Here is a 72,089-nt window from a genome sequence, read left to right as displayed (position 1 = left end):
TATATCCTAGTTCTCTTAAAAAATAATAATGATAATAGTAATAACATCAATTACCACTTACATATGTCATCCAAGGATTCCTGGATGGCAAGTCTATATTGGGGGGAATTGTTTCAGATCAATTGGATCTATGCCCACCCTCACCAAAATGTCTTTTATTTTATCTACTTCAATCTGTATGGGCCATTTGGGGATGGAGAACCAGGAGGAAAACTGCAGAAACAAGCCTGCCTCTCATGCACTAAACCAGTGGTCGGCAAACCACGGCTCACGAGCCACATGTGGCTCTTTGGCCCCTTGAGTGTGGCTCTTCCACAAAATACCACGGCCTGGGCGAGTCTATTTTGAAGAAGTGGCGTTAGAAGAAGTTTAAGTTTTAAAAATTTGGCTCTCAAAAGAAATTTCAATCGTTGTACTGCTGATATTTGACTCTGTTGACTAATGAGTTTGCCGACCACTGCACTAAACAATACGAAAACACAAGCTCTCTCTCAGTAAAACTTACGTCTGTAGTCTATAAATTCTCAAATAAGTCAGCTTTAGATTTAAAAGTATGACAGGATATACGTATCACTACTCAGTTGTTCAAGTATTATAAAGTGACTGATATTGGGGGAAGTAGCTAGGTCATACATTCATTCATAATGTTACTTTACTGGTATTGTTCTGTTATTTTATGATAACACTAGAGGCCCGGTGCACGAAATTCGTGCACGGGGGGGGGGGGCAGCGGGGAGTGTGTCCCTCAGCCTGGCCTGCACCCTCTCCAATCTGGGACCCCTCATGGGATAACCAGCAGTTGGACATCCCTCTCACAATTCAGAACTGCTGGCTCCTAACCGCTCACCTGCCTGCCTGATTGCCCCTAACTGCTTCTGCCTACCAGCCTGATTGTCCCTAACTGCTCCCCTGCTGGCTTGATTGCCCCTAACTACCTCTGCCTCGGCCCACACCTGGTACCCAGGATTCCCTCCTCCAGCTGACCACAGGCACCCAGGATCTGGGCTTCTCTCCCTCTGGTCAGCCATAGGCGCCCAGGCTGGCTGCAGCCTTAGGGGATGGTGGACAGGGGGCTTCGCCTGTGCTGCAGCTGCAAGTGCTGGCACCCAGGACTGCAGGGTGGGCGGCTTCTTTGTCTCCCAGGCCACAGCCAGCCACAGGTGCTGGTGCCCGGGACTGCAGGGTGGGCGGATTCTCCATCTACCATGCTGTAGCCAGCTGCAGGTGCTGGCACCTGGACCACAGAGTGAGCGGCTTCTCTGTCTCCCAGGCCACAGCCAGCCACAGTTACTGGTGCCCAGGTCCGCAGGGTGGGTGGCTTCTCTGTCTCCCAGGCCACAGCCAGCCGCAGGTACTGGGGCCCAGGACCGCAGGGTGGGTGGCTTCTCTGTCTCCCAGGCCACAGCCAGCCACAGGTACTGGTGCCCAGGACCGCAGGGTGGGTGGCTTCTCTGTCTCCCAGGCCACAGCCAGCCACATGTACTGGGGCCCAGGACCGCAGGGTGGGTGGCTTCTCTGTCTCCCAGGCCACAGCCAGCCACAGGTACTGGTGCCCAGGACCGCAGGGTGGGCGGCTTCTCCATCTCCCAGGTCGCAGCCAGCCTCAGGCGCTGAGGCCGGGTTTCTCAGTCTCCCCCAGGAGGTGGGGCAGGCGGACCTGAGGTTTCTGCTGCTGGCTGCAGCCTGGGATCACAGGGCAGGCGGCTTCTTCATCTCCCGGGCTGCAGCCAGCCTCAGGCACTGGCACCTGGTTTCTTGTCTCCCCCAGGACGTGGGGTGAACCGCTTCTCCAGCTGGCTGAGGCCTGAGATCACGGGGCAGGCAGCTTCTTGGTCTCCTTGGCTGCAGCCAGCCTCAGGCGCAGGCCCGGTTTCTCCGTCTTCCCAGGACATGGGGCAGGTGGATGTGAGGCAGGCGGACCTAAGGCTTCTGAGGCTGGCTGAGGCCTGGGATCATGGGGCAGGTGGCTTCTTGGTCTCCGTGGCTGCAGCCAGTCTCAGGCGCTGGAGCCCGGTTTCTCCGTCTCCCCAGGACGTTGGGCGGGCGGACCTGAGGCTTCTGAGACTGGCTGCAGCTTGGGATCATGGGGTGGGCGGCTTCTTGGTCTCTGTGGCTGCAGTCAGCCTCAGGCGCTGGCGCCTGACTTCTCCGACTCCCAGAGACCTGGAGAGGCTGGGGGGCGGGGCTGCCGCCATGTTTTCAGTTTAATTGCATACTCACTCAGATTGGATGGTGGGCGTGGCTGGGGCGTGGCTGGTGGGCGTGGTTTGTGAGTGTAGCGGAGTGATGATTTGCATACTACTCTATTATTAGATAGATAAGAGCACAAAGCCACAAGTACATGCACAAATTTAGAGCATTCGTATATGAATAGAAAACTGTCCACCACAGTCATTCTGTTATTTAAAAACAAGAACATTAAAAATTCCTTTTTTTTTTTGAAAATTTTGAGTAAGGGCATGTCACACTATTATTATTGCTAACAAATTGCATGAGTCAGTAACATTCCTAAATGTTTAGCTTCTGTTTCCATTATACACTTCCACTGAGTATAACAATCAATGAATCCCTCCTACTATTACTCGTTATGTACTTTTTGTTTTCATTATTATCACTTATTTCTATAAGGCTAATCAAAATACTCAATCAGAACTACCTATAGAGATCATCATTTTGTGTCATTTGAGCAATATCTAAAACAACCAAACAAAACCACCAGCTATTGCAAAGTACTAAGGGCAGATGAGAGTTTGAGGATCTTTGGACATATAGCCAGTTCATATATTGTCACCAAAATTTTAAAAAATGGGTTTTAAAAGATGTTACATTTATAATTGAGAAAAAAATAACAGGGAAAAAAGGGGGCATTGAAGCAAAGATTTCCTGGACAATGAATAGATTACATTTGACAAGGGCATTAACCCGCCCAATCACGTCTTTTGCTCTCATTTGCTATAAATACACAGGCCAGCAGGAACACAGCTCATTGTTTTGACCCTCCGTGCTGTGTAAGCTTCCCAGTCTTACCTAATACATTAAGACATATGGTAAAGCACTCCTGGATTCAGAGGATTTATAGATCTCCCACAATGGATGAGAACTATCCCCTAGTGCTTGTCAAAGAGTCTAATTCAGATACTTACATTCTCCTTTTAAAATGTTTTTATTTTAAGGGGTTGTTTTCCCAAGTGATCTATCTGGGTTTCATTTTTTAAACATAAATATTAAAAAATACAGTTCCTATCCTCAACAGAAAGAAGTGTTTTAAATATAGTATAGGTTTTTTAAAGTAATATTTATACAGTTTAAAGAGAGCAGTCACAAACACTTGGGAAATAAAATTTACATGTGTATTTATGAAATAAAACCAGTCAAGCTGCATCTGTTCCTATTGCTACTTCCTTAATATAGATTTTATTAAAAATAATTTTCTTTAATGCTGGCTGGGAAATCTCTACAGCATTTTTCTCGTTTTCATAACACCATAAGGTCAGCACTTTTGATTAAATAGTTATTGGGGATATTAGAAAAAAACAGTGCTATTTATCATAAATATTTGATAAACATGATTACATTATCAATACACTCAATATTATATGATATACCAAATATTTAGATTGCCTTATAAAAACACAATTGATATACAAATCTGTATAGCCCAATTATAAATGTTATTCAGCATCAGTAATTGTACTCCTTTTTGGAAATTAGCTTCTGCCTAGTATAACAGCAATGCTTTGAAAACTAAAAACACAGCACTTCAAACAATGATTTGAGTAACAGAAATTTAATTGAACAGGAAGTTATTTTGCAGTATGATGCATATAAAACCTAGAAACATTTCTTAGCTTGTTCGGTGAATAGCAAAAACAAACAACAAACAAACAAAAAACACAAAGGCTGGCAAGAATTTAAATAACTGTAAAGTAAATGTTATTTACACAAACTTCAACTATAAAGCAAAGAAGCTATGGAATTCTGTGATGTTTTCTAAAATATACCGGTACTAAACAGTTTCTGTTTCAAAAGATCCTTTTTTTTTTTTTTTTTCAGAGAAGAGCTTCTTTTTTACAGACACTATTTAGCTTAGAAAGTGGAAAAAAGAAAAAAAACTCAAGATTTCTATGAACCCAATGCTAAAGCTAATCTGTTGCATGTGTGGTTTCTACACTAGTGAGCAACTTGTAGGAAACAACACTGCAGCTGAATGCATGAGAGCTGGAAACTGTTCCCCTGGGCATGAGATCACAAAATGACTTTGCCTAACATCATGGCTCAGGCAGGAACAAAACCATCACGCCCCCAGGGCAGCCTCATGTTGTTAGATAAGAACCCTCTGCTCCATCACTGTCCTTGAAATCCTGTGCACACGGAAGCAGCTGAACCAGGACAAATCAGCCCTTATTCTTTCTGTATATGCCCGCCCCCCCCCCCCCCCCCCCCCCGCAACACACAGACACAACCACTTGTTTGTGTTCCTTTGCCTGGTAGGTTCTGAATGACATTGTTAACTGTGACCACACAACTGGATGAAATGACAAGTTTTCACACACTTTTACTCCCAACGTTTCAAGTGTGGATTTACTGAGTTTACATTACACATAATAGCTTACACTATTTACTTTTATCTTATACTGTCACAATAACTACTATGGCCATAACAATGCAAGAGAAACTTTTAGCATGATTTCAGTTAGTCCTTAGCTACATCTATGAGTTAATGTTTCAAGCAATATCCTACTTTAAAGTACATAACGCTAAAATCAACAAACATACACAATAATTACACAAACCTAGAGCAGTAACCTCATAATTTCCTAATCTACTCAATTACACACAGGAGATTTCTAGTTCATTTAAACACACACACACACACACACACACACACACACACACACACACACCTGCTATGCATAGCATGCCACAACTTAGAACTGTGTTTCATTTGGCTGGCAGATAAAAGGGCAAAATTACCTTCAGTGAAGCTTTTCACCTTAGAAGCACATAAACAGGATAGTATTTCTCCAGACAACATGATTTTTCCATTTCCAAACATCCTCTAGACACTTAAAGAACTTTACCCCTGAAGCCTGGCACGTATTTCCAGTAAAAAGGCAAACAAACCAACACTGTTGCTAACCTAGTAAAGACCCTCAATCCTCAGCATCCTCACCAACTATAATCCCCTTTATATTAACTTCCCACCATGGATAGTAAATGATTCACAACTCATATGGCTTGGGGTAAAGGCAAAATCCTTCCTGTATTACATACAATAAAACGTCAAAATCGGACCATGGCATGGCTTCAAAAGGTTTGTTTCAGATTCTATCACAGAATAACATATGCTGCAGTACAAGGGTGTGGAGCTTCTGTGTTCCCTAATAAGAAACTCCCAGCAGAGCATTTCCCATGTTTTACAGTGACATCTACCAGCCAGACCCAGGGAATCCCAGCATAAACTCAGCTTCCTTCAGCACCACCGTCTGAGAACAGCTTCTGTCCACACAGTGGTGCAGTCCCAACAGGTCTGTGGCACCCAACAAGCACTGTTAAGATAAGGAACGGGTGGGTGAGCAATACCCTTTCCTGTCTTTAAAACCAAATCATTCGATATTAATTAACTGCAGGATATAAAGCACCACAAATGCCAGCCAGAAATTTAAATAATTGCCCATCCCAGGTACATACATGTAAAGGAACTGACACACGTTGCATCTCAGGCAGACTGACCATGGCTTGAGGCTGAGTTTTGTAAAATGTCAGTGAACCCAACCATCTCTTAGACAGACACATAAAGACGCAGGGAGAACGCTCTTATGCATATTAGAATGTGTGATGTGTAATCGTGTAAATTTTTTAGAAGAAGCCCTGTTCTGTGTTAGTGATGATGTGATCATCAGGAAATCATACAGATATTTAGAACCTAGAAATTATTTTATAAATGCAATGCTACCTCAGAAATGTCATTACATTGCCAGCTAATTGCTCACACCTGATCATATGAAGGAGCCCTGGAAAGAACACTTTCTGGTGGTCTCAAAAGGTCTGGGAAATAGTCTGCTAAACTTGTCTTCCAAAATTCTTCAGGGCCTACCCGTGTAGCTCCATAATTACATTCATCTGTTCTGATTCACTCAAGTGCCAAACTATACTCCAAACCAAAATATTGTGAAAACAAAAATGCTTGAAACGATTTCAGCAAAAAAAAAAAAAAAAAAAAAATCCAACTTTATTATTACTTCTCACCTACACACATTCAAAAGATACAGACTATCTGTTGGACATTGCGTTCACCACAAGCTGCCACATTGACAGGAATCTCAGTCATAAGCCCCTGACCCCTGGGGACTCCAAGGGAAGGCAAGGTGTTAAAACCCTATTGGACTCAGCCTTCCTCCCTCAGAGGAAAAGCACCACCAAAGCAGCCCACAGGCAGCAGTTCCTAACCAAAGCCAAGTTCAGTACTGCACTCAGGAGGAAGCAATGAGTCCTTTCCCTTCTGCTTGGTGAAGGAAACCAAGGGAGTAAAAAGTTTCAGGTGGCCCCAACCGAGGACCAAACTTGGGACTTTCCCCAAATGCAAACAAAGCCTAGAAAACAGGAAGCCGGAGAAAGGGGCTGGCTGAGGTTCGCTTAGCTAAGTGCAGCCCCGAAACTGAACTTGGCAAGACCGCCTCTGCTTCGCAGCCGTCGAACCCCGGGAGCGCGCCCCCCCGCGCGCCCCGCTCGCCAACCTCCCCGCGAGGCCCGGCCGGAGCACGCCCCGGTGGGCGCAGGACTTACCGCACCGCTTGCACAGCACCCTGCTGACCTCCTTCTTGAGGTTCCGGCCCGTCTCCAGAGGGGGGAAGGATGCTCGGAAGGCGGCCGGCGGCCGGCTGCTGCTGTTGGCGTCGGGCTCCATGAAGAAGATGTACCTGCTGTCCTCCTTGAGCCTCCCGCAGGAGGGGAAGGCGGGGTGGCCCCCGGCGCCCAGGCGCACGGTGAGCAGCGAGTCCTTCTTCAAGCCCCCGGCTTTCACTGCCCAGACCTGGTGCACCTTCACCAGATAGGGCGCCTCGTCCCCCGGGTCTCCGACGCTGGGCGCCGGGGCGGTGGGCCAGGAGGGCACGGTCCCGTTGGCGGTGGTCAGCGCGTCCTGGGCGGGCGGCCCCAGCGCTCCCGGGCGGGCGGCTGGCAGCTGACGCTCGGCGCCCCACGCCCCTGCCTCGCCCGCCGCCGCCCGCCTGTCGAGTGCCCCCTGCTGCCGCCGCGGCGAGTGCACCTTTCCCTCGATCACCACCGCGGCGCGCTGAGCCAGCTCCTGCACCGAGCCCACGCCGGGCGGGGACGAGTAGCACACCGAGGCCCCCGCGGGAGCCGCCTCGTCGCCGGCGGCCGCCCCCGGCGCCAGGGCCGCGGTCCACAGCAGCAGCAGCAGCAGCAGCGGCGGCGGCGGCGGCGGCGGCGGCGGGCGGGCGGCGGGGCCTGGGCGCGGGGCCCAGGGGCCAGCACCCCCGGAGCGGTGCGGGGCGCGTCGCCATCTCATGGTGTGAGGCGCGTGCGGGCTCCGGGCTGTCGGTTCGGATGGTGCCTGCCTCTCTCACGCTGCCTCCCTTTTCCTCTCTCCTCCCGCCCTTACCCTCCTCCTTTTATTTATTTATTGGGGGGGGGGGGGTGTAGGAGAGTTGTTTATGGGAGCTGGAGGAGGAGGAGGAGGAGGAGGAGGAGGAGGAGGAGGAGGAGGAGGAGGAGGAGGAGGAGGAGGAGGAGGAAAGGCGGAGGAGGTGGATGGAACCGCAGAAAGGCGAAGAGGTATAAGGGCAAAAAAAATAAAAAAGATAAATAAAAATAAAGCAAAATGGGAAGAAGAAGGAAAAAAAAAAGCCGCTGCCACCGCCTGGGTTGCTGGGAGTGACAGGTCCTCCCCGCGCCGCCGCCGCGCCCGAGCCCTGCTGTCGGGGCTGCTGTCACAGGAGGAGGACGTGGAGGTGGAGGCGCCGCTCCGCGGGTACCGGTCCTTTGTGTGAAGCGATGCTGCGGCGGATGCTGAGGCTGCGAGCGAGCGGCTGGGCGAGCGCGCGAGGCAGAGCGCCCCGGAGGCGGAGTTGCGTGCCCGGGCACCGCCGGGTGGCCGCGGCGGCAGCGCCCCGCGCCCCGCCAGCCCGTGTCCCTGCGCGGCGAACTCGCCCCGCGCCCGCCGTCCCCATGCCTGCCGAGGCCGGAGTCGGTCCTCTGCGGTCCTCCCTTCCCCGCGCGCCTCTTCCCTCTCCCTCTCCGCCGCCCCGACTGCTGCAACGGGAGGCCGGGCGGCCACCAGGCTGCAGTCCGAGTGGGCTGCGCAGATTTGCTGGGGAGCCAGAGGTGACGCCTCGGCGAGCCGGCACCTGTTAGCCGGCGCTGGACGCCCGGACGCGCGGGGGCAGGGGGGTGGGAGCCGACCGGAAAGGGGAGACCCGGGCGATGCGGGTCCTCGCTTCGGAAAAGTTTTGGGAGAACTGGTTACGGGAGAGTCAAAGGGAGCCACATGTTCAGAGGAGACGAGCAGCAATTAAACAACTTTGTCTCCCGCTCGCTCTCCCGCAGACGAACGCACGCGCGGCGAGCACTCCAGGCCTGACGCTGCTCTCGCTCCCTTCTCCTGTGACACTTGAGTCGCGGTTACCCTCGCCTTTCCTCCGGGTGAAATCCCTTGCTCACCGAGGCTTTGTGACGCGTGGTGCTGCTGCCATGAGCATTGTTGCTCAATAAGGCCGTTTTGTGTAAAGTTGATGGCACTTTGTCAACTCGTCCTTTTTTTAAAAAATATATGAAAAGAAATGAAAGAGGTGTCTGTGGCTACTGGAACCGAAGGTCCCAGACATGAAGAGCTGTAGGTTAAATGTTATTCTGAATGCCAGACCCCCCCCCCCAACTCCAACCCGCTCCAGCGGTCCCCCATCCCCTTCTCCACTACCTGTCCTGCAAAATTTAAGGAGCTACTTTGAAAGCAAGAATCCATCGTCTCCCAGGGGTGTTCTTTTCAAGCAAGTACCACTCAACAGAAAGAGAACACTCTTGGGTGGAGGGGGGCAGAGAGGGGTGACGTGGGGGACATCTGTAATACTGTCAACAATACCTTTTGAAAAAACACATTGTTAGCATTTAAAGGAAAATATTTCTCTCAGGCTCTTTTATGGTGAAAAATATATTCAACAGTCTAATAAAACTGGTTGAAGTTGTTATTCAATGACCACTGAGAGCAGGCTGACAGCTGGGGGCTAGGGGTGGGGGAACTAGAGGGGATGAAGGGATTGAGCATAAAAGAGAGAAAGAGCTCCTGACAACACTGATAACAGTGTGGTGATGTGGGGGGGTGGTGGAAGAGGGTGGGGTGGAGGAAGGAAGATGGTATAGGGGGATAAATGGTGATGGAAAAAAGAAAAGAAAGAAAAAAATCACTGTACATTTTCTTTTGTGAAAACACAGCCTGCATTTTTTAGTACAAAAAAAAAACCCCTAAAAATTGTTTGAGAAATATTGAACTTAAATAGCAAAAAGAAAAAGTCCTTTTGCTTTTCCCATGTTTCTTAAATAACTATCCTGTCTGCTAACACACAATATACAGAGTAATTGTGAAAAACAGACCTTTTCATAGACTTCTAACGTCCCATTGAGAATATCCTGTTGGCATTGGGTAATCATAGGCGCAGCTGCTGTAGCAGGATCTGCTATGCCTGTTGTTTCACACCGTTGCGCCTTACCCACCCAGTGAGAGAGCTTGTCAAAAGGATTGTATTCCCTAACACATTCCCAAGTCAGCAAGTCCCCTTACAGAGCGCCAGGTGACATCTGAATGCTTCTGTGACATAGGGCCACTTCAAGGTTCACAGCAACCTCTTCCTGTGCGCATTTTGAGGAACTTGAAACAAAAATGTGCTCAGTCCTTTGCATTACACACTCATCAGAATTCAAAATTCTGGCCACACTGCTTGTCTTGCCAAGACCTTACAATTGCAGCTGCAAGAAAAGCATACTGTCCTCTAACAGTTGTTTCTATGCACTGTGTCTCCTCTGGGCAAGTGTATCTAAGACGCCACGGTCTCACTTGAGAATGCGTCTCTCTCTGTCAGGTCTCCACCTGACCACCGCTGTGGAGGTGGGGGAGGAACTTTCAAAGCATTGCTTTCTTTTCCCAACAAGTGTGGGAGATTGCTCCTGCTCTGAGCTCAGGTGCCAGGACTCACCAATTTGTAAAAGGCGTGGTACCTTTGAAAGCTACTCTCTCCACTTCAAGCTTGAACAACAAAAAAATGTCATTGAATATTGAAGTTTGGAAATATGTCTTCGATATTTCAACAAACTCACTGAAACTCAAAGACTAACAGATCACAGTAAACAGTTTGAGACAATGTGGTACCATAGCAGTGACCTGTGAGAATAATGTCCTTTTTTCTCCTCTGGAGAGAATAGTTTATGTGGGAGAAAAACTGCACCTTTATATGAAAAAAAAAAAAGTAGCCCTCTGGAAGCCACATCTCTAGAAATCATAATGGGAGTTTTTCATGTTTGAATTCATTTAGAACCCAGTCACATTCCTGTTGACTCTTGTCACCATGGATACCCATGGCAGGCTACCCATCTCTCCTCATTTTTCTATAAGTTCACCTTTTGGTTTCAACAAAACCAGTGGTTTTCTTCTCCTTCTCACTCATGGTCTCTTCCGTCAGACGAACACGTTTTTCATCCTTCTCTATGTCACGACACACGTCCACAATCTGGAGAACATTGTGGTTTGCACTCAGTTCCAGCGCACCAATGTTTATATGAACACAGTCTTTCAGGAAATCTTCAGCAAGCTGTCTTCTTTTGGCCAAGTTGCACTCCACCTTAGGGTTTGCCTGTCGGGTCTTAATCTGACCCACAATTTTCCTTATTTGGGTTCACAGCCCATATCAAGCATTCTATCTGCTTCATCAAGGACAAGGTAGGTGGTGGTTCTCAGATTGTTTTTCCTACACTCTAAGAAGTCCGTCAGTCTTCCAGGTATTGCAATACAGATTTCCACACCTGTCTCCAAATCACGTACCAGGTATCTGTGGTCCCTTGGGAGCACAACCAGAGATGCAAGTAGACATCAATCAGCATGAGAATCCAGCAGCTACTTGTTGCACCTGTTAGGCCAGTTCCCAAGTCGGTGCCAGCACCAAGCAAATAGGCCCATCACCTCTCTCTAGGAATGGCTGATGATGGATGTGCACACTGGAAATAAGACAATGTTTTCCCAGATCCACTCTGTGCTGTTCCAACCATATCCAATCCACTTTGAGCAACTGGCCATCCCTGAGCTTGAATAGCAGGGCTTCAGTACAGTTCTGTCTTGCAATCACGTCCAGGACATTTTGCAGGGAAGTTTGCTTCATAAAAATTCCGAACTGGCTTGGGGCAGTGTGACCTCTAACTGTAATTTCCTTGCTTCTGTATGTCTCCACCTCTTGTACCGTGCACCTAGCCAAATCAGGGTGTTCTTGATTAAAATGCTTCTCAAATTTGAGCAGCTCATCAAGATTCCACTTCCTTTTAACTAGTTTCTCCCCAGGGTTCCCAAATTTATTTCCTGATGGAGGCCCTGCCCTACTTCCTCCAAATCAAGGTGCACTAAACCCTGGATCCAACCAGGGTCTCGGCAACTCAAATATCCTGACATGGTGTCAAATGCTTGCAGCTGGCAGTGAACCAAGTGGAAAGAATCCCTACAAGGAGTCGTTGGAGGTGGTTTTGGTGACAGCTAAGCCTTGCTGGGGAGGCAGGGGTGAATGTGCGGTGGTGACAGGAGCCTGAGATGCTCACCTAGAGACGTGTGGAAATGAATGAGGTTCATAATATTCTTTATACTGAGATTCTACAAGTCACCTCTAGCAGTTTCTTGAAAGTATGCCACATGAGTTTTAGATTATGTAAAAAATAAAAGCAGATTATAAGCCACAAAGATCTTTTATTGTTTTCTTGGCATGAAATAGGTGGCTAGAAAACAATGTCCCATTCTCGCCAAGTCCAGCTTGAAGGGATGGGTCCTGAAGTGCACTGTTTCAACATTCAGGGATTCCTATTTCTGATGCCCTGATGAAGTACTTTCAAGAGATTATCACCCCAGAGCAGTATAGGTCTGGCCTCCAGTCATGTTCTCTTGAACATTGGTGCTCCTAGTGATTCATTGAAAGAAAGTGGTCAAACATCCAATCCTACAGGTGTCTTCACTTTTCTTTAACCTGATCTCACACATTTCTGACTCTTAACCTTTTTGGAATTGCAACTCTAGCTAGAACACTTTCTACCTTTCTCTCCACCTTTCAGACCTTGTACCAGTTATCTACTGCTGTATGCCAAACCAGTCCAAAATGTGATGGCCTAAAACAGTATCCATTTATTGAGCCCAGGATTCTGTGCGTTGGCAATTTTGACTGGGCTCAGCTAGCAGGTTCTTCTGTTCTGAGCCGGGCTCACTGATGGCTCTACTGGGGACTGACGAGTCTCAGTGGCCTCAGCTGAGACAGTTTACCTCTTGAAAAATATGGTCTCTTTTCCTTCATCAGGCTTAGCCTGGGCTTATTTATGGCAGCTGCACATATTCCAAGAGAGTGGTTAGAAGCAAACAAGGCACCTTAAGGCCTAAGCTCACAACTGGACCTTGTCACTGCCACCATTCCAAAGCCAGTCAAATTCCAGGGGTGGAGGAGTAGATTCTTAAAGCGAGGAGCTGAAAACTTGCATTGTCAAGGGGCAGAGACACAGGAACGGGGAAAATTGAGGCCATTTTTGCAAATTATCCACCACCAAGAGAAAGCATCCTTTGAGGTCCACATAGCCCCTGAAGCCATCTTTCTTAAATACTAGACACTCAGCATGACCACACCCATGGTGCACACCTCCTGCATTTGCAGTCTGTGTCATACTAACTCAGTATTGATCGTGTTATTTTATTGAGCCCAAATATTTCTGTTTTACTCCAATCTCTCCAACTAGATTGTAAGCTTGTTGAAAAGCAGACACCATGTTTTCAGTGTTCCCTTGTTTGAACCCAGTTTGGGGCACATGTCAAGCACTCAGTGAATGTCAGCTGATTACTTATGGACTGGTGTGTAATGTATTCACCACAGGTTACTACATTACTGCTTAACACTGTCACAGAGAGATGGAATTCCAGGCAATAAAAACAACAATAAAAGTTTAAAATACTGGCTTAGAGAGTCATTAAATGCATACATACTCCCTCTTTTTATCTATGATTAAACACAAGCTGCTTTTCATATTTTAAGGCCTTTTTTAATGTATTGTTTTATGTCCTTACTTTACTCCCACATCTTCTCCTACTCCTCTCTCAGCAGAGTGGTCAAGGGTAATTCTTGTCGATATTTCCTGTGCAAAGGTAGGCCTTGTTAGAACAATTCAGTACTAAGAACTATTTGCACATGTGTTTCATTTCAATTCTTGGAGTCCTCATTTTCGAGGGCACCCATACACTGGAGGGATGTTACCCTCTTTGGCCCTTTTAAGTGAAGGGGAAATAGCACATCTAATAGGATTAATGTATGTTTGAGAGAAGGTATGAATAATTGTTCAGAGTGATTAAATGCTCTTCAAAAAAAGAGACAATTTAATTTGTCCATACCATTGTTCTAAAAAGACAAAAATAAGCAGGTTCATTCTTGTGAGCATCCTAAAACCAGGCTTCTTAAACTTCAGTGCGCATCTGAAGCATCAAAAAGCTCAGCTTGCCGGCCCATCCCAGAGTTTCTGAGGCAGAGGTCTAGGGTGGGGCTCAAGAATCTTCATTCTAACAGTTCCCAAATGATACTGATACTGCTGCTAGTGGAGAACCACACTTTGGGAACCACTGCTGAACCTTTACTAGTAGATTTATAAACTCCAGTCTACATGGCACAATAACACTATAAACATGTGTAAACAGACTTCGACACTATATTCAGATATTCAATGTCCCCTTCCTCGTGAATTTTTCACATTCCAATTTGGGGGGGCGGGGGAAATGTGGGTTGCCTGTTTGGTTATTAGAAGGAGATTAAAATGAGCAAACTTAGTCTGACTAGTTAAGGAGACATGCATGACTACCTGTTGGTCGTAAAGGTGAATGCTTCCCAGAGAACTTGTCTCTGTGGCCACTTGGAACCAAAATGAAAACTAGGGATCAGAGCAGTTGTCATGTTACCTGGGGACATTTCATCTGCTCAAGCAGGGAAAGAACAGACAAAATTATGCAGGTAGATGTGAAATATTACTTTATCTAGTTAAGAAAATCTGAAGAAGGAAGTCCTTAGTGCAATGGTAATCTGAAATGGTTATCCCATCCCCAGAACGTATATCTGATTAAATGCTTCTAAGTGATGGTTGTTGAAGGGACAGAAATCCACAGAGGCGCTGGTATCTACTTCATCATCATTGACACAATAGCACACAGAGTGCACACCTCCAGCCATAAATCATGTAACAACTGTGCTCTTGGTCCTGGAGTCCTGAATTTGCAGTTGCTAAAAGAAGCCTTGCTTCCTTAGCAGCCTATCTTGGAGCAGACACAGAACCCAGAACAATTTAGACACAACAAATTAAAAATAAGCTGGGCTTGAGAGAAGAGCAACATAAGAAGTAGTGAACTGTAGACTCATAGAAGCCACCCATCAGAAGCAATGTGGCAAAATGTCTCAGTTGAAATAACGGAGATTTTCTTGCCAGAAAGTTAAGGAGACTTCATTAAATATTGGCCACAAAAATAAATCTTCAAAACCTGGGCCAAGCCCTTTGAGTCACAGACACTGGAGGCCCTGGTCACTTCCATTCACCCTTCTATACATCTACCCACCCATACTTCCATCTACCCATCCATCCATCCATCCATCCATTTCTTTAATCTATACTTACAATAGTGTAATATGCAAATTGGTCAGGATGCCATCACATCATGACCAATCAGCAGGAGGACGGGGCAACAAGCTACCTGTGTCAGAGAGCTACAGGAGGGTGGGGCAGTGAGCTATGAGCAGCGGAGAGCTGTGAGCAGCAGTGGGTGGGGTGGCCAGCTGAGGCAAGCTGCAGCGAGGTACTTGCACATGGATTCGTGCACAGGGCCACAAGTTATATAATAAAAATGGTAGTACTATGTAGCATAAGGCAGAAATGCAGAGATGAAAGGCTCCTGCCCTGAAAATTTTCAGAACTTAATGAAATTCTATAGATTTCACATATTTGAGCTCAGTTGGGAGGGAGAAAAAAATAATGAAACCAAGAGAAATTTCTGGTGTTGTGTGTGTGTGTATGTGTGTGTGTGTGTGTGTGAAATTCAAGACATCTTTGAACTTTGTGGCAAATATGGATGATCAAAAAGCCTCCTTTAGGTTCACTTTCTTAACCCACCAAACAACAGCCCTCACCAGCCAACCAAAAGATGAGCATTCATTGAACATTTGCATTGGACAATATATGTAAAATTGAGGGACATAATTGGCCTGGTGTCAGATTCCAATTCTGCTATTTATTAGCCCTATAACCCTATTAAATAAGCATAGTTCCCACTTTATTTCACAGGACACTTGCAAAGAGTAGAATAGATTTATATATGAAAATTCTCTAGAAACTCCATCCTATACAATAAAAGTGTAATATGCCAATAGACCGAACAGCAGAACAATCAAACAACCAATCAAAGCATAATATGCTAATGATATGCTAAGGGTGCTCAACTGCTATGATGTGCACTGACCACCAAGGGGCAGATGCTCTGACCAGCAGGTTAGCTTGCTGCTGAGGTCTGGCTGGTCAGGACTGAGCGAGATGGGCCGGACACGCCCTTGAGCCCTCCTGCAGTCCCTTCCCAGCCTGATCATGCACTGGTGGGGTCCCTCAGCGTGGCCTGCACCCTCTCACAATCTGAGACCCCTCTGGGGATGTCTGAGAGCCGGTTTCAGCCCGATCCTGCAGGCCACTCCCCTTGGGTGGGTGCCAGACGCAGAGTTTATGGCTGGTGAGCACTGCTGCAGCAGCGAGAGCTTCTCCCAATTGGGACTGATTGGGCACGAGCCCACGGCAGGCACAGTGGGGTTGGGATGAGCAGGAGCAGCAGGTAGGAGCTGCAGGCAGCATTGGACTGAGGTTTTGGCCCGATCCCTGCAGGCCATCCAGAGGGACCCCACCCATTCACGAATTTGTGCACCGAGCCTCTAGTTGTTATATAATATGCAAAGTGAATAAATGATATGTTGCCCTCAAGAATCATCTAACCCAGTAATGAAGGCAGCATATTTTGAAAATCGCCTTAAAGTTGGTCATACATCTACTTAAATAGCCTTATTGTCAAAAGCTCATTACTTCCCAGGGATACTTAATCCATCAGTGTGAAGGAGGGGGATCAATGAGGGGGGAAAGGGGTGACATCTGTAATACTTTCAACAATAAAGATAAATTTCTTTAAAAAGTGTTTTTATATAACAGGCTTTAAGATATTTATTTTAGACCTGGTCATAAAATTCAATTAGTGATTCTCTGGTGTTCACATCAATGCCATATCATTATTTGTTTAGACTGAGTCAGCCATGATTGCTGGTCTGGGGCTGACAATCCTGTCTCTCCCATCATCTCTCCCATCTGTTTGCATGAGTTAATAATTTTTTGAAAGGGGATTTTTGTTGGTGGTGGAGGAGGTGGGGGTGTTCCTGTGTGTGTGTGTGTGTGTGTGTGTGTGTGTGTGTTGCTTTCTAAAGGAGAAAGGTGGTGATTAAGGAAGAAACAGAAGAGGAAGGAGGATGGAAATCAGGGTGGAATGGGATGTGTCCCCCAGGCTGGCTCAGAACAAAGGCTTGTGTTTCTAGGGACAGAACCACAAGTAAAAGCTGAAGTGGCCGTTTTATGAAGAAAGTTATATAATTTAAAAGCACACACCATGCATGTTGCTTTAAGATACAGGTGAAAAGTTAAAAAGCAATGTGAAAGTGCTTTCCATTTTCTGGGAAGAAGGACCACTGTGGATGTGTCCTGCAGGAACTAAGGGGGAACAAGGCAGCAGTGGGAATGTCACCTCACTTGTCAGAGAAGTGGGAGAGGAGTGTTCTCATGGAAGTGCCTCTTAAGAAAGAAGATAGAACAGAAGAATAGCAGATTTCGTTCCCACACATGTGTGGCAGGTCCACCCCACCCCCACCCCCAGTGGGAATCCGAAGCCACTACTAAGGCACACTTTGCAAGAGGTGGTGGGGAAAGGTGCATATCAAGCTAAGATCCAGTAATTATACCCATGTACGCTAATGAGCTAGAAATACAGATATCAATGTTTATATGATTTCCTTGGTACCCTCCTTGGGAACAATGAGGTGATAAATATCCATGCTATGATTAGCATTATTAACTAACTAGTGGCACCGTGCAAGGATTCATGCACATTGAAAGGAAATTGGGAACCCAGGCCCGCGTGTCCTGGGAGTTTCCACGCTCCCTGAGCCACCTGGAAGTCACGTGGGGAGTCTGACCTCCCCGCAGCTTCCTGAAAAAATATTTCCAAATGTCTTTTCTGTAGCCAGGGTGGTGCCTTGCAGGCTGGGAGGTCCCCAGTGAACAACTTGGGCCGTGCTGAATGCTTTCCACCACTCAGAGCTGGATAAGAGATGCTCAGAGGTGAACAATACAAAATTGGGGATCTTGGAGGGAGGGGGTGCTGTCTCCCCCATGCCCCCACCCTTCAGATCCATCTCTCTGACTTTTACCCCGATTGTCGGTCGCCACCTTGTGGCCATTTTTATGTTGCTGCCTTCCTCTGTAGCTCTGGGGCAATAGGTAAGGGATGAGATTTTTATCTCTATGCCCAAGGCAGAGTTCCAGGAGCCTGTCAGTGATATCAGGCTTGTCCTGGTTACTCTGAGTGTCTGCGCTTCATTTGTTCCCTGGAGATTGTATCTGTAGGCTTAATGGGGTATGTGCCTCGGGGCAAGTTCTGGCTGAGCTGTAGGCATCCCCAGGGCTGGGTATCAACACCGCGGGGCAGAGGGGGGGGGCGGGGCAGGGGTAAGGTATCCATCCACAGGAGCTGCCATCTCTGGGCCCGCCCACAGGAATGTGGGAGCCCAGAGGGAGCCCGGATGCAGGCCAGGCCCTGGAAGGGTGCGATGGACTCCACTGCAGACACCCATGGGAGTCTTGCTCATCAGATTGGGATTTCTCACTTTTTCCAGGACTCTCTCCGGAGGTGGGGACCAGTCTGGCTTGGAAGTGGCAGTGGAGGGTGGCTGGAAAGAAGGAGAGAGAGGTGGATCGAGGTCCTGGGTAAGGCTCGTTCTTAATATTTCAGTTCCACATCCAAAGGAACAAGGCAATAGTTTAGGGGTGAAACATGGCCCTGATGCCTGAGGGGGAGTTCCAGAGGGCCGGCCTCTGTACTCTGCTGGTACAATCTGTTGCAAACAAATTTGTTTGCAACAGATTGTACCAGCAGAGTATAGAGGGTGATTTTTCCACACAACTCCCAGTCCAAGTGTGGGGCTGCCTGAACCAAACAGGGATCCAGGAGCAGGTCACGGACCTTTCCAGGAGAGGGGGCCGGGGCCGGGTGGTAGGGGGAATTTGCAAAGGGCTCACCTGCGGACACACATGGGTGTTGGTCATTGGGCTAGACTTCACCAGCACTTGCTCTTGAGATGGGGGCCCGCCCAGGAAGTACGTTTGTGAAGCGCCTCTGTGGGTTTTCCCGAGCCTGCATCCGGAGACCCAGAGGGCAATAGGTAAGGGGTGTGGTGCAGCCACAGGGTCTGAAGGGAGAGTTCCAGGGGCCGGCAACAGCTGATTTGTGGTCATTCTGGCTACACCCCCACCACCCAGGTGTTGGGACTGCAGTCTGTTTGCTGGAGATTGCACCTGACAGAGGCGGGAGAGACTCGTGCAGCCGGCTTCTGGCTGAGTGGCTCTTCCACTGTGGGAGCGCACTGACCACCAGGGGGCAGCTCCTGCACTGAGCGTCTACCCCCTGTTGGTCAGTGCACGACCGGTGGTTCGGTCGTTACGGCCGCTTGCTTTTTATATATATAGATAGCATAAACATACTGTAAGGTAGAAAAGGGATATTGTTATCATCATTTTAAAGATTATTGAGGCTAGTGAATAAAAACCACTTATATTTTATCACTTTTCCTTGAGCACAAGTTTCTCTCTTGTGCCTTATTAGTAGTGTGGTATTATCAATACATAACATATAACTATCCAACAGAAATACGCTACTTAAGATCCTAAGCACATTACATATAAATCTGCTCAAAATTGACTTGAAAATTATATTGTACACTGACATTTAGGAGTAATGAATATGATTTTATTTACATTTCTAGGAACACTTTTTTGGGAGCTTATTGTTGCTTTTACATGTATGCCAAATGTTAAGCAAAAAAGAGGTCTAATGGTTAAGTTTGTTTTGAGTTGTATTTTTCTCAGTAGTAGAAGTAAACAGCATTTTTGCTTTTCCCCCAATTATTCCAAAAGGATTCAATGGCTATTCTTAAAATTTCTAAGAGATTTTCCTTAGGGATGAATACAACCTTGGAGGAAACTTTAGAAAAACATGTAGGAAATGAAATGGTCATATTTGTGACAGATTATTTTTCTAAACCTTATAGTACCAAACACTCCAACTGAGTCAAAGAAAGAAGGAAGGAAAAAGCAACTTATGAATTGTGAGACTCCGAGATACAGTTCTGGCACTTCATTTTTGACAATTTTCATTATTTCATATGGAAGTTCTCATCGCCATCCTTCCCTTGAAAGTTTGAGAAACAGATGGCACCTTCAATCACACAGACTGGAAGCTAATAGACGTTTAGAACTCAGGTGGAATGGTAGTTGGCCTTACTTTGTGCTTCTCTTTCCGTGAGAATAGAATACTTCCAATTTTGTTTGTTTTCTTTTGGATTTACAGATTGTTCTGCTTTAGACAGTTCACACATGCAGACAGAATGACATATGCACTCCTCAACATAAACATAACTCCACAGAAACCCTAATTACTTCTTGTCTGCAGTTATAGTAAAAGTCTCAACATGGTAGAGGCTTTGTTACTAGGTTGAGGGGGAGGGGAGGACAAGGAAATGTAGGAGCCTGAAAAACAAAGACGTAATAAAAAAGATCAAAGCAAAAAAAAATCATGAACTTTCTGCCCTGCTAGTAGGTTTTGCATCAGTTTTTACTGTATCTACTCAAGAAAGAGTGCTATAAATAGAGGCCCAGTGCACAAATTTGTGCATGGGTGGGATCTGGCTGGCCGATCAGGGTGGGGGGCGCCGATCAGGGGCTGGGCCAGCCAGGGGGAGGGGCCTCAGGAGGTTGGGGGGGCCAATTGGGGCCCCGATCGGGCCAGTTGGCCGCCGCAGTGCGCATCATAGCAACTGGTTGTTCAAGTCATTCCGGTTGCTCTGTAGTTCTGGTCACTTGGCTTTTATAAATATAGATATTTTATTATCCACTCCCTAACCTGGGGTTTCATGTTAGAATGTCATATAAACTGACCCCATTAGGTTATGCTTTGGATCGTAGAAAAACACATCAAATGTTAGACCAGGAAAGAATCCTAGTGTCAGCCATTAAGCAGGCTGAGCAGCCTCCCTGCCACTGATTCCCCAAATTAATAAAGCAACAGCTTTCTACTGGTTGTCCCTGTTTAGAGTATGTCATTTGTCCACAGCTAAGATCTTGCCTGGCTTAAGAAATTAACTAAAGTTGGGACATGAAAGAGTTAAAGGCTTTGCCATCTTTTTCTGGAATGCATCAGTGTTGTTTCCTAAGCTCTGGAGTTCCCTGGGTGAAATCCAAAACTGCTCCCCTACACAGGAGTGCAAAGAGAGACCCCAAAAAAGAAGCAGGTTTAATAAGCAAGGGCACTTACATAAAAGACTATAACTCACTTCCTTGTTTAAATGGAGTATATCCTTCAGGAGCCTCCTGAGAAAGGGTACATAAGAGTAAATGTTTTAAGACTGTCCTTACACTTCAGTGACAATTAATCTGTCCGTACACATCAGAGCAATTTGGCCCAGTATAGATTTCTAGGTTGAAAACTGTTTATCCTTAGAAGGTAGAAAATAGGGCTCCATTGTTCTTCCCCAATATTGTTTTTGTGAAACCTGAAGCCATTCTAATTCCTGTTCCTTTGTATATTCCAATCTCAAGAGAAAATAATTACACATAAAAATATGTATGTGTATATAGGTAAACATACATGTGTCTATATATAAATATGTATTTATATTATTAACAAATATGGGATAATGCTACTTTTTCACAAATTATAGTGTTACTACACTTAATTCCAAGTCAATAAAAGTATTTCTGTAAATCCTTGTTTAGGGGTGTTTATTACTCCATTTATATTATAATTTATTTAATCAGTCTTCTATTTATGGATATTGAGGTTATTTACAGCTTTGTGGTATTGGAAACAAATACATGAGAAATATCCTTTTAGCTAAATATTTGTGTAGATTCTCAATTGTTTATTTACTAAGTGTAAGTTGATCAGTAATTGAAAACCAGGAGCTTTTCCCTCATCCTTGAAATGGAAACATTATTTGTTTCATAGACTAGTTTGAGGATTAAATTAAGTAAATCACCTAACACATAGTGGATAAAAATAACTGCTCATTCTCTCTCCACATCCTATCTAATAAAAGGGGAATATGCAAATTAACTGTCACTCCATCAAAAATATGGCGGTGCCCAAAGCCACAAGATGGCGGTGCCCAGTCCTCTCAGCCCCGCCAGAGTTCCCCAGTCCCGGGTGGTGGGGGAGGGCTGCCACTGAGAGCAGACAGTGTGAGTGTTCCCCACCTGGCCGCGGATGGGCCTCTGGGCCACAGAGAGCCTCTGGGCAGTGGGCGCGGAGTGGCCAGGCCCCACAGAGAGCTACTGGCACACGGATTCGTGCACAGGACTACTAGTTTATAAATAATCCTTCTCAAAAGCCAAATCACAATCTGAGTTATGCATATTAGGCTTTATTAAAAAACACTGAAAACATCCTGGCAGGAGTGGCTTAGTTGGTTGAGTTTGTCCTGTGCACCAAAAGGTTGCTGGTTCAATTCCTAGTCAGGGCACATGCCTGGCTTGTGGGTTTAATCCCAATCTCGATAGATAGATAGATAGATAGATAGATAGATAGATAGATAGAGATAGAGATTCTAGGGTAAGTATTTGAACTCTGCACATTTTGCTCTTTGCTTCTGTTTTCATTTTTTTTTGGATCTGGTTCTGATTTTAATATCAGTAAAATCCCATGGCTACATAGTCAAGATGTGAGTTTAAAAGTATTTTTGCACTTTCTAAAATAAAACTAACAAATATTTAAGGAACATATATTGTGTGCCAGTTTATGAGCCTCCAAAAATGTGTTAGTTTATAGCTATACCTCGTTTTTTAAAATACAAAATAGCATTATCTAACTTAGTCACCAACTTTATTTACCGCACTTAAGACTGGCCTACTTTTGGCTATTTCCAAAACTAATCTATCCTCAAAAAATGAATATTTGCTACTCCTGAGTACATTCAAAAGAATGTGATAAGCATCATGGTTAGGTAGAAAGAACAATGAAAAGAGAATCAGAAGAACTTGGTTCAAAATTCAAAGTATTAATATCAACTATATGGCCTAAGGTAAGTCATAATATCACTGAACCCATTTTTTTTCTTCTATAATATAGTGATGCAGGTATCTGACCTGCTAACTTTTAAAACTGTTGATAATACATGCTTCATGCAACAAAATACACAAACCCTGGACTGAGCTAGAAACTCAAAGTTGAGTAGGAAGAACATAGCCCCTGACCCTCCCTAGATGACAGAATCAAAATAAGATTAGGCCTGTGAAAGCATTTAAAAAAATTTTTATGCTCCCAGTAACGAAGGCCACCCCAAAATCATGAGACAATCCAGAACCCAATCTTAAGACTCTTTATTAACTTCATTATTAGTCATGGGAGTAGGCAGTACAGCCGCAGCTGCCCAGCCTAAAAGAGAAAGCATCTAAAATTTACTAAGAGCTAAACCTCCCAATTCATTTCAACAGCTTTCAAAATTCCCTTCTAGTTCAGCAATCTGTTCCCTGTCTCCCACCCATTACATCCCTGAAAACTCTTATCATGGTCTGAAAGGGTCTATCTGGAGGATATACCAGAAGGTGTTGCTTTCTTATCAGACCTCAGAGTGATCTGGTGGTCTGGTGGGACCCCAAGCACGCACTGCTGGCCCAGGGGCGTGTGAAACCCTTCTCTGGGTCAGACTGTAGACTTGTTTACTGCTTACATTCCTGCAGTAAACAAGTTGCATTGTTCTGCATTACTACTCTAAAAGAGGTTACAAAAACTCACATCACAATTAAAAAAGGTAAAAAATCCTGTTTAGCAAGTTAAATACTTGTTAAAAGATGGACAATGATTTAATTAGCCCAAGATGAACACACTTTTTTGTGTTATTATTTAAAGGTGAATATCCATGAAGCTAAAAAAAAATGTCTATTATCTTCCCATTAGCAAAAGGCAAATTATAAAACATGTTAAGAAATGCAGGATACTAAATGTTAGAGAGTGGGATAAACCCAAATAAGACTATTATTCTGGAGTACTGAAAAGAGAGGGGAATGCAGGCGAAACAAAGAGGTGACTATGAGATACACCTTGCTAACCTCAAGTTTATTTATTCCACTTTAAGGTCTCTTCTATCCCAGGAAAATATAAAGCATAGTCAATGTATCATGAGCAAGACCCACTAGGCATACAGCTATCTTCATTTCCCAGCCGTCCTTGTAGCTGACAGTAGCCACCCTGTGACTGACTTTCCAACCAATAGAATGTGAGCAGAAGTTATGTGCATCACTTCAGGCCTTGTCCACAGGCATCCTTCAGGCTGTCTGGAAGGAGAATGATCCCTGGGCTCTTCAGCTTCTTGTGCTGAAGAAAGTGGAGCCTTTATTAGTCTGACTGAGTTGCCCAATGGGAGAGAACTACTCTATTCATCTATTTATCCATCCAATATCATCATGAGAACAAGAAAGAAACTTCTACATTTGAGACTTCACAATATCATGGGAGTCAGGCTCCTACAAATAATAGACTCCAACAGCCATTTTTTAACATTGAAAAAATAGAGCCCTGGCCAGGTGGCTCAGTTATAACATCCTCCCGTACACCAAAAGGTCACTAGTTCAATTTCCAGTCAGGTCAACCTAGGTTGCTAGTTCAATCCCCTTTGGGGCATTGTGGAAGTCAACCAATTGATATTTCTCTCTCACATCAATGTTTCTCTCTTCCCCCTTCCTCTTTCTCTAAAACTCAATAAAAACATATTCTCGGGTGAGGATTAAAAAAAATAGAACTTGTGTTTTGGAAATATTTTGATTCATACAGATGCCACTGAATTTCTTGGGAGGATATAGAATAGTAGTTATTGAATGTGAATTTCGAGATCAAATAGTCCTGAGTTTGGACTTACCTCTAACTAGATGTTGATCAACTTTCTCTAAGTCTCAGTTTTGTTTTGTTATTTTAATATACAATATTAGGAGATTAATAGTATCTATTTCATAGTATTGCTTTTTATCACAGTACCTGTTACATAATAAATACTCAAGAAAAGTTAGCTATCACTATTTTTAAAAATTAAACTGTAACAGCCATTAGTGCTGTTATGAAGTCATTCTGGCTTTCCTTCCAGAAAAGTGGGATTGAATTTCCGTCCCCATGCATTAGAGTTATTTGTACCCATGTGATATATTTTGTCCAATGACATGTAAGTGGAAATGACATATATCATTTCCAGGTGGAAGTTTTAAGAGTCAACATGCATTTAAATACTATATCTTTAAAATAAAATAAAATACTATCTCCTTTTTTCAGCCATAACAATGGCAATGATCCAGGTAGTGTCTACTGTCAACTTGGGTCCTAGAGTGAGGAAAACACCAGCTAACCCATGACGTATATGTAACTCCACCAAGGAATAAATTCTCAGTGTTTTAAGCAACTAGCGCCCTGGCTGGAGATTTGGGGGGTTACTTATTACTGGCCCCTGCTGGCCTACATAGGAACAAATATTCATATGGTTAAGTTAGTTTTAGAAATGGTTCCACTGTTTTATAGAATCTCTAATAATAACAGCTGACAATTGTAGACTGTTCACAATATTCTAAGAACTGCTATGCACTTTACACGTGTTAATTCATCCATTTCCACAATAACCCAATGAGACACCTACAGAATTCTTATCCCCATTTGGTAGGGACGGAAAAGTTCAGTCACTTGTCCCAGGTTACACAGCCAATATGTAGTAGAAACCAGTTTTAAACCAGCCCCTCTGATTCTTGAGGCTGTGCTATTCATCTTGCATCCATTACTTCCTGGTACAGCACCCAGATCCCTGCTGCAGGACCAAGGCTCTCATTCCATCATGTGTCAGAAGCTTTGACTACCAATGGGCTGCTCAGAAGAAAGTCCCTCCCTGGGAATCTCCTTCAAGCAAAAAGAAATGCCTCAGCCAGCCCTAGCCTATGTGGCTCAGTTGGTTGGTCTTTCTCCATGAACTGAGGCATTGCAGGTTCAATTCCCAGTCAGGGCACATGCCCAGGTTGTGGGGTTGATCCCAGATAGGGGGCATGCAGGAGGCAACCAATGGATGTTTCACTCTCTCATGGATGTTTCTCTCTCTCTCTTCCTCTCTTTCTTCCTCTTTCTCTTTAAAAAAAAAGGAAAGAAAGAAAAAAATCAATTAAAAAAATTTTTAAATGCCTCCCCAAGTTAGGCTTCTCCCTGAAGGACTAGCAGAGAATGTTGCACCTGCATTCACATTGCAATTGAAGTTGAACTTGCCTCTTTCCTTCTTTCCTCCCACTGTTCCCCAAAGCATTCCCAATGAACTTCCTTCATGTAAATTTCCACTGAACCAGAACAACAATACTACCTCTCTATATATTCCTACATGTGTACTGAAACATACAGACAACGAATTAACTCAGTGCACAATTGATGGCCAAATGACTGTCACATACCATATGAGTTCAGAGAAAGTAAAGATCCGGGGCTGTCTGGAGGGAATTGAAATAATGAAACTTCTCACGAGTTGATGGAGATATATAATCTTTTACTTTCAAAACTGAACTCAGTACACATCATTTCTCATAAATATCACCTGTAGTTGTTGAGATCCAGAAAAAAAATTTAAGCCCACATATTCTGTATATAATAAATGATAGTTGGTCTTTATTATGACATTTGTTCATGCTTATAAGAAGAAATTGGAAATCGTCTCAAGGTTCCATAACTCATGACTTGGTATTTTTCATCTCTTTCATGAAGACAGAGGTCTCAAGAGGCTGGAAAGCATGAATCTTTATTGTACCAAATATTACATATCTCGTGTTTTAGTTATACATAAGAATACTGTTGAAAACCAATGACTTAAATTGATTTTGCTTTCTAAAAAATTATGAGTAGAACATAAAATTTAAGTCATAACCCATCCACTCTCTCGCACATCTTAACTTTGACACATAATTCTAGTAAAATTTAAAGTGAGCCAAATATTATTTCTGATGTATGTCTTTTATTACAATTGAGTATTTCTTGCAATTTAAGCTCTATCCTAATATCAGTTGTCTACATTTCCTCAAAAGAGAAATATATGTTATAAAATTTGAAATAAGCAGTTCAAGCCAAAAATAAATATATAAATGAGGTCAAATGATAAAACCCAAAGAACCAAAATGGATATATACAATTTACAATAAGCATTATTACCTAGTCTACCTTGATATGTACACATCTTACACAGTGTACATTCTACTTACATATCTTTTCTATATATTAATGTAGATTAATGGTTAATTTTATATAGAGTTCAGGAGAAATTAGATTATTATATTTTATTCTTTATGGATTATTTTAGGCTGCTCAGGACATTATAAGAAATACCATCAACTGGGTGGCTAAACAACATAAATTTATTTCTCAAAGTTCTGAAGGCTGGAAGTTCAAGACTGGGGTGCTGGCATGGTTGGGTTTTAGTGAAAACCCTTTTCCTGATTTAAAGAAGATGACCATATTCTCCATGGATCCTCACATGGCAGAAAGAAAGCAAACAAGCTCTGTCTCTTCTAAATAGATCCAGAGTCATGGAAGCATAGAATAGATTGACGAGAATTTCATGGGAAGGGGGGAGGGAGGGGCAGGAAGATATTAACCAAGAACTTATATGCATATATGCATAACCCATGGACATAGACAATAGTGCCATGAAGGCCTGGGGAGGGGGTTGGGAGTGGGATAGAGGGAGTCAATGGGGGGGTGGAGGTGGGGGAAGGGGACATCTGTAATACTTTCAACAATAAAGATACATTTTAAAAATTAAAAATAAAAGGGCACTAATTCCATCATGAGGGCTCCACCCTCATGACCTAATTACCTCCAAAAGTCCCAGTCTTCAAATATTACATTGGTAATAGTGCTTCAAAATAGAATTGGGGGGAGGGCACAAATATTCAGTCCTTTGAAGATATTTATTCCTATTCTACACCTAACCAAAGAAGTTTTAATTCAGCAATGAAAACTTAATATATAGTTTAAATTATCTGCAGGATTTTCAAAGAGCTTAAATTAATGTGGAGTTTGCATTTACAAAACAGGTAACAAAGCCCTTTGTTACCATCATTTCAAAATGTAAATAAGAATTATGTTCCGTATTGGCCGCTTTAATTTTGTTGCATGCACATTAAATTATGTTAATCCTTCAGTGGGGACACATTTATGCATTCACATTACTACCCATTGAACAATTAATTTATTTTCCAAGGATTATGGACAGGAATAGAAAATATGCAGCCTGTAAATTAGAGGAGCAACTTGAGAGGAACCACTTGGAGAAACCAAAGAAAGAACAGCCAGGAAGAAGAGAAATGTTAAATTATAGACTGTTCTAAAAGAAATACAACCTTTGAAAAAATTGTAAGTTGCCTGAGACAATTCAAACTAATCAAAAATCTACCATAATAGTGGTTCTTACACATGATTAGGTTTAATGCCTAGAAAAGAATTAGCATATCAATTATTTGCAGGTAAACAGTTGCTTTTTCTCCAGGCTGAAGGGTATTAAATTTTGGTTTTCTGAAATAATTTATAAATCTCCCCCCTCAGCAATCTTATTTTATATATAAACTTTGACATATTATAGCAAAGTTTTCTGCAAACTCCCCTCCCAGGTACAATGCCTCCTATATCTAAACCACACTTCTGTTCATTTGTGGTATCAGTTGCTAGATTTCCATCTCATCTTGGTTTATAAAAAGCATATATTATGTCTTTTTATAATGCAAACGCTTCCTCTATCAAAATTAATTTTGCCATTAAAATACTTATGCATAAATATTAAAATATTTCATTTAAAACAAGGTTTTAAAAAATCTATTAAATATAACAAAGTACTTTTCTTACTATGTTTCACATCTAATGAATAATTCTTTTATCGAATCCTGGTATTACCCAGGACAAAATAGTTCAAGTATAGTGTGGACTCCTCAGAGGAAGAACATCTCAAAACTTGTTCTTGACTCTCAACCAGGCACATTCACTAACAACAAACCCTGAGACAGAATAAGTGAAAGTAAGAAAAACAATCATGACTACAGGAGGTATTTTTGGTTAAGGGGATATACTAAACAGAAAGTTATTTCTGCTTGTTTGTTTTTAAAGTTACAAAATAGTTGCTTCTCAAAATAGTTAATAGTATTAAACATCATTAAATGTTCTCATTGATTACAAATGCTCAATAAAAAATGGGAAAACCTCAAATATTTTATTACAGTCAATAATTTAGATAAGGCATTAATCATCTAGGTGTATCTTAGATACAGAAAAAGTTACTCTGCATAATTATGAAAGAGGATGATGCGGCATCTGGGCTCAGAACACAGGCTCCATAGCCAGATTCTCTGAGTTCAAATCTTCACTTCACCACTTCCTAGCTGAGTGACCACGAGTCCATTTATCTAACTCGCTGTGCCTCAGGCTCTTCATATAAGAAATGGAGATGATCATAATGATCCCTACCTCATAGGATTATTATAAGGATTAAGTGTATTAATACATATAAAGCAGTTAGAACCGTGCTTAGCACATAGTAATTCCTCAAAAAGCATTAGCTACCCAATTTTGCCAGTTAATTTTTTTCACACTGAAGTTGACTTACAAGTTTCCCAAATTGTGTGTCCTAGTTTAGACACTCATGTCATCTATTATGTGTACAGATGTTTTCAAAGCTTCCTACCATTGAAAAAATGTATATAACATCTGGACATCAAAAAAATGAGGTGGCTTCTTTGAAAGCTTGGGGATTGTAAAAAAGGGTGACCTACTTACTTTTGGTCTGCGAATAGCCCAGCCTTTCATACCTGAAGTTTAGAACATAACAAATGCCACACGGTGTCACAACACGGCTTCTGCTGCTTGTCATTATGTCTTTGACAATGGTACCCAGAAGGAGGCTCCGGGGATAACATGGCTGCCCTCCACATGTTTCTCTCTCTCTACCTCCCTCCCTCCCTGCTTTCTACTCTCTCTGAAAAGCAATGGAAAAAAATATCCTCTGGTGAGGATTAACAACAACAAAAAGTGTCAGGCAGGTAGTCTCATCTGAAGTGTGCATGGAGAAGCATCCACCTCTTCTCTCACATGGCTATTAGTGGTATCCAGTAGTTGTGGGTTGTCAGACTGTGGGCCAGGTTTCTTGTCATGTGGATTTTTTACAACATACCAGCTTGCTTCTTCAAAGTTAACAAGAGAGAAGAGTGAGTCTACCCACAAGACAGGTACTAGAATCTTATGTAATGTGAGCACATGTACATAATCACACGTATCCCATCACCTTTACCATATTTCACAGGTTAGAAACAAGTCACAGGCCGTACTCACACTCAAGGGGAGGAGACTTGGTATTCTCATGGAATGATTCTAGAACGTGTCCTCCGCATCCCAGAACAAGGCTACCCCATATGAATCAATGAAGCTTTATCCGGATATTACTCTCCATTTCTTCTCAACACTCCTTTTAGGGGTTTAGCACGTTATTTAAAGTTTCCCAAATCAGATTCCATGTTTGTAAAATGAATCTTCCCATTTTCACCTCACGGGTACATCAAAGAGGGTGATAAGAGGAGTAAAAAATATGATAATATTTTGGAAATAAAAAAATGACTAAAAAGCCACAGATATTAATTCAGACATTTGAGCCCCTGCAATGGGGAAGAAACTCACCAGGATGAAGTAGGTATAAAAAATTGACAAGAATATGCAAAAGTGCCCTATTGGTTTTCCTTATTTTAAAATGAATTCAATTGAAGAGAAAAATATTAAGATTGGCAAAAAGGATAAAAAGCATATATAATAAAGAGGTGATATGCAAATTGACCATCACATCCTCATGCCTATGACCAGGCTGGCGGGGGCGGGCAGTAAGAGGCAACCAGGCCAGCAGGGGTGTCAGTTAGAGGTGACCAGGCTGGCGGGGGGGGGGGGAGTTGGGGGCGATTAGGCTGGCAGGGGAGGCAGTGAGGGGCAACTAGGCTGGCGGGGGGGAGTTAGGGGCGACCAGGCCGGCAGAGGGGGGCAGTTGGGGGTGACCAGGCAGGCAGGCAGGTGAGCGATTAGGAGCCAGCAGTCCAGGATTGTGAGAGGGATGTCCGACTTCCGGTTTAGGCCCGATCCACCAGCAATCAGACATCCCCTGAGGGGTCCCAGATTGGAGAGGGTGCAGGCTGGGCTGAGGGGACTCCCCCCACCACCATGCACAAAATTCGTGCACCAGGCCTCTAGTATTTTATAATTATCTTAGAAATGTGTTTTTTTAATATGATTACTACTAATAAAATTATAAGTGATAAAATATATGTTATGACAATGATGCCGATATGCTTTCAGTGTTTTATTATTCATGGCTTTTTATGCTGCCTGAAGAAAAATGTTTAATTAAACAATTTTCTACAACAATTGGGATAATGCAGGTAACATTAAGGATAATTTAAATCTACATACCACTGCATTAAATAGAGATGACTTCAGCATGGGATTTTGCTATTAACTATTAAACTGCATTGCTGCCCAGCCAGAGTGGCTCAGTTGGTTGAGCTTCATCCCATGAACCATAAGGTCACCAGTTTGATTCCTGGTCAGGGCACATGCCTAGTTGCAGGCTTGATCCCCAGTAGGGAGCATGCAGCCTATTGATGTTTCTCTCTCTCTCCCTCTCCCTTTTATCTTTCCCTCTCCCTTCCTCTCTCCCTCTAAAAATCAGTTTTTAAAAAACATATTAAACTACATTGCTTTACATTGTCCTTTTATTTCACTGTCCTTTTTTAATGTTAAAAATATTAAGTACCATGGGCTAAATTTAGCTTGAGTTTGGTTTTAAAACATTATTTGCCAACCTTAAGTAATAACTGCATCCCATGCATTATTCTATTTGCTTTATATGTATCGGCTCATTTAATCCTTACAACAACTAGATAAAGGACATGCTACTTAATTGCCATTTTCCAGTTGAGGTAACCATGTACCAAGAGATTAAGGGATCTGCCCAACTTTACACAGCTGGTAAGTGGTAGAGCTTGAATTCAAACCCAGACATCTCATTTCAAAGCCCATGCTCTGAGCCATGACATAGCCGTCTATCTTAATGGGGTTGTGTAAGAATTTATTAATATATGGCTTACATTGGGAAGATAAAGAGGCTCTCAATATTGAAATGGTTTTGTACTATCAATTTAGTTCCTAATGAATGGGTGGGCCAGGAAACATCTGCGGTAATTTAATTAAGTAAGCCAGAAAAATAATATAAAGTCTTATACACTTTATTTGTAGGCAGTAAGAAAAGGTTGTTAAAACTGAGATTCATAAATGGCAGTCCAGAGGGGATTTTATTAAGGAAAAAATAATGACTAAAACTACTTTGCTTTTAGGAAAAGAAGTAAATCCTACCACACACACACACACACACACACACACACACACACACACACACAAAAGGATAATAATCTACTTAAGAATTTTTAATATGGAGACAATTTAGAAAGGCTCAGAGAAATAGATATCTAGAGCATTAACATTTTTAAAATAGCATTTTTAATAGCATTTTAAATTACATTTTTAAAAACTGAGTTATTTTATTTGAATTTAACTTAAAGTAAACTTGAAGTTTTCTTTAATCTTGTTATGTTGATCCATAATTTCAACAAAAAAATAAACACACAATACCAAGGAGGCAATGGCAATGACTGTCCACACAACCTAGAAACACCACAGGCCATTTACCTCGGGCCCTAGTGCATGTATTTGCATTCCGCTGCAGTAAGTTACTCTCTTGTTCTTCGATTTCTCAGTCTTCTTATATCAATGAGATTGTTTTGAAAATCTACAATATATTCGTTATGAATTTTAAATACCTTTTAAGAAAGCCACTTTCTATGTGTAAAAATTCTACTCATCTGTACTCATAACCCCCAAAATACAAAAAGGAAAGAATAAAGGAAGAAAAGGGGAAGGAAGGAAGGAAGGAAGGAAGGAAGGAAGGAAGGAAGGAAGGAAGGAAGGAAGGAAGGAAGGAAGAGAGAAAGAAAGAAAGAAAGAAAGAGAAAGAAAGAAAGAAAGAAAGAAAGAAAGAAAGAAAGAAAGAAAGAAAGAAAGAAAGAAAGAAAGAAAGAAAGAAAGAAAAAGAAAGAAAGAAAGAAAGAAAGAAATCCAGCATTTTCTATATCTTATAAAGCCCCAATTATCAACTTGACAATAAGTTATCACTTCCAAGCTATTGAGGGTCAACTACAGGAATAATTTGTGAAGCATTGGATAACTACTCAAATGGTGAAACAAGAAATTGATGAGAGTAATTTAAACCATTGTCCCCAAATTGTCCAGCCTCCTCCCTGGATCCCCAATTTCTTTACCACCTACCATGGTCAGTGTACTGTCTTAATATTACTGAGGAGTCTCAGAGCAGTGCAGAATGGGGATCTGGAAGAGAATTAAAACCACCTACCTTTCCCTTTAAATCACTGCCCTGCTTAATTTGTGCTTGCTACTCCCTGTCTAGCCCCCTGTAGCTGCTCTCCCCTTTTCATATTCTTTATCCCCACCCCTTAGAGATCATCCCTTACCTCATTACCCAAAATAAAAGCAACACCAAGTTGTTATGTATAAACATTTTAACTGGCCCTGGCTGGTGTACTCAGTGGTTAGAGCATTGGTTCAAGTACTGAAGGGTTGTGGGTTCAATTCCCAGTCAAGGACACATACCTGGTTTGCAGTACCTGGGTTCCAGGTTCCATCCCCAAGTCCAGTCGGCTGTGGGGCATGGGCTGTGGGTCGTGTGTGTGTGTGTGTGTGTGTGTGTGTGTGTGTGTGTGTGTGCGCGCGCACGCGCGCGGGAGGCACCTATCGATGTGTCTCACATCAATATTCCTCTCTCTCTCCACCTCTTTCCCCCTCCCTTTCTTCCACTCTCTCTAAAACTCAATGGAAAAAAATATACTGGGGTGAGGATTAACAGGAACCACAACAAAATTAATGGAAGAGTTAATGACAAAATACAAATCATTATAATATAGAACAGGAACCACTTTGAATTTTATGTAGGACTTTACTGTTCCAAAAAAATCCCTTCCAGGCCTGACCATAGGAAATCTTTTACTAACAAGACCATCCTTATTTAGACTTTGCTTCCATTTTGCTAGGAGTCTCCTCTCTTTTTTCCAGTTCTAGTGACAACCAAAGAAAAAACACACATTTTTAAAATGTAGTTCTCTCTAAATTATCCAGGATCAAATTTCATAATCAGGCCTCCATCCCCAATCAATTTTTGCATATAAGACAGTGGAGAGACATCAAAGTAGTAAGGGCTCACACTCGCATTAAAATTTACTTTTTTTCCTCTTCAAAAATAAATGCAGGTTATGTGAATTGTTTTTTCTTTCATTGGGTATAATAATGACTGAGAATTCCAGAGCAAATTTACACACAAACACACACACACACACACACACACACACACACACACACACACCAGGCGCACACATGTGCAGGAGGTATCCTAGTGTGGGAAAATCTTCCTTCTGGAGAAAAAAAAAACAAACACAGAATTTGGTAAAAGATAGATCTGGGTTCAAGTCTAACTTTGTCACTTGCTGGCTATATGAAGTTGTTCAAACTTCTAATTGATCCCTTAATCTTAGGTTTAATAACACCTCCCTCACACTACTATTTTGAGAATTATAAGAGACAATGAATAATGCAATTTTCCTACAGGATTTGAGCAATAAATATTAGTTGTCCCTGCTTTTCTCCTGGAGCAAAATCATAGATGCCTGTGATTTCATCACTAACCTTTTTTCCATGGATCTAGTGCTATTTAATTTGTTAATACTTTTTTAGGAGAAAAAGTTTTAAGTGCATGGCACATTTATTTATTTACAAGGTGATTTTTCTTTCTTATGTTTTTCTTTCCAAAATATTCCCTTATAAAGCCCATTGAAAAATAGTATCAGAAATTTCCTAGTAATCTTAAACCTGCTTTAGAAAACAATATGCCTCATTTTACAGAAAGAATAACAATATTTTTAAAAACCTGAAATTTACAAATATGGGTGCATATAAATTCAAAAAAGTTTGTACTGCGTGGCCACCAAACTAGAACCTATTTGTAGTATCCATTTATGCCAAACGACTGAATCCCACCAGCTAAATGTGAATTGAGGCATTCTTCTGAAACATTTACAGAAAGGATGCTGACAACTCATGGCCCCTAAGGCAATGCAGTAAAGTTTAAACGACCTATTGGCTTAGTTCTGGGCTGTGCTTTGCCAAGAGAAGCTGCTGTAGAGGCTGCTTTTATGGATTTTTTTAAAGCCTTTAAACTTTATCTTAGCCAAAAATTCTAATCGAAATGTGCCAACTGAAGTGACAAAAAAATTCTGGAAAATTCAGTAAATAAAATACAAACCCTGAAAGGTTTCTAGATGTTTACTATCGAAAATAAATAAGTGTAGCTGATGTTAATGTTTTTAGCTGGATAAGAAATTATATTTAAAACTTAAAAAGGGGCCCAGTTGGAGTGGCTCAGTAGTCGAGCACTGACCTATGAACCAGGAGGTCATGGTTCAATTCCTGATCAGGGCACATGCCTGGGTTGTGGGCTCAATCCCCAGTAGGGGGAGTGCATGAGGCAGCCAATCAATGATTCTCTCTCATCATTGATGTTTCTATCTCTCTTTCCCTCTTCCTTCCTCTCTGAAATCAATAAAAATATATTTTTAAAAAAACTGAAAAAGGGGACTGATTACATAAATTATAATACATGCACATAAAGAAAAATATTTATAAATATAAATGTTAATAGAGAAACATTATCAAGACATGTTAATGAAAAAAGCAAGTTTAAAACAGTGGGTATAATACTCTCACATAAACTTGCCAAAGTTAGATAAAGTGAAAGGGAGTATTTTATAAAGCTTAAAATTTACCTTGAACCAATATATACACTGAGTGGCCAGATTATTATGATCTCTGAACGCATAATAATCTGGCCACTCAGTGTATATCCTATATAATAAAAGGCTAATATGCAAATTGTCTCCTCAAACAGGAGTTTGACCAGCAGGCAAGCCGGCCAACCACCCATGTCCCCTCCCCCTGGCCAAGCTGGTCGGACCACACCCATGCACAAATTCATGCACTGGGCCTCTAATATATATATATGTATATATATATATATATATATATATATATATATATATATATATATATATTAGTATATATATATATATATATATATATATATATATATATATATATATACACACACATACATACACTGAGTGGCCACATTATTATGCATTCAGAGATCATAATAATCTGGCCACTCAGTGTATATACATATATATTTTTTAGAAACTGTTTCTTTTCCATCAACCTTATTTCCGTTCTGTTAAGAATTTGTGGAAGAACAGCGTAGGACCACTCAGTGGCTGTTCCTACCTATTCAGTAGCCTGAGCAGTGGGGGCTGGAGACCAGTCTTCAGTGGCAGGCTGAGCCCTCCAGTCTTCCGTAGGAAACTGCTGAATGGGTACAGAGGGCACCTGCAGGCCTTCAGACCAGTCTGTGACCTCAGGCTGAGCAGCAGTGAACTCAGGAGCAGGAGCAGTCCCTTCACCCTGAGATTCCTCCTTGGTCACAGCCTTTCCAGCCACGGCCTGCTCTTCCTTTTCAATCTCTTCAGGATCTCTGTAGAAGTAAAGATCAGGCATGACTTCCCACGGGTGTTCGCGGGAGATGGTGCCACGCATGCGTAGTACTTCCCAGGCCAGCATCCACTACACCAGACCCACTGAGCGAGGCCCCTTGTTGTTGCAAGGGATGGCGATGTCCACGTAGCGCAGAGGAGGGTCTGTGTTACACAGAGCAGTCAGTGGTGGGCAGGTTAACACAAGACGCCTCTGTGAGAGGCTGGTGGGCAGCCCTGGGGTCAGTAACCACCAGAAGTCTCGGCTCCCGGAAGGCTGCCTGGATCTGGCTGGTGAAGGTTCCAGGAGTGAAGCGGCCGGCAATAGGGGTGGCTCCCGTGGCAGCAGCAGACTTCAGCACAGCTCGCGGGCCAGTGTTCCTGGACGATAGGACACTGACGTCAGCAGGGTTTTCGATGGCAACAAGGGCACGGGCTGCCAGCAGAAGCTCCTCCCAGCTTCTCTACAGATTGATGATGTAGAGGCCATCACTCTCCCTTCTGTAGATGCACTGCTCCATTTGGAAGTCAAGGTTGGTGCCACCGAAGTGGGTTCCTGCTGCAAGGAATTTGAGGACATCCTCCTCCTTCATTTGCAGGACATCAAGGGCTCCAATGTGAAAAGTTTCCCTTTAAGTTACGTGGGAACCGAGAACAATGCCATAACGGGGCCCTCCCTGGGCAGCGCGGAAAGCTTGAACCAATATTTTTAAGTAAAATAAAAATGTATCAGAACTGAACTATAATGGCTATAGATATTGTTACACCATAAATCAAAAGAGACTTTTCATACTAGAAACTAGGAGTAATGCACAGTTGGATATTCTTTTAACACTATTGGTTCGGTTATTCTCAAAGAGAATTTGTAAAATTAACACTAAGGTAGAGCCCTTTTAGGACTGATTTAAAAAGAAAGAAATGTCAAGAGCTTATATTTAAATTATAATTATTACTAAACTACCCAGAACTAATTAAAATTTGCACTCCAATTTGCATATTCAGTATTTTCCAAAATTGAAGAGCTTCAATATTTTCATTGATCTAATAATGAAAACAAAATTTTCTTGACACTCAAAAAAAAATTTTTAAATGTTCTACTTTCTCTTCTACAATCTAAAGGAAGGGACCCTTCGAGTACCACAAAAACAGTGGACAATTATTAGTAAAAAAGCTTCAAGATCTTTAGAAAAGAGCGATTCATTATTAATACGGAACAATTCTAAGTCAAGAGAACTTGATAGTTGATATAGAAAGCTTTAAGATTTCCATGTTCATTGTCAACATCTCCTTTAGATCATACCTTTCATTTAGTTTTTCATTCACTGTGTTTACCAAAAAGTGAAGAATATAGAGTACGTGACCTTTAGTGAGAGAGAAAAATAAATATATAGAGAAACTTAAGCCAGAGGCTGGGGAGTGATATAAAAAAATTAAAGTGTAAGAGACTAGATTTACTATCCAACCTCCAACTTGAAGTAACAAAAGCAATACAAAACAGACAGAATATATGTAACAATGGTTTTCAAAATACTGGACATCATTCGATGAAGGATAGTGATCCCAGAGAGAAAAGAAACAAACTATGTCATCCATATTATTGTCCTACGTATATTGCCTTGAGGGAATTTCTAGTCCACAGAGCTGATGCAAGGAACCCAAGTAGAGTTTAGTGGACCAACTAGGTAGAGATGGAGCTGAGAATCTGGGGATATTAAGGTGGTTTGGAATTTTCAGGAAATTATTGGCAAAGAAAATGCTGAACAGAAAAAGAACACTTCTTCCTTTCCATTTTCTCTAAAGGTTAATGGGAAAAAAAATATCCTTGGGTGAGGATTAACACACACACACACACACAATTATAACTCTACATTCAGGGCCAGCTTTCTAGAAGGGCCCTATGCTTGGTGCAATACTTTGTGTCACTGCCTTGAAATTCTCAATAATTTTTTAACAAAGGGCCCATATTTTCTTTTAATACTGGACCCCACAGATTATGTAGCTAACTTTGGTACAGCAATCAAGACACTGTAGTATTGGTGCAAAGGTAGAAAATTGGGTCATTAGATGAATATAGATCCCAGAAATAAATCCCCCACACAACTGATTTTTGATAAAGGTGTGAAAGCAAGTCAGTGGGAAAAGGGTAGTCTTTTTAAATCAAGAATGCTAGAAAGGTGCAAAAAATATGCAAAAAGAAATGAACTTGGATCCAACTTCATACATATACAACATTAACACAAATAACCCCAGGTGTAATGTAAACCTGAAAACTATAAAACTTTTAGGAGAAAACTTCAGAGAAAAACTTTATCCTTGAGTCAGACAAAGATTTCTTAGCAACAATACAAAAAGCATGATCCATTAAAAATATATATATAAGGAAGACTTCATGAAAACTAAAAATTTCTTCTCTTTGAAAAAATAAATGAATGAGACCACAAGCCAGCAACTGGAAGAAAATATTTGTAAAGAATAAATCTGATAAAGGATGTATATTTTTATGTTTAAAAACCTCTCACAACTCAGTAATAGAAAAACACAACCCAATTATAAATTGCCAAAATATCTGAATGAAAAATTCCAAAGAAGATATAATATGTCAAGTAAGCACATGCAGAGATACTCAGTATCTTTACTATTAGAGAATTGCAAATTAAAATCATATGAATGGCTGAAATTAAAAGGACTGACTATATCAAGTGTTGGTGAAGTATAGAGGATTTGGAACTTTCATACCCTATTGGTGGTAATGTAAGATGATACAATCATTTTGGAAAATAGTGCAGCCTTTGCTTTAATAGTTGAGCATATACTACTACATGTTCTATCCATTCCAATTCCAGATGCTCAAGTGAGAAGGAAAAGCATGTGTCCATATAAAGCCTGGAACAAGAAGCTTCATTGCACCTTTACTCATCACATCTCCAAACTGGAAAGAACACAAAAGTGGTGAATATAAGTCAAATTGAGATATATCCATGTAATAAAACATCACTGTGTAATAAAAATGAATGAACTACAAATAGATGCAACAAAGATGAATCTTAAAAGCATTATGAGAAGTTAAAAAATTGAGCATGAAAGACAATATAAAATTCTAGAAAATTAAAAGTACAGTTATAGAAAAGGCAGATCAGTGGTGGCCAGAGTCCAGGATGTGGTGTGATAATATTAATTTAAAGGGGGCATGAAGAAACATTTTTGGGATGATACAAATGTTCTATATCATGATTTTAGTGGTGGTTACATGACTATACATATTTGTCAAACTTCATCAAATTGCACATTTCAAATTGTAGTTTCATTTTAAGTAAATTACTTCTCGTTGAAGCTGATAGTTTTTAAAATTGTTTCTTGGTATGCTTTCCCTATTAGTTCAATAGAAAAATACAAATGAATTTCTCTTTTACCATGTACCTGATGGTCTTCATAGTCTTACCTGATAATGTAGATGGAAGAGCGAATATTCATGCATGAAAGAAGTAATACACAGACTCTAGAATTCACCTGACAGTCTCATCTGGTTTTCTGATTGCATTTTAAACAGTGTTGCACAAAATAAAAAAACAGTATCAATATTCTTTAGTTACTACACTTCCACAAATAGTTTCTGGTTATAGCCATGTCGAAACTGTCTCTCCACAAATCTTGACTAATAGCCCTGAAGTCTTGACCAGGCTAAATTGTCCGCCCTTGATCGATATAGGGATGGTCTGCTATTCTGGATACCTTAGAATCTGGACTTTGAGGACCTTCCAGAGGAAACAGTTTTGTTAATAAACTTTGTGTAACTAGAATTACAGACCTGTAAATCTGTGGGAGGGAGGGGGAAGTGGGGGAACATGTTCTTTAATGTTATCTTATAGCACCTCCTAGTGTTTAGATATTAAAGGTTTAAAGATTAAAGGCCAAGTCTTTATTTTTCCCTAAAATCAGAGAAATCAGAATGATTCCTTTTTTTTTTTTTTTTGTGAAAAGTAAGAAAATACAGTAAGTAAATTTACAAAATATTTACCAAGAAATAAACTGAGGGGGTCTTGGTTTGAATCTGCTCCTTGATTTCCAAAATAAATAGAAAAAAAATATCTACTTTCAGGATAGTCCAAACTTTAGAAAACATAGCCAGAGTACATTGGGATTTTTTTATTCATTTCTTAAAATATTCCTTAGTCATTCTTCCTAATATTTTAGGCTCTTTTTTATTTTTCAATCACAGTTTACATTCAATACTATTTTGTGTTACTTTCAGGTGTACCCACCTGACACCACACATAGTTTTTACAATACTATTGACTATATCCCTACACTGTACTTTACATTCCTGTGACATTGGAATTTTTTAACAGAGAGTTTCTTTTTAGCCATCCATCCATCCCTAACCCCACAGAGTGCTTTTCATTGAAAGAACTGAGCAGTGCATAAAAACTAACAAATATGGTCTTGTCATCACTACAGACCCTGAAGAGAAATGAGGGCCTATTTCATTAAAGCCCCTGTGTGGCCAGGTGCCACATTTTCAGGTGTTCTGTCATGTTTTCATTCCCAGCACAGCCTCCTCCAGCCTCAGCTCGACCACAGAATGAGGTGAGAACAATCCGCGGGTCCAAAGTGGTTAGGATGACGGACAGGACAGCTGTCCCCATGCTTAGGTAATCAACCTTTGAGAATAGATGCTAACCCTGCTTGTGCCATGCAAGCTGGCTTCTGCAGCAGCTGGACCCTTTATCCCAGTCAGGTTCTGAGCAGTTATTAAGCATGGAGAAGGGTTAAGACCAAGTTCAGCAGAAGGTAGGCTATTATTTGTCAAGGCTAAAAGACACGGTTTGCAAGGGAAAGAGCATAGCAAATCCAGCCATGCTTACTTAATGACGAGGTGCTAAATTCAATGTCTCTTTCCTCATGCCTATTTTTCCTAGACGTCTGTTAAGGTAACCAGCCACAGTTGGAAATGGGGGGAAAAAAAAACACTCAGCACATTTTGTTGAATCTCAATGACTCTGAAATAATTTGGAAGGGGTGGGGGGCAGGGGTTGGGGAGATGAAAGTTAAAATGTCCCGAGCTTATCTGTAGATATCATTTATCCATGCTAGCCTTCATCCCAATTCCATAGGTGATCCAGAAAGTCAACTGGAATTCCTGTCTCCCATATGGATATTAAACAGCCAGATCAAGAGGGGAGGAGAAGCATCTATCATTGTTATATTAAAAAACAACAATATGTCTAATTTCTCACTAATGTCATCTATCTATAACTAATGGCTAGCATGTCTTGGTATTATAAGCTTGAAATTTGAAAATTAATAAATAGGTTAGTTAAAGTGATCCTTCTACTTAAGTCTTTTCTTTTTCAGTTTCTGCTGTTGGTATATCATTGAAATACTTTTTTACTCTACTGGAGAACATCAGCAGGTGCTTTTTAATTATTTAAACTCCTCTGGAAACTAAATTACTTAATGTAATTATATCAGGATAAAACAATTTGCTAATAAAAGCCATTTACAGTTCTTAGGAAGTTTGACATATATATTTACCACTTTGTAAAGGGACAGAGTTGATTTTTCTTTTTAATTCATTTCTATTTTGTTTTTCATAAGAATTGCATAGCTGCAGTCAAAAAGAAAAAAGATGATACTACTTACCTTAGAGATAAAATGTTCTGTTTTCAATGATGTAAATTTTATCCATGAAAATCCATTTTATTTTGCTGTAGTTTCACCCACTCGCATAGATAATTAGGGTTCCCCATGTCATCTCTGGTAGAAAAAATAAGGGAAGAATTTGTTCTAATTGGAGTAAAAGAGCATCTTAGAGCTGAAAAGAAACAGATGTAAGAAACCAAACATAAACAGCCAAGCAGAGTGTGAGAGAATGCACAACTACTGCTATGAAAGAAAAGTAAAAATAAACACTGTAATTTGCGTGCCTTTAAACAACTTTATTTTCTCTTAAAACGCTGGAATCTTACGGAGTCACTTTTCTAATTATCCCTGATTTTGAATAAAAGGGGAGGTGTTTCGGATGAGAAATTTAAGGACCACTGTTTTAATATGAAAACCTGCACAATTTCATACTTGAGCCAGCCAGTGAAGTACCCGGAACCTTTACAACTTCAGAAAAAGCCTCCAGCTAGCAGGCATGCCCGCCTCGGTATGTAAAGGCTGCACTTGGCTGGGATTTGACTCTGGGGAAATTATTCCGAAAGAAGCAAGTTTGGGAGGTCTAAGCACACACACACGTAACACAGCAACACATGTGCTTTCCTGGTGCAATGAAAGAACAGCTGCACATTGCTCATGGCCCTCGGTGATGATCTATGTGGACCAACAAACTCTGCTTTTTCTATTAGTGTTCCTGCAACTGACAACAAAGTGTTGTCTCAAGCAGCTACTACAAGGCAGAAAGTAGAGCTCTCGTGATGCAAACAGCTGACACATTCTTCAAAATGTTTTAGTTTTATTTATTTACTGTTTTATTGAAGTATAACTGGCATACACTGGTATATTAGTTTTATATGTATATTAGTGATTCAATATTTGTATGCATTGAAAAATGATCACCAAAGTACAATATTATTGGCTGTATTCCCCAGGCTGTATAGTACATCTCCATGACTTACTTATCTTATCATTGGAAGCTTGTGCCTCTTGATGCCCTTAGCCCATTTCTTCTCCCCGCCTCACCCCCCACTGTCTGGCAACCACCATTCTGTTCTCTGCATTTATGAGTCTAGTTTTTGTTTTGTTTTGTTGTGTGCTTTGTTTTTGAAATTTCACATATAAGTGAGTTCATGCAGAGATGACTGTGGAGATCAACTGACCTTCCAAACACATGCCTTTTCAAAAATAATTTATTTTTAGTATAAATCTTGTAGAGCCTATCATAAATAGAACTATTTATTTTTTACAATTAGCCCCTGTCTCATAAAGAATTGTTATTTCTCATTAAACATTGAACTGATCTGCTATCCTTTTTTTATGTCTTAGTTAAGATTGAAATGTACTTGCCTCAATCACTGCTTTCACAAAGCACGGGTATTTTATTTTTCAGCCAGTTTCTCCTCATAAATATAAATTAGTCCCCCCTTATCCACAGAGGATATGTTTTGACCCCCAGTGGGCCCCCAAAAAACAATATTAAAATTCTTTCTTTGTTGAAATGAAATGCTATATATACTATGATTTTTCCTTATACATGTGACATACCTGTGATAAAGTTAAATTTACAAATGTGTCACAATAAGAGATGAACAACAATGACATAATTAAATAGAACTATAACAATAATTGTAATAAAAGTTATTTGAATGGTTCTCTCTGTCAAAATATTTTATTGTACTTTACTCACCTTTTCACTTATAGGCAGCACTGAAAGGCTTCTCCTTGGCCTTATTCCATGGTCAGCAAACTGCGGCTCGCGAGCCACATGCAGCTCTTTGACCCCTTGAGTGTGGCTCTTCCACAAAATACCACGGCCTGGGCAGGTCTATTTTGAAGAAGTGGCGTTAGAAGAAGTTTAAGTTTAAAAAAATTTGGCTCTCAAAAGAAATTTCAATCGTTGTACTGTTGATATTTGGCTCTGTTGACTAATGAGTTTGCCGACCACTGGCCTTATTGAATAAAATAAGGGTTACTTGAACACAAGCAGTGCGATACCACAACAGTTGATCTGATAACCAAGACAGCTACTAAGTGACTAACAGGCAGGGAGGGACTACAGCATGGAGACCATGGATGAAGGGATGAGTCACATCCAGGGCATGACTGAGCGAGATTTCATCACGCTACACAGAATGGCATGCAATTTAGTAGTTGCTTATTTCAGAGATTTTCCGTTTAATATTTTTGGAGGGTAAATGGAAACAGATTAGAGGGAATGAATGTGTTTATTTCTTCGTCTGTTCTGATGTTGGCCAACTAGGAAGGCTCTTTTGGTTCCTTCTAGGTTATCTTGAAGAGATGGTATATATCATCACACTTCATTGAAGTCATGTAAAAATATCCTGGTCAGATCACTTAAAAGTTTTAATCACAGAGAGCCTTAGACACTGGTCTTCAAGCCAATGACAGCCCATGACAAAATTAACATTGCTCTTCTACAAAATGAGAAACCAAAACAAAATAACAACAACAAAAATAAGAAAGGAAGGAAAACACAAGTTTTTATACTGATGAATTTATTCATTTTGGGGAACTGAGCTTCATTCTGACAATATGTCTTTCAATTTTTAAAATTAATTTATTGGGATGACATTTGTTAATAAAATTATATAAGTTTCAGAGGTAAAATTCTGTAATACATCATCTGTATATTCTATTGTGTGTTCACCACCTCAAGTCAAGTCTCCTCCCATCACCATTTATCTCCCCTTTAACCTCTCCTACCTCCCCCTAGCCCACTTTCCTTCTGTCTATTATCTGTCTTACCATATTTTTTGTGGTTAAAATTCTTTCTTTATTGAAATGAAGGTGATTGTAAGTAGTAGTTGTTTTTAAGGGTCCTATTTGGCACAATAAAAATTCTGTATAAATTCCAGAATTCTGTGAACTTCTGCTGGTATATGAAGTTTAAAAATCTGAACTAATCTAAAACAAGCAGTCTCTTAACTCTCTAGGATGTCAGTTCAGTACCAAAGTAACAATGAATAAGTGGTGCCAGATATCTGCTATGCCCCACTAAGGAAGCTTTCACGTTAACGTTCAGATAGGAATTGCTTAAATTTACAACACTCAACCAAATATTATAAGGTTATTCATTTTCCTATCTTAAAACTTTGTTCAAGTTATTCAAAATAATAACCCTTTATTTTTGTTTCTAAAATCTTGTGTTTACTATTAGTTTGCTCATCAAACTTTTATAATAGCAGGTATTAGAAAGATAAATTTTCATCTTGGGAACTCGCAAACTAATATCTGTCAGTAGAGTTAGAAGAAATATATTCAGTTGGGTTGGCCGAACTTGGTTCAGGCACAAAGACCTCAATTTCCTTAGAGAATCACTGGTCCCCATAGCAATCCTTCCACTTATTACTGGTGACATCGTGCATCTCATCACTTTCCTACACCTCGGATTCCTCTGCCTTTCAATGGAGGCCACACAACTAACCCTGACCCTCCCAAGAGGATGTTAACTGAGGTTTACCTTATAAAATTGCAGCAATTGTTTTGATAGAATTTTAATTCTAGGTTTCAGGTCAATGCGTGTGATTTAAATGCTGAAAAGGAAAATAACTACTTTCAGGAATGACTTTCTACAGATGGAAGCCCCAGCTTAATATTTTGATCATTATAGGTAGCAGGCTCATGAGGGAACACGGAAACAATTGAATGATGACAATTAACATAGGCTTCTCCATAATCTATACTTTAAGCTGATATAATGGATGTAGTTCTATATATAATCTCACGCTGCATCTGCAAAGCTAAAAACACAATAGGAAAATCTTACATCATCAGTATTTTACTACATCTGTGGATATTTCTTTGTTTGCTTTTGCCTCATGAGATTGCATTTTAGCTTTTGGATCCAAGTGTTATACATTCACTAGCTGGCTCTTCTATGTTCTGCAATTCTCTGAGTAGCCTCTATTAATCCAGATTCCTCAAGGGCCCTAAAACCATTAGATCCTTGAAATGGGAGGAGTCATTCTTTTGTGAGCCTTGCAGAGAATACACATTGCATTTCTATCCACAGATCGGAGAAAGATGTTGATTTAAGCCAGATGTATATGTAGGTTTGTTTGGGTCTAACACCGTGGTGTGATTATCAATTTATCCCTAAAGAGCAGCATCTAGAATTTACCTTCTCAAAACTGCATACTTAAGAGCCATAGCCTAATTCTGTATTACTAGGAAAGAGGGGATAACAGTGTAAAGACTCACACAGTCCTGGATATAGTAAGGTAAAGAGACATAACATTATCTCTGATGAAATGTCCATTTTTAAAGCACTTGAATGCAAACTGAATAAAAATAGAATTTTAAAAAGTTTTGATCCTTTGCATATATTCTATACAATCACTATAAATATTAAATAAGAAGCTGAGATAAAAACAGGTTTTAAGAATAACTGAAGCCGAAACCGGTTTGGCTCAGTGGATAGAGCGTTGGCCTGCGGACTGAAAGGTCCCAGGTTCGATTCCGGTCAAGGGCATGTACCTTGTTTGCAGGCACATCCCCAGTAGGAGGTGTGCAAGAGGCAGCTGATCGATGTTTCTCTCTCATCGATGTTTCTAACTCTCTATCCCTCTCTCTTTCTCTCTGTAAAAAAATCAATAAAATATATATTTTTAAAAAAGAATAACTGAAGCCCTAGCCAGTTTGGCTCAGTGGATAGAGTGTCAGTCTGCAGACCAAAAGGTCCTGGGTTTGATTCCGGTCAAGGGCATGTACCTTGGTCACAGGGTCCTCCCGGCCCGAGTCCTAGTCAGGGCTCCTGCAGGAGACAACCAATTAATGTGTTTCTCTCACATTGATATTTCTCTCTGTCTTTCCCTCTCTCTCTAAAAATCAATGGAAAAATATCTTCAAGTGAGATTTTAAAAAAAGAAGCACTGGAGTCCTAATCAGTGGAGAGGCCAAGAGGTGTTTTATAGAGTTTTATGCCACTCCTTCCCCCTCTCCCCAAATCTAACAAAAACATATCTTGTTATGCAAATGCAACTTCAAAACCAGTGCCTATGCCATCTCCCTGCCATATTTCCCATCCACATTGCCTCTCTTAAGCTTCCCCTAAGAGTGACACAACTGGTTTTTAAAACTGTATTTTAAATGGGGAAAAAGATCTGAACCAAAGAAGATATACAGATGAAAGATAAGTATATGAAAAGATGTTCAATATCATATGTCACCAAGGAAATGCAAATTAAAGTAATGAGATACCTCAACACATCTATTAGAGTGACTAAAATCTAAAAAAAAATTGATAATCACTTGCTGGCAAAGATATGGAGTAACAGGAACTCTTAGTCTTTGCTGATGGAAATGCAAAATGTTAGAGACACTTTGGAAGACACTTTGACACATTTGCACAAAACCTGAACCTAATCTTACCATATGATCCAGCAATTATAATAATAAGTATTTACTCAACTAATTTAAAAATGTATATACCCATAAAACCTGCATGCACATGTTAATGGAAGCTTTATTCATAATTGCCCAAAACTGGAAGCAACCAAAATATAAATGGATAAGTAAACAGGTAAATGGATAAACAAACCATGGTACATTCATATAATTGAATACTATTCAGAGGAGCTGGAAACCTACACAAAGACATGGATGAACCGTAAATGCATATTGCTAAATGCAAGAAAGCAGTCTGAAAAAGGATATATATATGGCAGTGACACTATTCTGTATGGGACTATACAGATAGATATACAGTACGGTGCTATGCATTTGTTGAAACCCATAGAACTTTACAGAATAAATAGTAAACTTTAATATATGCAAATGTTAAACATCATTTAGGAGTTCAGGAAATCCCAGTATGGAATGCACAATATGACAAAAGAATCTGTGTTACAAATCTGGAACAACTTTTAGAAATGAACAGAGTCCATAAGAATGTACATAAACTCTGTATTCAAGTTGATAAAATTTTTTCACATGGGGTGCAGGTTAGCAATGCTGAAGAATATATGTATATATACTAGAGGCCCAGTGTACAAATTCATGCATGGGTGGGGTCCCTCAGCCTGGCCAGTGATTGGGGCTGATCAGGGCCATAGGAGGTTGGCCAGCCAGCCTGGGAGGAGGGGCTATGGGAAGCTGGCTGTCCAGCCTGTGGGGGGGAGGCGAGGCCATGGGAGGTTGGCCTGCCAGCCTGATCCAGGCCATTGGGGCTGGCCAGCACGGGGGAGGGAGCACGGGCAGTTGGCCAGCCGGCCCCACCCCAGATCGGGGTTGGTGGAGGCCGATCGGGGGCAAGGCCAGCTGCGGGGAGGGACCGCAGGCGGTTGGCCAGCTGGTCCCACCCCCTGGTCAAACTCCCATAGAACTCCTGGTCGAACTCCCAGTCAAGGGGACAATTTGCATATTATTATATAGGATACCAGAACTGAACAACTAAGTAAATGGGTGACAAATAGGAGCCAGATTTCTCACTATTAAATTAGAAAGTTACAGGAAGACAAGAGAAAAAGGCTATCATTCATGCAGTGCTGGATTGGAGTGGAGACATCAGTATGAACTTGGGCAATACTTATAGCTATATCTACATAGAAAATTAGAATACACACATATTTCCTTGCTCTGTTGGCCGAGAAAGCATAGAAGCAAAGATATCCCAGTAGCAGAGGCCATACTTAGTGCCCAAATCTTGGTTTCCAATACAGTTCTCCAATAAAAGAAACCAGGGAGTCTTGGGAAAAGGATTGGTTCTAGGGTTGGCACAGGCAATACACAGGATGAGCCTGGAGTGCCTTGTAGTATCAGAAAGTAAGGAAATGCTGAAATAAACAAAAACCCCTATACAATGATGAAGATATGTTATTGGGCACAGGATGCAATTAAAAGAGCTCTAATCTCTCAATCTAGAACAATTTATCAACAAAATAAATAAAGTATTGTTGAATTATAGTCCAAATATACCTATAAGTCTATACTGATATAAATAAATGATTACATAAAAGGGACAACTATTATGCATAATTCCATATAATTTATAATAGACATTCCATCCTCAAATCGAGAGTGCATAACTCCCTCCACTCCTCAAGTATTGGCTTTCCATAGTGACTCTTTCCAGAGTGTAGTAAAAAATAAAGGGAGGGGAATAATTTATCAGTGGAGAAACTTAACCAACACTGTCACAGCTGGATGATCAAGGTCAATATCAACAGTGAAAAGTCCTGCCCTAGCTAGTTTGGCTCAATAGATAGAGCATCAGCCTGTGGACTGAAGGGTCCTGGGTTTAATTCCGGTCAAGGGCACATGCCTGGTTACAGGCTCTATCCCAAGTAGGGGGCATGCAGGAGGCAGCCGATGAATGATTCTCTCATCATTGATGTTTCTATCTCTCTTTCCCTCTCCCATCCTATCTGAAATAAATTTTTAAAAAAAAATAGTGGTAAATCCCATAATCCCAATCTAATCATGAGAAAAACATGAGACAAATCCTAATGGAGAGACATTCAACAAAATACCTGACCAGTTCTCCTCAAAACAATCAAGCTTACGAAAAACAAAGCAAGTCTGAGAAACTGCCGTAGCCAAAAGGAACCTAAGAAGACATAACAACTACATGTAATGTGGTTTCCTGGGTGGAATCCTGAACAGAAAATAAAAATTAGGTAATAACTAAGAAAATCTAAGGAAAGTATGGACTTTAGTTAATAACAATGTATAAATATGGTTAATTATTCATAACCAATATAGTACCCTAATGTAAGATATCCTATATAATAATCCTATATAATAAAAGGCTAATATGCAAATTGACCAAACTGCAGAACAACCGGTCACTATGACACGCACTGACCACCAGGGGACAGACGCTCAACACAGGAGCTGCCCCCTGGTGGACAGTGCTCTTCCACAAGGGGAGCACCACTCAGCCAGAAGCCAGACTCACAGCTGGCGAGTGCAGCAGTGATGGCGGGAGCCTTTCCCACCTCTGTGACAGCGAGAAGGACATCCTGTTGCCTGCTTAGGAGAGGGCCTAAGCTGTCAGTCGGACATCCCCCAAGGGTTCTCGTACTACAGGAGAACACAAGCTGGGCTGAGGGACCTCCCCTCCTCCCCCAGTGCATGAATTTCGTGCACCGGGCCTGTAATTAATAATAAGGGAAACTGAGTATAATTAAGCGCAGTGTCAAGGGGTGGAGCAGGTAACTCTTCCTATGGTGGAAAGACACTGTAAAGTTTGGTGACAAAAAGCATGACTACCAAGAAGATGAGGAATTACAATCTCTTTTCAATATGGTATGTGCCTTAATTTACAGGTTTCTCTCCCATGTTTTTTTATTTTGTCCTTAAAAGGTTTTTTCTCTATGAAGATTCTCACAGTTTGGATATTGGTGATTGGATCCTCACAGAGTAGTTCAACATATCTTCTGGCTGCTAGATTATTTGTAAATTGGATGCAGGATCCAGATACTTGACCAGATCTTGGAGTTTGATATTACTCTAGGTAGCGGTGCATTCTTTCAGCAGAAAGCACATAATGTCTAGTTGTCTCTCTTTTGGAGATATTAGCAGACATCAATGCCCAGTACCTACATCTTAAGGGGTTATACAATGGTAGTATCCTTTGTTTTACTTTACATTCAAAACTTTCTAAAGTCAACTTAATTAAAATAAATTTACATACAATAAAAATCACCAATTTTAAATTGCAGGAGACTGAAACAGCCTACGGCAGAACAAGTGCATGGTTGTAGCATTTCCTTGGATTGTTCAATTCTACATACAATTGAAACCATTGTACTAGTACTCTCATTCTTTCCCCTTTATTTGCAGAAAACAACATAATGACCATAAATTTACAAGGAATTAATGAAACGTGGAGAAAATGTATCTCTTTCTTGTTCATTGACATCACTGGTAATCCGCACATAGGTGAGAGTGACCTTAACCTTCAGATTGAAATATATATTTCTAAATCTCTTTGACATACATAACTCATAATAGTTTGCAAAATCCTTTTTACCCTTGTTTTCTCATTTGGTACAAATAACCAGTTATAAGAAGGCAGAGTGGATATTAATGCCTTGAGCTATATTTGAATCTGGGCACAGGAGAACCAGGGAAGGGAGAGGAAGAGAGGAAATAGCTGCAGAAATGAAATAAACATGCATGTATATAACATTATGGCAAAGTTGATAATCTCAGTTCTAAATTACCAAAATTAGTTTGAAAAAAAACATTCTATTTTTTAAGCTTTGAAAAGAGTCACAGAGCCAGGGCCAATAAAAATATGTGAAAGACTATTTACAAGCAACAACAAATTCCATGAATATCAGATGGAGAAACATTTTTCCCCAGACTTTTACTTTTTTCCAAGGTTTACCTACATCGGCAGATAATATAGAGAACACGGGCTCTGAGGAAGAAAGACCTGGCTGTAAGTCTCAATGCCACCATTTATTTATGTGACCTCAGGTGACTTGTAAGTCTCTGTGCTCTAATTATTTCATTTGAAAAAATGAGGAAATAATGTCCATTTCCTAGGAATGTAGAAGATACAACATGAATAATACATAGAATATTGTGGAGCAAATATTATTTCGAATAAAAGCTCAGCACCTACAACTCTGTGTGGAGTCACCAGGGCCCAATCATTGAGGTCCTTGGGAGCATTTTCCCCTCAATACAGTTCAGAAATTACTCTTAAGCAAAGAAAAAACTTAACAGTTTTATTCAATTTCAATAATTTCTTCAGCAAAAATTAGTAACTGGGTTATGCAACCAGTATATTGTTAGGAAAAGTGACATTGGATACAATTCAGAAAAAATGTGTCTAAGTTAAAGGGAGAAATTCTTTATAATTAAAAAAAAAAAAAAGAGGTCTTTGTCCTAGCCAGTTTGGCTCAGTGGATAGAGCATCAGCCTGTGGACTGAAGGGTCTCGGGTTTGGTTTAGGTCAAGGGCATGTATCTTGGTTGCAGACTTCTCCCTGGACCAGGCCCTGGTTGGGGCTTGCGCAGGAGGCAATCAACTGATGTTTCTCTCACATCGATATTTCTCTCTGCCTTTCCCTCTCTCTTCCACTCGCTCTAAAAATCCATGGAAAAATATCCTCAGTGAGAATTATAAATAAATAAATAAATAAATAAATAAATAAATAAATAAATAAATAAAGGTCTTCCTTCCTGCCAATGTTTTTCTTAGGTCCTTCTCCAAACGGCAATTCAATGATCATTTCAATACAAAGTTTATTAATGCCTTTGATCATCAAATATCATGCATATCAATTACACAGCATGGCTTCTTATTATTATGCTAGAGGCCCAGCGCACAAAATCATGTGAGTAGGGTCCCTAGGCCTAGCCTGCAATCAGGGCCATCTTCTGCCCTTTCGCCAGTCCCCAGGCCGAACGCCACCTCTGCCGCCGGGGCGGGTAGGTTGTGGGCACACCCCGCAGCTTCTGTCAGCACCACAAGCCCCAGCAGCAGCGGCAGCGGTGGCACCCACGTGAGCGACCTCGAGCGGGCAGCATGTTCCATCAGCGGACAGCCTGGTGCACACGCATGGAGGTGAAGTCACCGGCACCCACTTTCCCACCGGCCTGAGCAGCCGGGGATGAGCTGGGGATCCCAACAGCCTGACAGCCAGCCAGCCCAGTCCTCCCGCCACCCACCCCAGTTCCCCCGTTCACCATCGCTGACCTATCAGAGCCTGCAGGCCAGGGGGAGGGACCAAGAGATCAGCTCTTCTGCCAGCTCGCCAGTCCCCAGTCCCTCCCCGCTGCCACCCACCCGCTTCTTTGTGGCTCCCTGTTTGCCTGCAGGCGGGGGTGGAAGAGGTGGGGGAGTTATAGGGGGGAGGGACCAAGAGGTAGTCAATGCACCTCATGGCGACTGGTTGAGTGGTCGTTCCGGTCATTACGTTCTGGCCTTTTATTATATAGGATTTGTATGTTATATTACTATATAGTTTCTATAAATGGATACCAACAGGAAAACTCATAATTTTTACTTCAGGGACTGAAAAACCCTCCTCTCAAAAATATAAGGTAAGCAGAAAAGCAAATTACCAAATGATAATAAAGAGTATAACACCATTTACATAAATCTTTAAAATATAAATTACTATTTAGTGTTTTACCTTTCATATTTTATATATGTAGTTGTGGGCTTCTCATATATGGCTTTTATTATGTTGAAGTAGTTTTCTTCTATTCCTAGGTTTTTTTTGGTTATTTTATCATGAAAATTGTGTAAATTTTGTCTGTTGTTTTTTTCTACATCAATAGAGATGATCATGGGTTTTTTCCCTTCATTTTGTTAATGTGATGTATTACATTCAACAATTTTTGTATGTTAGGCTTATGTTTCACATATCCTTACATTCCAGGAATAAATCCCTTTAGATCATGGTGTATAATCCTTTTAATATGCTGTTCATTTCTGTTTCCTTATATTTTTTTGTTTGCTTATATTTTGTTAAGAATTTTTGCATTCATATTCAGCAGAAATATGGTCTATAATTTTCTTTTGTTGTGAGTCTATCTGGTTTTGGTATCAAGGTAATACTGACCACAGAGAATGAGTTTGGAAGCATTTCCTCCTCTTTAGTGTTTTGGAAGAGTTTGAGAGGGTTTGGTGTTGATTCTTCTTTAAATGTTTGATAGAATGCACCAGAGAAGCCATACAATTCTGGACTTTTCTTTGGAAGGTTATTGATTACTTATTCACTCAGTTTACTTATTATATATGTGTTCAAGTTTTCTGTTTCTTCATGATTCAGTCTTGGTAGGTTGTATGTTTCTAAGAATTTGTCCATTTCATCTAGTTCATCCAACTTGTTGATGTACAATTGTTCATAGTATTTTTTTTATTTCTGTAAAATTGGTTATAATTTCCCCTTTCATTTCTGGTTTTACTTAAAGCCTTTCATTTATTTATTCTTACTAAATCTAGCCAAATATTTGTCAATTCCATTAATCTTTTGGAAGAATCAACTCTTGGTTTCATTGTTATATGTATCACAATACCAGCCATTTTCCCCACATTTGCTTTTTCAACTGTAAATATATAGTTTTTTGGGTGAGTTTTTGGTGATATTTACTCAATATCAATCTTGCCTACAAGCTGATAAACTCTTCAGCATAATGAAAAATTTTGCTGTTTACTTCTATATCCACAGTACCTCTCACAGTTCTTAGGACACAGCAGGCACTCAAAAATAATTTTGTTATTTTTGTTTATAAACAAATGAAGCTTATCATTTATATGTTTGCCTTGTAATTAAAATTAAAATTACTCTCCTCATTAGTCTCATAATGCCAGGGGTCTTGTCCAGCATCTAGAAGGGTTCAGGAATCTGGAGAAGAGCTGTGGTAAATTAATCAAGAGTCCAGAGACAAAACATAATTTTGGAAGGCATTTTGGGGAGCCAGAGGAGACTTAGCTAAAGAAACCAAGTCCTCCCTGTCTCAGGACCCCTTGCTCTTTATTAACACAAGTTGTCCTAAGGCAAGGTAGATATACACATCAAAGGCCAAGGTTTAGTATACAGAGGCATTGTTGGATTGGAGTAACTGCCTATGGCTGTTCAGGTGTTTGGCCAGCAGGAGGCAATAACATGTAGATTAAAATGCCCTCAACTATACAGCAGCAAGCAATCATTTATGCATCCTTTTCAGGTTTGGGGAAATGCCCTCAGCCATTTCCAACAGGCAATAACATGAAGGCTCCAGGACCACCAACCTTTTGATGAACTTCTTGCATTTATGACCTGCTGGAATCAGCTTCCGGCACCATAGAAATACTGCTACATATGAATTTCCTTTCTGGTTTTAATATTTACACACTAGACTAGACTATCTCAGTCTTTTCATCTTACTTCCAGATTGACCTACAGCAACATTACAAAGTAGCAAAGATTCCTCTTTCAGTGTCTTTTGCCCATATTAATCATTTTCTTTCCCTTTGGGTCACCAGTGATCACATTCTATGAAGAAGTAATTGCATTTCTAAAAATGACCTTGAGTTCTTACCAAATTCTGTACTTAACTTTATGAAGGACCCCCCTTAGCAGCAAACAGTGGATAAACCTACAGTGGAATTGCCCACATCATTGACAATGTGGAAGAAAGGTAATTTTGGAGGGAGGTTTCCCACACCCCTTAAGTATTAAGGAGAGCCCCTTCTAATCTGTCTCATTCCTTTTTTAATTCCTTTATTCACTGCAAAATTTTAAATATCTACTACATAAACATAAATGTGAAAACTAGTAGTATAAAGATGAATAAGATTTGATCCCTATTGTTAATTCAATCTAGCAAAAGAGATGAGTATACTTGAATAAACAACTATAATATGTTACCAATGATCAATTCATTCATTCAATAAACATGTATTGAGAGCTTATTCTGTGTCCAGCTATTGGAGAACCAAGGATGAAAAGACATGTACTTTCTCTCAAACAGATTACATTATAAAGGCAAATATACTTGAAAGCCATTATTAAAATACATGGCCAAGGTCTCTAGAAGTGGGAAATAATTACCTCATATAATTCTTTTAGTAACACAGCTAATAAAGTCAATTTAGATACTCAAGAATGTTTTGCTGTTGTTCCTTTTAATAAGTGGCAAGGAGACACACCATATTTTTCCAGAAGGAAACAGTACAATATAAGAAGAAAATATGATGAAGGAAGACAAAAGGACCTATAAAATACAAGGAAAGAAATGTCAAGAGGATAAAAAGTTAGAGTAAAAGCACGTTTAACTTTTAATAAGGTCAAATGGGAACCAATTAAAAACAATAATACTTTCTCAATTTAGTTTCACAGCCAAAGGGCTGATGGGACCTTGCTGGATCAGTTGGTTTAATTCCCTGCCTCCAGGCTGTACTTAATTTCAACTATCCTGAGTAATAATTGTGATGTTCCCATTGTATACCCTAGTTTCTATGCAATAGCTTTATTATAGTTTTATTTTCAACAATTAAACTAATTCTCTTTTTTTTTCCACCTTGGCAGAAAGAAACAGCAGAACAAGCATCTATTTGTAATTCATTGCTTCTCCTAAGGCTTCTCAAAGTCTGTGTCTGAGATTTAGGACACAATTGCAGTGAGACAGTCCCTTAATCTTTATTATCAATCCATGAGGAAATACAGAGTATGAGGAGCTGAAACATAGGGAAGCATCTTAAACTATGTTTTGGTACCTTGAAGAAAACTTAGCTAGTGTTTCAATTTCTTCGTTTGTGCTAAGGGTCCAAATAATAAAATGTGTGACATTTAAGGTCCTTCTCAGGGTTGATAATCTATGATCTGTGTGTATTCTGACATTTTATCCAACCTTATAAGGGAAAACAAAAATATCAATAGTGGTAGATACTGCAATGCTCTGCCACAGTTCAGGGTACACTGATTCATTTCTCAACATTTTTTTTTTTGTATCAAGGGGCTTCTGTGCATGTATAACACTCACTCCTAGTTACATTTCTTTTTTTAATTTCTTTATTGATTAAGGTGTTACATATGTGTCCTTATTCTCCCATTACTCCCCCATCCCCCGCACTCATGCCCTCACCCCCCTGTTGACTGTGTCCATTGGTTAGGCTTATATGCATGCATACAAGTCCTTTGGTTGATCTCTCCCTCTTACACCCACCCTCCCCTACTAGTTACATTTCTTGAATGTTCAATTTATTAAAGCATTTACAATAATTTTTGTAAGTTAATTTTTTAAAATATGTTCATTTTTATTATAAACTTAAGTCTCTTTAAACAATTTGGAATATACAAATTTAGCCAGCTGATTCTTTAGAACCTCAAACACCTTAATCAAGAGAGAAAAATGTAGAGGAATGCAATGCTTTCAAATGTATTATTATACTTACACTAAAACTTGTTCTAGAACATTAACAACCTATGTTTTCTTTATTTCTTTATTTCCTTACATATCGTTAGTATCATGGAAATGCTACCTTTGATGCTATCCCAGAGTTATAGTATTCTTACCAATGCAACAGGATAAAGAACACAATCTCATAAATTTAATATTATAGAATCTGATATTTAGTTGGGAAATGAGACTTGGTTGTTTCTCTCCAGGTGACTTATGCAGTCTTTTATCATTATAACTAGAAGGCCAATGCACGAAATTCTTGCAAGAGTAGGCCTTCCTTCCCCCAGCGGCCAGCTGGCACTGGCTTCCCTCGACCAGGGCTTCCCTCCAGCTGCAAGCAGACACCCAGGACCCAGGCTTCCCTCGCAACCCCAGCTTCTTCTGGAAAGACGTCTGGTCTAATTAGCATATTACGCTTTTATTATTATAGATAGCTTGTTAAACTAATAAGAATTTTTATGGTCATCATTTCAACTAGATTTTAACTCTTTGTAACTGGTAGTTAATCCCAAATGTTGTACCCTTAATGTTCACTTGGTTAGTGTTCATAACAAATGTCCCATTATAGCAACATTAAACTGTATGGATGTGCAATGAACCTCAGTAGCAATGAGCTCACCTAGCACCCAAATCTTGGTTTCAAAATACCATTACCCAATAAAATAACTAGGACTACTTGGAGAAATGGCTGATTCCAGGGTTAGAAGACATAAAGTACAAGATGAGTCTGGAATACTTGATTGTGCCAGAAAGTAGAGAGTTGCTCAAAAAAAGTGATGGGGAAAATGCCAACTAATAAATCTAGAAGGAATAAAAGAGGAGTTAGAAAAATTTTAATATATATAGTAATAATTGAATTATTAATGGATACCAAAATCACTGTGTTAAAATGTGTTGGGACATTTAAACACTGTTTTTCTCCACAGTTTATTTAGTTTCAGAGGGAACGTGGTATGTTTACAATGTTAATCTTGACAGATAACACCTTAATCAAGTGATTAAAGTCAACTTCACCAATATTGGTACAAGTTGACAGCCCTAAGGTGATACACACAGAAGGGCACAGCATCGCATAATAAAGTTTATGTCAAAAATGCACAACACGAGTATCTATATGAGAAAACAGACAAACCCAAACTAAGACTCATTCTATAGAACAACTGGCCTGCCTACTTTAAAAATGTTAATGTTTTCACCCATCCCCTCACTCTACTCCCCTCTGGCAACTATCAGTGGGTTCTCTGATTCCATGAATCTGTTTCTGTTTGGTTTTTTGTTTATTTGTTTGTTTGCTGTTTTGTCTTGTTTAGATTTCACAAATAAGTAAAATTATATGGTATTTGTCTTTGTCTGATTTATTTCACTTAGCATAATACCCTCTAGGTATATTCATGTTTTTGCAAATGGCAAGATTTTATTCTTTTTATGGCTGAGTAATATTCCATTATATATATCCATTCATCTACAGGTACAAACTTCCAATTATAAAATAAATAAATCACATGGATATAATGTACACCACAGGGAATATAGTCAATAATATCATTATAGCTGTACAGTGACAGATGGTTACTGGACTTATCATGGTGGTTACTTCATAAGCTAATAAATGTTGAATCACTACCTTGCACATCTGAAACTAATATAATATTGTATGTCAACAAAAACTTAACAAAAAATGTTAATGTTATAAAAGCAAAAATGACTAAGGAAACCTAAATTAAAGAAGGCAAAACAGTATGACAATTAAATGCAACATGCGATACTGGAATTGGATACCAGAATGGGGGGGGGGGAATGTTATAAATAATTCATTTCTCCAGTGGGATAATTGGTAAAATTTAAATATGGATCATATATTAGATGGTAAAATATATTAGATGGTAAAATTTCATCAATGTTAACTTTTATTAATTTGATCATTATATTGTGGGTAGGTAAAGTAATCTCCTTGTTCTTAGGAAATACATGTTGAAATATTTTGTGGTAGCATTATTAAGCCTGATATTTACTCTCAAATTATTTAGTTCTTTAGCTATAACAATAATAATCACTATGTATATGTATATGTATATGTATATGTATATGTATATGTATATGTATATGTATATGTAAGAGATAAAACAAATGTGGAAAGTGTAAACAATTAGGGAATGTGGGTAAAGAGTATATAGGAATGAAGAATGTGAGTTGTTGGAATAAAGTACCACTATTGTTCCACCACTTTCAGTTTAACAAAATTCTTGAAATAAATTGTTTCTTTTTAGATACATATGTTTTATTAATTTTCCAATTTAATGCAATATCCTACTTAGAGAGTGAAGTTTGATTAACCACTAGGCTTTTTTACTACAATGATTGGACACATTATTTACAGACCTTACTTCTGACAATATGTGAGCATTGTTGTCCATTCTTTCTGATATATCCTTTGTCCACTTCCCAATCTCAATTGAAATAGAAGCTCCTCTCTGATTCTACCCAAAATTCTGGATATCCAACCTCCAAATAGTGTTCTGAAATTGCCATTTTTCTTTGTGCCTAATGGTTACCTATTTGCACATGATGTTTCTTAAATACCTTCAAATATTCCCTCCCTACCCCCTTATTTTGAAAGGGAAGTATGGGATATATTTTCCTTCAAATTATATCTCCTCCTTCTCCCTTCTCTTGCCTCACTACTGCCTCAGAATATCATAGTAGGTAAGATCACAGACTTTGGTGGAAGTCCCATCCCAGCTCAAAAGATGGTTCCACCACTGGTCAGGTGTATGACTTCAGACATTTACTTCTCTACACCTCAGCTTTCACATTAGCAAAATGATGAACTATTCCTCATATGGTTGTAGTGAACCTCACATAAGTTGATGAATGCCAAACTTTTAACACTATGACAAGCAAAAATCATGTTCAATGAATATTACCTACTTCACCATCATCATCATCATCATCAATGCTACAGTAGCTGTTAAGAGCCACAAATCAGAACAATTGATGAAATATTAATATCTCTGGTTACTGACATTAAAGTGTTTAATGAGGTATTAACCATAGTTAATTCTTCTGACTGCAACTCCAGAAACTCTCATAGATGAAAAGTTACAGCAATTTTAGTCTGAATTCTTCAAAAGCAATCATTAATTCTTAATCGAATTTATGACCTTAACTTTAACAATATGTGTCCCAAAAGCAGAGAAGTCTATTAACCAAATAGAGTATGACTCATATTCATCGGTTTATCTTTTAGCCAACATTTACTGAGCATCCACCATGTATAAAGTACTTTTCTAGATGTTAGTGACATTGCAATAAAGAAAGTGGATAAATTCTCTGCTTCCATGAAACTCACATTTCAAAAGGAGGTGGAAGATTCAGTCATTCCTCCCAAAAATATTATATATCAGATAGTGATGAATACAAAAACGAAAAGGGTAATGAGACAAGGAATAATGAGAACGATGCTGCTTAAATGGGGAAGTCAGAGAAGGCCTCTCAAATAAGTTATCACTTTTTAAATTCCTAATTAAGTTCATCCTTTCGTATTTTAAATAACATAAGAAATTAAGTCTAACAACAAATCAAATTCATAGTCTTTTTTAATTTTATTGAATTAATTTTTAATTGTATTGGGGTGACATTGGTTAATAAATGATACAGGTTTTGGGTATAGAGTTCTAAAACACATCATCTGTATATTTTATTGTGTGTTCACCACCCCAAGCTTACTGCCATACTCTACTGAAGAGTACCACTAATCATGAGCATACTGAACAGATTCAGAACTCAGAAGAGAATGGTATTTGTAGACTGATAAATGAGTCTGGAATAAACTACTTCCCGTAAATTGCCTAAATGCGGCTCGGGCTAGCATAAACTTGTTGCCCCAGGCTGGCTTTCATTTTACTGAAAAACAAATGGCACTTCACATTATGGAATAGTTGGAGTATATTCCAGTATATGCTCAGGTATACTGTCCACATTTCCTTTTCTCCCCCACTCCAACTTCTTTTGTTATCCTTCACTTCAAATATGCTATAAATCCCTAAAGCCTCTACCTTTCTTTTCAAAAATATATAAAATACTAGAGGCCCAGTGCACGAATTCGTGCACGGGTGGGGTCCCTCTGGGTGTCCTGCAGGGATCTGGCTGAAACCTGCAGTCCAATGCTGCCTGAAGCTCCTACCTGCCACTCCCGCTCATCCCGGCCCCACTGTGCCTGCCGTGGGCTTGTGCCCAATCAGTCCCCATCGATTGGGAGAGGCTCGCGCTGCTACAGCAGCACTCACTAGCCATGAGCCCTGTGTCTGGTGCCCTCCCAAGGGGAGTGGCCTGCGGAATTGGCTGAAACCGGCTCTCCGACATCCCCCAAGGGGTCCCGGATTGCAAGAGGGCGCAGGCCAGCCTGAGGGACCCCACCGGTGCACGATTGGGCTGGGAAGGGACTGTGGGAGGGCTCCAGGGCGTGTCCGGCCCATCTTGCTCAGTCCCGATCAGCTGGACCCCAGCAGCAAGCTAACCTACTGGTCAGAGCATCTACCCCTGATGGTCAGTGCACTGATCATAGTGACTGGTCAACCAATTGACTGTCTGCCCCCTGGTGGTCAGTGCACATCATAGCGAGCGGTTGAACAGACTTAGCATATCATTAGCATATTATGCTTTGATTGGTTGTTCGGTTGTTCTGCAGTTCAGTTTATTTGCATATTACCCTTTTATTATAAAGGATATTATTATACTTTTCAGGGTCATACCACATTATAGAAGGATTCCCATATTTCGTTTGGTAGATGATTCATGATATGCTGCCCCAGTTCACATTCAAGAATGAAGTACCTATTCTCCCAGCTGCTGGAAGTGCTACCAACAGACAGTCCTCAGCTATCAGCCTTCTTTTGAGAAGTGCCTTGGTTGAAGAGAGCTGCCTTGTCCAAGGTTATGTTCCTTCCCTGGACATCCTGCATTCAGTGATTTCTCAACACAGGAGTATAAAGGCCCAGTCTCCTTGCCTCAACTCAGGACAACCCTGCAAGGCCAGTCCACACCAAAAGCTCCTCATGGATCAGCAGTGGCACTCATTGAGATTGCATCCCAGCCCAAATTTTTCTTTGTCTCATTCTTACGTCTTTCCTTCTATAGGTATTTTTTTTCCAGAGCACTCTCTAATAAGCTATCACATTCCAGGGAAATGGCCATAAATTTAATGGCTTCCATTAAAGACCTAAGGAATACAAAGGTGATGAACTCCCATCATATCTCCATTTAATTTATTAGTCACCCACCTTAAAAACCAGATGAATTCTGAGGGATAACAATGGGCTACTGAAATCTCAACTAAGTAGTAATAGCCCAACTGCAGCTGCTGCCAAATGTGACATTTCTCCTAGTCCATGTTACTATGACCTCAGGCACATGGTATGTGACCAAAAGAAATTATTTTCTAATCATAATAGAAAAGGCCATAAAGAGCTCACATTTACTTGGGTTGGGTAAAAGTATGCATCTGCAATATTGCCCAAGAGTATGTTAACTCGTCTTCTCTGTCATAATACAGTTTTAAGAGATCTTGATTCATTTGACATACCGCAGAAAATCTCATTGGTCCACTATATCTAAGATATAATGCAAATTGGACAAGATGAAAAAGAAGTAGCAAGTACATTGTAAGCAGAGGTAAAATACACTCCTCCCAGTTAGGAGATAAACCCTATGAAGATTCAGATTCTGTCATATCAGTAAAATATTTAGAAGTCTATTGAGCTTGGGCATTTGAGGACATCTCCTCCAAAGAAAAGACCGATTATTGCAGTTTGCACTTTTTGCCCCAAGGAAGGAAGTACCTCATTGGGTAAGTGCTTCCATATTCTGGAGGCAGCATATTCCATAGATGGTGATAATATAGCAACAAATCATAAGCCAGGAGGCATAAAAAGCTTCTAGCTTCGAGTAAAGACCAAAGCAGAAAAAGAATGTATAGTAATCCACACTGTGGTGCAAGTATCCCTGTCACTTGAGTAATATAACCCACCAGTATGGCATAGCATTAGAGATATCTGTGTGTAGGAAAAGGTGCCATGTGGTGTTTATAGCAAGTCCAAATGGAAGAATCACAACACAGATGTCTAGGTTTTGGAGTAAGGCCATGCCATCTACAATAGATATTTATACATCTTCTGAAAAGTAGGTTGTGGCATGATACTGGTGAATCCAGGTAGAAATGCAGTGCCTCACTGTGTACAACAAATCACCATGAGGCCTTAACTGCTTATTAGGAGCTAAGTAGTATCAGACCACAGTGTCATCAGGTCAGGTAGGCCCAAGACCAACACATCATGAAGTGAACGTGGTACACATAAGGTCAAACATTAATAGGACCAGGAGACACAAGAAAGCTACATGAGCAGATGGCTTAGATCCTGAAGTCACATACTATTGTTGCTGTAGCACTTGACTGGTGACTCATACCTATCACCATAAAGAGGAATCATTTGGCCAATTTAGAGAAGATAAAAATATTCAAGTTTGGTATGCAAACAGGCTGGCTTGGTATGTGGGTGAAAACTGAAAATGATTGGAGTCTATAGTACAGTCTGACTTAGAGGTGGCTCTTAAGAGGAATCATTTGGCCAATTTAGAGAAGATAAAAATATTCAAGTTTGGCATGCAAACAGGTTGGCTTGGTATGTGGGTAAAAACTGAAAATGATTGGAGTCTATAGTACAGTCTGACTTAGAGGTAGCTCTTAACATCAGGGCAAGAAGAAATCCTCCCAATAGGCAAAGCTTCAGACAGTGTATGTGGTCATGTTCTTTGTGTAGAAAGGGAAATGTCCTGAGCTTATAATGTGCATGGACTCATAAGCAGGGGTTAACTAGGATGTCATGGCTTAACTAGGATGTCAGTGGTTAAGAAGAACAAAAACTGCAAGGGCAGGAAAAGAAGGTCTGGGGTAGAGGGATTTGGGTAGACCTATGGGAATGGGCATGAAGAATGAAGATCTTTGTACCAAATGTTAACACCAATGAGGAAGTGTCCATCATGGAAGAGGTACTAAATACTCAGTAAACAATATAACTTAATCAATTGACATCCTCCAGTGTCTGTCATCAAACTCTCCAGTGATAGCACAATGGACATAGGAATGAAGGATAGAAGTTATGCATGGGCTCAACAGCATGGCTTCCACTTAACAAGGCTGACCAAGCTGCTGATCTGATTGAATGCTCGATCTGCTAGAAACAAAAAAAAAAACAAGATTAATGCCCCAGAATGGCACCATCCCTATAAGAGAACAAAGAGCCAGTTGGTGACCAGTTGAATACATTGAATCTTTCAACTTGGAAGAAGCTTTAATGCATGTTGACAGGGACAGACACATATTCTGGATTTGGATTTGGCTTTACTGCCCACAGTAGGTCAGTTAGTAACACTACTTAAGACTTACCCTGTTTGATTTACCAGTGTCATCCTATATAATATAGATTCAGACAAAGGGGTCCACTTTAAAGAAACAAGATGAAGGAATGGGTACCTGATACCTAACCATAAGTTCATTGGTCATATCACCTACCACACCAAACAAAAGCTTCTGGCCCAATGGAGTAGCCTTCTGAAGGTATAGCTGAAGTAATACTGTTAATATGGAACTTTATCCTCCAAAATGCATAGTATATTCTAAAGCAATGATCTTTATATGGTGCCAGTTGGTTGAACACCTGGGTCCATGAAGAGATATGCAAGCAAGAGTGGCCCCATTTATCACCACTCCCAGTGACCCACTTGGATAATTTGTTTCCCATTCCTACAACTCTGGGAACTACATAACTTGAGGTCCTATTTCCCAAGGGGGAAATGTTTTCACCAAGGAACAAACAGAATTGTTCTAATTGCACTGTAGTTTTGGCTGGCACCTGATCATTTCAGGCTCCTCAGGCCAGGTGACAATCTTATAATAAAAGAAGTCATCATCTTGGCAGTGTTAATAAACCCTGATCATTGAGAGGAAGTAGGGCTTATATACAATGGGGACAGGAAGAAATGTGTTTGGCACCCATGTGATCCACTTGCCTAAGCTTAATGGTAAATGCACAAGTATAACTACGGCTGGAATAGGGCATGGTGAGCACAAGCTCGGGATGGTCAGGGTCATGTCACTAGGAAAGCCACCAAGACCAGAGAGTGTGAGGGAAATTTAAGAGTGGATAGTAGAGGAAGCAGATGGTAAATATCACTTGAGATCTTAAACTAGCTGCATCAGCAGGGATGCCCGTTTATCATACCAACCTTATTCTTATACCATTCCTCCAGGAAAAGAAAGCCACTGGAATTATGGAAGATTGATTCCTATAGTATTTATATGAAGAAGCGAATCCAAGAGGTACAAGCAGTTCACTTACATGCTGCCAAGATGTAATGAAGATCTTATTCTACCAGCTCTTGGAACGGCTGCCAGATGCCAGTCCTTAGCTTTCAGCCCTTTTTGTGAAGGTCCTTGGCTGAAGAGAGTGTCCTTGCTCAAGGTCATGGATCCCTTTGTCTCAACTCATGACAATCCCCAAGGGCCATCTCAGCTTCAGACTCTCCCTGGGTCACCTATGACATTCATTAGACGTGTCACAGTTCAATTTTCCCCAGTGCCCAATTCTGTTTTCTTCCCTTCCATTCCATAGTTGTTGTTTCCAAGACAATCCCCTAATAAGCTTCCTGCCCACTCATCTCCAGGTTATCTCAGAGAACCCAACCTTTGAAACAATGATGGTGTCACAGCAGGTAAACTCATGCTCTGGATGAGAAATCAAGAGACTGGGTCTAGGCACGTGTTTGCTTCTAATGTGTTAATTGGCCTCAAGCAAGTCAATAAACCATATAACCTTTATTTTCCTCATCACTTTAGTATAAGAAGGGAAAGAAATTACTGTGGTCTTTAGTCCTAGACTAAGAACCAGAATTTCAGTTCCTGGGTGACTGTTAGTTGACCTTGGGAAAATCACTCCAAGCTTCTGGTCCCATTTCTAAAATGAACGGTAGACCAAAGGATCTTTAGTGTCCTTTAAAGCTCTAATAGCCTATCATCTAAATATATAAATCCCACAATCATTACCTCGGTAACATAGCCTTTAAAATGGCATTTTCAATTTTATCAATAACTTCATTGCCTAGAAAAAAATTTTTTAAGTTCTTATGAAAAAAAAAAAGGTCCTTGCCAAGAATACTTTTTAAGTCCCATTACTTCATTCTTTCTCATCTCTTTGTGTCTTCCTTATTGATCTTTTTTAAATCCATTTTTTGGCATGTACTTTTATCTCCCATCCCTAGGAGACTTTGGACAAATGATAGAGGAGCAAAATAAGTATTCAGTGTTGGCATACAACTAGTATAAAGCTTAGTTTAAGATATTTCATGTTCTTTCCCCTTTCTTTACAGCTTCTATTGTATCACATGGATTTTTTTTTTAACTTTGCTTCTCTTATTCAATATTCATAAAGTATTTAGTACTAAAGTTCTTCAGAAGTATTTTCAAATTGTGCCAAATGCTTTTTTTGTCCCCTAATCCCCTTTCTCTACTACCTTCCTGTTCCATTTTATTTCATTTGTACCTCTTTCTGGGCACTACTGTAGAGATTTCCTAAAACAACTCCTTTCCCTTTTCTATCTCTGCTCTCATCTAACTGGCCCCACACATTCTCATGAAGAAAAGAGATGTCAAGCCCATTGCAACAGGAGCAGTAAGAAATGAGGTTGGTGTCTGGCTTGTGCCAGTCTGGACATCTGAAGAGGAGCCAAAAATAGAAGTGAGCTGAGTCTGTTCAGGACTTACTGCTGCCAGCGGCATTTCCTCAGTCAGTTCTCCAAGGCTATATTTTCTGAGTCATCTTTCACAGCTCACAGGCCAAAACGTATAACTCACACGCTGGGCTCTCCATCAAGACACAGTTAATGTCAGAAAGTGGTTACTCTCTAAAGGAAGATCTTCACTCAAGTCCTGACTGACAGCCAACAGAGTCCATGAAATGAAGGGCATGGTGCTCACCTGTAACAAAGTTACAGTGAAAACCTTCTAAATCAAACAATAAAAGTGTGCCTCCTCCTCTTATTCTCATCTCCCCAAACCAATAAAGTACTTTAAAATGAACCATGATTAAAATAAATATATATTGGCATGGTTCACAAACTCCAAGCTATGTGAAACAGTGACTTCACGGTAGAGGGGGGGAAAGTAAGAAATGGTGGGGTTACTATGTTAATGTCTTCCAGATGCTCCTGTCGCTTATTTCTTTCCTGGAAATTTGTTTATTCCTTAATGTTCAATGAATGTCAAGGGTATTTTTTATCTTTTCAAATAGTCAATGGCATTGAATTAGTAAGAGAGTAATAACCCAATTCCTTTAAACTAAAATATCATAATTTTGAGTATTCTTGCTCTGAACCTCTCTAAATGCCAAAGTTGTCCTAGTTACCCTATTCTCAATGCCTTAGGTTTTTTAAAAATTTTATTTCAGAAGAGGAAGAGAGAAAGACAGACACATCAATGGTGAGAGAGAATCATTGATTGGCTGCCTCCTGCACGCCACTGGCGATGGAGCCTGCAACCCAGGCACTTGCCCTCCAGTCTGCAGGCCAATGCTCTATCCACTGAGCCAAACCAGCTAGGGCTCAATGCCTTAGTTTTAAGATGAAAGAATTTGCCTCTTATTATCTCATCAGGTCAATGAAATAATTCATTGTTTATTGCAGAATTATTTTTTCTTTTTCTGTTTTAAAGAGTAGCTTATAATTGCAAAGGCTATAATGATGTCACCAAACATTGACATTGATCAAACGCTTTTGATTAAGCAACTATGGGACTCGGGAGCTTATTGACACAGTTCACAACCTACTCACACATCCTGTTGCTTGGCAGATATCACTAACATGAAGTTGGGAGGCAACATTAATGCCACAGTAGGTGCTAGGAGAAATAAGAATGCTGGGTATGAAGCCTCCTGAAGAGAAGTAAATGTTTGTCTGCTTCAAAGCCTTTTTGTTCTAAAACACTACTCCCCTAGTCGGTTAACCTTGCACAGTGAGAGAGATAGGCTTGGAGATCTGTGTCAAATAGTCATAGATCTCTGTGCAGCTCAAAATGGGGACAGCAGTGCCACCAAGGGACATTAACAATAACTAATTTTAAAAAAGTATAAAATGCCTTGAACATGGGGGATGTAGGGTTAATCACCATCAACCTAAAGTTTAAAATATATTGGCTGCAATGTTGATTTAAGTGACAAGAGAGGTGTTGCATTACCACCATCTATTTGAAATTCAAACTCAATTTCTTCCATGTACTTCGGTCACAGTACACACTATTAGGTGCTAGAAAAGTTTGCATTTGTTATTTATTGAAATACTTGGTCTCTCAGCTATATTGAAAATATAATGTCTGCAAGAACAAAGATGATGGATGTGTTACTGTCATAACTAGCTCGTTAATATTAATAATAGAAACAGAGCAAAGGGGAGACCAAACATTATTAAGCATGCTCATCTGGGCAGCTTCACCAGGAAGCAGCAACTTCACACTCCCCAGGGAACCACCGATCCATTCTCTGCAGATCACTGGGGGAAGAGGTCCCACAAAGAGGAAGATGGACACATGGGCAGGGAAGTCGGGGTGACGTAGGGAAAGTGCTTGCCTGATAGTCTAACCCGGAAAAAGGTAATGGGCTAGAGGGGTGGAGCCACTGCAAGCCTGTGAAATCCTGAAGGCATAATTGGTTAAGCTTCTAGCTTTAAATCCCCAAAGAATTCTCACTCTCTAGCTTGCTCTTGCTTACTCTTTTGCTTGATGGCCCTTGCGCTCCTGTTTCTCGCTTACTCTGTGACCTGCACTCGCCAGTCCTCCCTCCACACGGCCCGTGGACTCCTGCTGGGAACACAAGCTAAGCTAGCCAGACGCCAGACTGGACTGTGCTTTAATGTAGAGTGGAGACTCCAGGCAGTTGCCTTAATTCTAGCTCTGCTGAAGACAAGGCTGGACTTCTTCCATGGTGAAATGGAGGGAGAGGGAACCTTGGAGGGGAAAGCCTTTATTGCTACTTTATCAATCAAGTTTTCCATAATACTTTATTCTCCCACGGGGACCCCAAAAATTATTTTCCTTGTGGCACCCCAAGAGCTCCATTTCCACCAGTAACAGGTGGGGACACAGAGGGCACCCCACCCATAACTGATGGACCAGCATGTTCTTTCACTTTACCAGTGTAACATGTTTTCAGCTCTGCGAGGGTAAATGACAGCAATTCCTTCAACAATTGAGAAGGAAGTATGGTCACAGGAGCACCAGCATGAATGCACCAAACGATGCTAAAGCCCCCTTCACTCCACCATCCACTCTAACTGTGGAAATGCACAATGCTATTCACCAGGTGAGAGCTATGTTTAATAGGAAATTGACATCAGTACATCATAACCCAGAATATGGAGAACTATAACATTTCTGAGCACCATATTCCCATGGCCACAGGGCACCACTTCTGATATTATTTAGGCTTCATGCCTTAACCAACAATGATATTGCATTTTTCAGTTCATAGACAAAAAAATTTTTTTCTTTCTTTCTTTGGTTAATCCTCATCTGAGGATATTTTTTTCCATTGATTTTTTTCAGAGAGAGTGGAAAGGAGGGAGGGAAGGGGAGAGGGAGAGAGAAACATCAATGTGAAAGAGACACATCGATCAGCTGCCTCCCTCATGACCCCTGATCAGGGCCATAGATCAGATCGAACCTGCAAGCCATCAGTGCATGGGCCAGCTCTCTAACCATTGAACGACACTGGCCAGGGCATGACAAGAATTTTCTTTTAAGAATTGTCGACTAACCAGCATTCTATGACATACCATCCATAATAGTAATTCATGGCATTTGTAAATTTTTATTATGCTTTAGAGTTTTCTACTAGAAATTGCCTGTAAATAATATTCTTATTTGATCAAATTTATTCAGTATTCTTAAGATCTTACAATGAACCAGAAACATAACCTTCACACATGAACAGAAAACACCAACAAACTAGGTCCGATGATCTCTATCCAGCAAATGAAGATATGTAAGGCTGGGATGTGAATATCCCAAGGTCACAAGAGATTAGAGGAAAAGTTTAGTAAGCAATAGGCAGAAAAATTTGCCAAGATAGTTCATGGATAAATCTCAATTATCAATAATAAAAAATGTAAAGCCTTGATAACTCAGAGGCTCAATACAGATGAGTGCTTAAAACCCTCAACTTTAACTTCCCATTTTCTCTCCTTTTTCTGTTGGAAGTGTGAATAAAGAAATTACCCAGTCTGATCACTATCAACAGGGATTCTTACCTTTTTTATGTCACTGACCCCTTTGACTATTTGGTGAAGTCTATGGACCACTTAGACTAATGTTTTTAATATAGAGAGTAGGGCAAAAGTAGGTTTACAATTGTCCCTATGGAAAATCATACAGTCACTAATAAAAAATAATACAGAAATAAACTGTTTCCTGTGCTCACAACTATAGACCTACTTTTGCCCCACCCTGTACAGAAGAAAATATGCAGGATTACAAAAGACAACGATTAAATTGAAATACAATTATAAAAATATCAAAAGAAAAATTTGTGATTTGCTGATATATGTGTTTCTGCATTAACTAGATTAAAAACCCTAGTTGCAGGTCGAGTAATTACTCTAATGTTAAAATAGTAAGAAAGTATAAAGGGCATTTCCAGATATCTGCAACAACTGTAATGTGATATGCAAATACCTGTAATTTCCATTGGTGACAAGATCACAGATACCCTTAATACTACTGTGGGTTGTGCCTACATATATAACTGAAGGAAGTGTTACATTTCTGTTAGTGATTAATAATTTAAAAGATGGAATTTTTACAGACCACTTGAGTTCTCTCCAAGGGATTCTTGTGGGTTCTGTATTAAAAACTCCTACAGCCTGGCCCGTGTAGCTCAGTGGCTGAGTGTCGACCCATGAACCAGGAGGTCACAGTTCAATTCCCAGTCAGAGCAAAGGCCCTAGTTGCCAGCTTGATCCCCAGTGGGGGACATGCATGAGGGCAGCTGATCAATGATTCTCATATGATTGATGTTTCTATCTCTCTCTCCCTTTCTCTCTCTGAAATCAATAATATATATATATATATTTAAAAACTCACACACACACACAAAAACAACACTCCTGCCATAGAAGGAAGGAAAGGGTAGGGACATTCAAAAAGCACATGAAGTATTCAGAGTAACCTAAATGAGCGCTAGCTTTCATCAGCCTGCATAAGAACAGGGTCTTGCCTCTCTTACAGTTCCCTGCAGCCCTTAGAACAACGTTTGATAAATAGGAGGCAGGTGCTTAGGGGCGCTTGTTAACTGACTCGAGGATGGTCAGATCTCTTGACTGCGTCCCCTGCAGGGCCACCCTTCCTGAGGGGACTTCCATTTCTCCTGCTGGAGATCGGTGGAGAGTAGACGCTCCTTGATAAAATGAGCCTGGGGCTCTAGTGAGCCAAAGGGCTAAGAATGAAACGGTCCCTTATCTCTACTGGCAGGTGGGAAAATTACAATAGCAAAATGAGAATAAAACAAATTAAAAACATATCAGGGGGAATGTTTCACTTAATATTGTTTCTACTTGACAAATTGTTTCTCTTCCTAGTGGAACACTTTATTTTATATGACACTAAATGGCAAGAATAAATCAAAAGCATTGTTTAGTTAGGGTAAGGGGAGAAATAAACTTAAATGAATTTAAATTGTAAGTCAAAATGGTACAGATACCTCTGATGAATGGCAGCGATTTATTCTCAGTGGTTTCATTATGCAAATTATGTTTTCCAGCTTTCCTCAAAACAAACGAGGATGCCAGAACAAAAGCAAATCCCAATCTTATCAAGTGTTTCATCAGTGTAACTTAAAATATTGCAAAATTGACTCTGTGCTGGCCTTTTTTATATTACCTGTTGATCATTTAATTTCAAATGCTGATGTGTCACTATAATATTACCACCAAATATTTTTCGTAATAAATATTCTGTGAATAGGGAAGTATCATGAAGAATTGGAGCTTGCAGTAAAAAGAACAAAATAAATGTGATTTTTCTAGTCTTTCCACCATCTATATAGGTTATTTCTTGTTTTGTACCAGCAAGTTTATATTTTCTATTATGCCTCCATAGTAACAGTGAAAAGCCAAGTATTCCTGTGTGAACAAAACAGCAATAGGAAGAGTATAAATTGTTCTCAG

General features: G+C 40.5%; 1 protein-coding gene and 2 pseudogenes across 3 annotated transcripts in view; all 3 read right to left on the bottom strand.

Moving 5' to 3' along the window:
- NRG1 (neuregulin 1) overlaps positions 1–7,531 on the bottom strand; it is a gene marked incomplete at both ends in the record, with an annotated part of 981,791 nt that extends 974,260 nt beyond the window's left edge. The window contains one exon of the mRNA XM_079779295.1: positions 6,787–7,531. Within this exon, the coding sequence (XP_079635421.1) occupies positions 6,787–7,531 (745 nt within the window). The remainder of the gene's footprint in view (positions 1–6,786) is intronic.
- Positions 7,532–10,508: 2,977 nt separating this feature from the next.
- Positions 10,509–29,489, bottom strand: LOC307104483 (putative ATP-dependent RNA helicase DDX5; annotated as a pseudogene). Its single transcript has 2 exons — positions 29,396–29,489; positions 10,509–11,602 (listed from the first exon to the last, which is right to left on the bottom strand). The product of its transcript is annotated as a putative ATP-dependent RNA helicase DDX5 (transcript).
- Positions 29,490–36,055: 6,566 nt separating this feature from the next.
- Positions 36,056–66,657, bottom strand: LOC307104482 (small ribosomal subunit protein uS2-like; annotated as a pseudogene). The gene is made up of 3 exons: positions 66,495–66,657; positions 65,926–65,980; positions 36,056–36,930 (listed from the first exon to the last, which is right to left on the bottom strand). The product of its transcript is annotated as a small ribosomal subunit protein uS2-like (transcript).
- Positions 66,658–72,089: the final 5,432 nt, after the last annotated feature.

The sequence above is a fragment of the Cnephaeus nilssonii genome (assembly GCF_951640355.1).
Source record: "Cnephaeus nilssonii genome assembly, chromosome: 8".
In the NCBI taxonomy this organism is placed as follows: domain Eukaryota; kingdom Metazoa; phylum Chordata; class Mammalia; order Chiroptera; family Vespertilionidae; genus Cnephaeus; species Cnephaeus nilssonii.
Note: the sequence above shows the minus strand (reverse complement) of the source record. Positions and strands in the feature narration are given on the sequence as shown.